Source organism: Xenopus laevis, chromosome 4L (assembly GCF_017654675.1).
Source record: "Xenopus laevis strain J_2021 chromosome 4L, Xenopus_laevis_v10.1, whole genome shotgun sequence".
NCBI classification, from domain to species: domain Eukaryota; kingdom Metazoa; phylum Chordata; class Amphibia; order Anura; family Pipidae; genus Xenopus; species Xenopus laevis.
In genome coordinates this window covers 11,867,494-11,939,582 of record NC_054377.1, presented here as the reverse complement: position 1 = coordinate 11,939,582, position 72,089 = coordinate 11,867,494, and the positions used below count along the sequence as shown (strand labels likewise).

Sequence of the window (72,089 nt, the reverse complement as noted above, 5' to 3'; positions counted from 1 at the left end):
GAGCCGTGTACTAGGTCAGGTACTCATGGAATACCTGTAAAGAGGTTAGGATTCCAGAGGAGTGTAATGCGACTGTGTGGGTGGTTCATGGGTACCCAGCAGAGGTAGTTGGATAGGCTACAGGTGGCTGTAATGCATTGTAAAATAAAATTAAAAATTAAAAAAATGAAAGGATAAGTAAACCGTAAAAACAACTGAATATAAAATTGATGAGAGCCTTGGTCTAAGCACTTTTGCAATGTACATTCATTATTATTTTTTTTTTAATTCCAAGATATTAAGGGATACATGTACTGTTAATATGAATGAATTTTGTTACAACAGCGCCACCTGCTGGTCATTTTCCCACCAGTCTGACCAGCAAGTAGTCAAGGAAGTTGTCAGGAGAAAGAAGGAGGCTGCTCTGATGTTCTTCTGCTTAGGAAAAAAATAAGAAACCTTTCTAAAAGCAGCCTCTTTCTTTCTGCCGCTAGCGTGTTTGGTAATAGAATGCTTTAGCTGGACAGAAACCTACAGATTTCTTTTAACTTGCAAAGAGATTTAGTATAACTAAGCACAGGTTTTTAGGACTATTTTATACTGGTCTTTTTGGGACATCTCCATGTGTAATTGTGTACCAGTCTTTATTCTTTGCACATCTAATGAATCCCTCCAACAATCTGATTTGTCTCTCTTCCATAGGGCTGGATTGATAATTTCAACGGCCCCAGTGGTCTCTTCATTGCAGTAAGTACCTTTCTCAAATTGAAGCGCAGCTCATTGTAAATCTCATACCTTCTTGAAATTAGGGTTTCACAGGGAAAGGGCAATAACCAGCTTTTGCCAGCATATTTAATTCTGAATCGAAACACATTCAGTCAGATCTAAAGTACCCCCTTAAAAGGGCCTTAGCAACCAAATAGCTGCAAACATTCCAAATTGGAGACCTGTTGAACAAAAAAGAATTAAAAAAACATAAAAAAACCTGCAAATTGTCTCTGAATTTCAGTCTATATCATACTAAAAGTTAATTTAAAGGAGCACTACCTCTTTAAGGTACATGTGCCCAAAACCCTGCACTCTAGGGCATTATTATATTGTTTGTCTACTTGTCCCTGGAAGAGCAGGGGATGGAACATGGTCAAGGTAACTTTATTTAAAGGTGAACTACCCCTTTTAATTTGATGTAGAGAGTGATATTCAGAGATAATTTGCAATTTCTTTTAATTTTTTTTATTATATGTGGCTTTTCAGTTATTTAGCTTTGTATTCAGCAGCTCTCCAGTTTGCATTTTCAGCACTCCAGTTGCTAAGGTCCAAATGACCCTAGCAATGATGCAATAAGAGACTGGAGTATGAATAGGAGAGGGCCTGAGTAGAAAGAGGAGTAGTTGCTCCTGTAGAGGCTGTGGGGCTGCACCAGATCAGTGTTGCTTCAGTCTGAACAATAGGCGATATTCACGTTATATTTCTGTTAGATGAAGGCACGTGTGCAGCTGAGTAGAAAGAGGAGTAGTGAAATGTAGCTCTAACTATATTTTTGTAGCTTTATAGAGCATTTGTTTTTTTTAGGGTAAGGGCACATCTGAGATTCTGGGAAATTTAGTCGCCCAGGGACCAATCACCTCTTCTTTGGGGAGACCAATCTCCCCGAACTGCTTTCCCCGTGTCTTCCTTCTGCTTCAATGAAAAAAAAAGGTGTTTTTTCATTGAAGCAGGCGGAAGACACGGGGAAGCAGTTTGGGGAGATTAATCGCACCAAAGAAGAGGTGATTGGTCGCCGGGCGACTAAATCTCCCCGAATAACCAGGTGTGTCCTTACCCTCATATGGGGTCAGTAACCCCCAGTTGAAGGCTGGAAGGAGTCAAAAGAAGGCAAATAATTAAAGCTATAAAATAGAAAAAATTAAGACCAATTGAAAAGTTGCTTAGAATGGGCCATTCTATAACATACCAAAAGTTAACTTAAAAGCGAACCACCCCTTTACAGGACAAGAAAACTCAAATGATTGATGGCACAAAAGCCATAAAGTGCTTGTTTATTAAATCTGTTAGTGGTTTTTCCTTTTTTTTTTTCCTCAAAGGCAGGAAAAGGAATTCTCCGTACCATGAGGGCTTCCAACAATGCAGTGGCTGATCTGATCCCCGTAGATGTGGTTGTCAACACAACGTTGGCTGCTGCCTGGTACTCTGGAGTTAATAGGTACAGCAGGTGACGCTGCTTTGTTATAAAGTGGTGTGTTATATACCAGGCCCTCGTACTCTTCGGAACCATTCATACTTATATATTCTGTTTCTTTTCTTCCTTTTGTCTTGCAGACCTAAGAATATGCTGGTGTACAACTGTACAACAGGTGGAACAAACCCCTTCCACTGGGGGGAAGTTGGTATGAATTCTTATTCTTCTTTTGTTATGCATTCAAGCCATAATATCTCTGCCCAGTTTTGGCCCATTGGGAGTCCCATCTCCCATCATCCTCTCCTTCCCTGAGAACCACTGAGGATGGTGGAGGTGGTTCTGCCAAGGCTTTTAGCATGCTAAATTATTCTTTGTAAATGGTCATTAGTCCTTGCGAGCGACTGTTTTAAATGTATTGCTTGGTTTGTAAAGGTATGGGACCTGTTATCCAGAATGCTCAGAACCCGGAGTTTTCCAGATAACTGATCTTTCTGTAGTTTGAATCTTCATACCTTAAGTCTACTAGAAAATCATGTAAACATTAACCCCAATAGGCTGGTTTTGCTTCCAATAAGGATTAATTATATCTTAGTTGGGATCAAGTACAAGCTACTGTTTTATTATTACAGAGAAAAAGGAAATTGTTTTTAAAAGTTTGGATTATTTGCATAAAATGGTAATTCGGAACTGTCTGGATAACTGGTTTCCGGATAACGGATCCCATACCTTTACCAAGAAATACATGTGTGCTTCCTTTCCATGTTTCCATTCTGGGCAATTAGGGTAATGGCTCATTTCTTATTACATTAATAAAGCAAAAGTGTAAGGTTTTTTTTAACATTTCCGCCTCTCTAAATAAAAGGAAGGTATCTCTGGGGAAACAAATACATCAGTCTCCCAGGAAACCCGTACAGGTAATGGGACCTGTTATCCAGAATGCCGATCTTTACATAATATAGATCTTCATACCTTTAAAGTCTACTAGAAAATAATATAAACATGAAATAAGCCCAAAAGCATGGTTTTGCTTCCAATAAGGATTAATTATAGAGAGAGAGAGCTAGAGAGAGAGCTAGAGAGAGAGAGAGAGCTAGAGAGAGAGAGAGAGCTAGAGAGAGAGAGAGAGCTAGAGGGAGAGAGAGAGCTAGAGGGAGAGAGAGAGCTAGAGAGGTAGAGAGAGAGCTAGAGAGGGAGAGAGAGAGCTAGAGAGGGAGAGAGCTATAGCGAGATAGTTATAGATATAGAGCGATAGTTATAGATGGTTGGTAGCTGACTTACTGCAGAGCCACGACCCTTTTTAATTTTTTTACTGTTTGATAATTTCCCCAAAAGACTGAACAATGGCTTGTTTCTCAGAGATCCTTCCCATATAATCCTGATGCAGAACTCCCATGATTGTAGTTTCCTTGTATCTGCTACTCTGGCACAGTATCGCATTGTATTGTTGTTGCAGATAAACCATTTAAAACATTTGAATTAGCTGGATGCTAAAAACTTCCATCTCCCAATTTCTAGTTGACCTAGCGACATTGGTGTGGTCATGGCGCATGATTACTTGGGAACCACAAAAATGTAGCATTTTGTGGTTGATCCCATCATGACAATACCAATGTCTGCCTTGCATAGTAGTGCTCTATGTGTGTTCACATATAGTGTGTTCTGCCTGAGCAATTTATCCCTTCAAGGGAGGAGAATTTATTTCCATTGGCACTGATGACATGCTATTCAGCATATGTCTATTTATGAGCGTGGGTTTGTCTAATCATCCTTTAAAGGGATACTGTCATGGGGGAAAAAAAATTCAAAACCGTTAACAGCAAACAGATTTTTTTTATATTTTATTTAAAAAATCTGACATGGGGCTAGACATATTGTCAGTTTCCCAGCTGCCCCCAGTCATGTGACTTGTGCTCTCATAAACTTTAATCACTCTTTACTGCTGTACTGCAAGTTGGAGTGATATCACCCCTTCCCTTTCCCCACAGCAGCCTAACCGAACAATGGAAACGTAACTAGATAGCAGCTCCCTAACACAAGAGAACAGCTGCCTGGTAGATCTAAGAACAGCACTTAATAGTAAAATCCAGGTCCCACTGCAGCACATTCAGTTACATTGAGTAGGAGAAACAGCCTGCCAGAAAGCAGTTCCATCCTAAAGTGCTGGCTCTTTCTGAAAGCACATGACCAGGCTAAATGACCTGAGATGCACCTACACACCAATATTACAATTAAAAAATACACTTGCTGGTTCAGGAATTTAATTTTATATTGTAGAGTGAATTATTTGTAGTTTAAACAGTGTAATTTAGAAACAAAAACTACATCATAAAAATCATGACATAATCCCTTTAATAACAATTTATATATTTTATAGCAATCCTTGGTTCTGCCTGTCTTAACCAAAGTGCTATCTATGTTCCAATCATATTACACAGTCCCCTACGTGATCCAGTCTTTTGCCAAATGTGAAGATTAACCCAATTTGAGTAGCTGAATAAGGCAGGCAGCCCAACGGGGATACATATTTGAAAGATGGATGTTGTTACTGTCCTGGTTTATGGTTACAATAGCCACAATGCAAACAAAATTATTTTGATCATGCTTCTTATGTAATAAAACTGGTAAAGGTTTGCCCTGCCCTGGTCCGGTAACATAGCGCCCAATCAGAAATGTTGCTTTCTAAGTGCAGTAGGCCAACAAAAAATTGTCCATGTTATTAGATAAGCCCAATTCTGCATCTGTAACATTTCTTCTGCTGGAGCCCTAAAGCATAGTCCTGGGTAGTTTGGGTGCAAGTTTTTATACTTTGTCCCCCTTGGCTCAAAACAAGGTTAGAATTATATAAAATCAGAACGAACGCCATAGATAAACGTTATAAGGCCTGAAATTACCTCTCTCCCCCTTTCCAAATGCACTGCTGTGGATCAGAGGGCACTTACACTCATTGTGCCTAGAGTTTAGGCTTTTAGCCATGCATGTACTGAGGATCTATGGATTTCCAGATTTTTCTGAACCTCCAGGCATCCCAGTGACAAGTGAGGTTTCAGCCTCCTGCTTTGTCTTGGGATATTAAAGGAGAACCAAAGCCTAAGAATGAATGACTGCTGAATTTATTGTACCAACCCAGAAGTTGACACTTTTATATTAGTAACGACCCATGCCTTGGTCAAGACATCACCGGTTGGAAGTTTTACAGATGCAGAATGGAAAAGCAGAATCCCTCCCCACCAATAAAACCCCTTTGCCTCATACACGTGCTATACGTTCCCAAGATAGAAATGCATTTAAAGGAGAAGAAAAGCTACCGAAGCAGTTTATTGCAAATAGATTAGCCACAATAGTGCAAGCTATAACACTATATTAAAGTGAGTAAACTGCTCTAGAAGCTCTCTGTTTGTTTAGGATAGCAGCTGCCATATTAACTTGGTGTGACATCACTTCCTGCCTTAGTCTCTCCCTGTTCACTCATAGCTCTAGGCTCAGATTACAGAAGGGAGGGAGAGGAGCAAACTGAGCATGCTCAAGCCCTACCTTACTGATAATAATCTTCCTTAATTTTAGCCTTTCCTTTAAGAATTCAAATGATTTCTTTCCTAAAATTAAGAGGGCCGGTTACAACTCACACCAGCACCAAAATCCAGATGATGAAAGAGAAATAGGAAAAGATACATGTTTGTGCAGAACGTACCAGTGTTCAGCCCCCCTGCGGGTTAGGAAGGTGTTAGGGGTGCAGCATCCTCAGTGTTTCCCTGTTATTAGTTGGACTATGCTCATTCCGTAGCTGTCCTGTCTGTTGCTGTTCATTTCATAGAGACTCGTCGAATACATAGTGATTATCAAAGCTTGTTTGCAATGCTTCTCTTTCTCAGAGTACCATGTAATTTCCACTTTCAAGAGGAATCCTCTCGAACAGGCCTTCAGACGGCCCAATGTAAATCTTACCTCCAATCACCTCTTATATCACTATTGGATTGCTGTGAGCCATAAGGCCCCAGCACTCCTCTATGATGTCTACCTCAGGATTACTGGAAGAAGCCCAAGGTAATGGTGACTATACAGCGCTTTTCTTTTCTGTTCTGTTCCTCTCGCATGTCATGACGCTTAATGACCATGAAGCAAATCGTATTAGGCAGGGGGATCTCATGCAATGTATAATGTTGTGTATGGCCGGCAGCCTTGGGTTCTCTTCACTGTAGCCCAGAAGAATGACGGGCGGGGAAAGTGAACCTCAGGTTGCCTACACATACATGGATTGTTTGCAGGCTGGGGTTGCTTTACTTCATCAACACAGAAGGGGGCAATAGAAAAGTCCATTTGGACGTTGGAAAAGCTTCCAGAGAACTCTCGCTGGATTATTCTATCACAATAGGGAGAGCCAAGACTCCAAGTGTTGACCTGGCAAAGTTTATTACAGCCTGTGAGCAATTAATTAAAACAATAATCAATATTTTGTTGCTATTTAGCCTGTACGATGACCATTGTTTTCACTGGATTTGATGCTTATTTTTCCCCCCGCAGAATATTATATAAATGTATCCTTCAAGATGAATCCTTTAGAACAGGCCCTAAGACGCCCCAATGTTAACCTCCGAAACAACCCCCTATTGCATCAGTACTGGACAACTGTCAGTCATATAGTTCCAGCAATGATGTATGATGCTATTCTCAGGTTAACGGGTCAGAAGCCGTGGTAAGGAAAGGCTGCTTTTAAAACAAAGCAATAGAAGGCAGTTAATTGGTGGAGGCACACTAGGAAGACACAGGCTCAAGGGTAAAATGCGCAACAAAAAGGCAATCGTAAATGGCACGATAAATTTGCATGGCTCGGTGAAATATGCAAGCGGCAGCAATTAACGTGGCGAGAACAGGACATTTTGGCCTCTCTGTTGGTTGAGTCTTTCAATTAGTTTGCATTGAAAGTACAAACCAGGACAACTTTCCCGTGGCAAACCAAATTGGTGGGTGGATTTTGCCTTTGACGGACCAGTAATCGCTAAGTATGAAAGTGTCTTTAAATGCATGCAAATACCATGTTCTGGTTAAATACTGTGTCTTTGGAAGCAATTCTACAGACAGATGAGTTGAATACGAAAATTTAAGATTAAGGCTAGTGGCACACAGGGCTGTTCATCTCCTTTTCTCAGACTGCCTTTTAATAAGCAGGAGGGGAAAAGCCTAACCATAGGTTTCCTAAACAGGTCCTTTCCCCCAGCCAGATAAAGGAGACCCCCCAGAACAATCCTCTGCCCTGATAGGAGGAGGCACACTTGAAACAAGGAACATAATTGGTGTGCATGCTCCAATCATGCTCTGCGGTTTCAGCTCTGTGTTTTTTTTTTTTTTTGTGGGGAGGGGGGGTCCTTGGTGAAGTTAGGGAGAGTGGAGGGAGGTGCAAGAGACCTATAGTCAGATTGACTCTTTACAGAACTATAGAATCCTTTATAAAGTAGACTAGAACAATAACCATTTTAGTTGTTTAATGATCAGATTTAAAGGAACAGTAACACCAAAAAATGAAAGCATTTTAAATTAGTTAACATATAATAAACTGTTAGCATGCACTGGTAAAAGCTGTGTGTTTGCTTCAGAAAGGCTAATATAGTTTATATAAACAAGCTGCTGTGTAGCCATGGGGGCAGCCATTCAAGCCAGAAAAAAGGAGAAAGAAAAGGCACAGTTTACACAGCAGATAACAGATGAGCCCTGTCCAGTACACTGGTGTTTTATCGGTTATCTGCTATGTAACCTGTGGCTTTTCTTTCTCCTTTTTTCTGGCTTGAATGGCTGCCCCCATGGCTACACAGCAGTTTATTTATCTTTCTGAAGCAAATACACAGCTTTTACCAGTGCATGCTAATAATAAATTAATTACTTTAAAACACTTGAATTTTTTGCTGTTACTGTTCCTTTAAGCTTCAAGGGCGATTTCAAGTATTTTGTAGCTCTAAGAATCACTACCAACAGCCAGGTCATTTTTAAAAGAGACTTTTTTAAGAAATACATGGCAGTACCTGACACTTAGCAGCAATTGACATTTACCTTTTATGGAAGGGGTTGGGGTGATTTGAAATATTTTGGCTCCCTTCCATAGAGCTTTCAAATGATCTGGATGAGAAAAAAATATCACTTTAAGGCATTACTGGTCCTTTAAAGTGATGGACACAGGTTATGGTTAGTGCTCAGCTCTGACAGGAAGGCATAAGTACCGGTAGGTACATTTTTTGTATTTAAATGTCAGTAGAAATTTAGAATATTGATAAGAGGCAAACATTTAATTTCCATTTCACATTTTTCTAGTCCAACTGTACCTTCTGAATACAGACTTGAAAAATTCCAGCATCAATATGTTGTTGTAGGTTATTTTTTACCGGTACTGTGCCATTTATTTGAGTCTTGGTGAAATGTGTCTTTTGAAGCAAAAGTATAACAAAAAGAAATCAGGTCAGTATAAAAAAAATAAAATCCGTGCGTGCGAATCTCGTCGTGAAGTCGTCGGGCATCTCGCAGAAGATTTGCATACGTTAGCATATTGTATAACACGAGAATGAATCTCAGATGATAATCCTGTTCAGAGAGTTATATAGATGAGAAAGCAGCAGCGGAATGTTTCTAATGTCTCTCCCACTCCCTGGAGTATGGTAATGATTATAGTACAGAGCGTGCAATGAAAGGGAGAGAATGGAACCAATTAGTTTTATAGGGTAAGGTTTCTATTCCCTGAAACAGTCCAAAAAGTGTAGCCCCAAATTTACTTGGCTTCTGTTCATTCCTCTTATGATTTAAGGGTTCTGTGCTGCTTGCAATTATCGGAAACCTTATGCAGTATAAGAGGGAATACCTTGAACAGATACCTTCCAAGTTTCTCTGGTATCGCCGCCTTCTAGGGTTGCCACCTGTCTGGTTTTCACCGTGATAGCCTGTTTTTCGGAAGGGCTGTCCGGATGAAAACTGCCTGTCCGATTTCCAAATTAAGAAATCTGAACGGGTCTTTAAAATGAATGGCGTGGTGTCCCCCCACGTCATGGGCACCCAGACTGGTCATGGGCAACCCCGACCGGCACCAGCCTCGCCCTTTGATGTCATCCTGACCCGGCACATCATCGTGCAAATGATTTATTGCTTTTTCCACATGCTTGCCATTTGTGCAGGGCCAAAGTTAGAGCAGATGAGTCTCTCATCCGTAATGGCATATGCAAATTAGGATTTGGTTCAGTATTCGGCCGAATCCACTATTTTGGTTCGGCTGAATCCAAAATAGTGGATTCGGTGCATCCCTAATTAGAAGTCACCTCAGAGTTCCATGACCTGTATAAAACATACTCGGCTTTCAGCTTTGTGCTTTTATATGGTCATGGAACTCCTCGGTAACTTAAAATATCCTTATTTTACAAGAAGGGGTACTTTATTCACTATATAAATGGCGTCTCTGACCGACAGGCCTCTACAGCTGGAGGCTGCAAGTTGAAGATCCCTGGAACGGCAGCAAAAAAATCTCAAAAAAAATTTGTAGTTTGCACATTTAACATTGATACATTCTAGTGAAGTGGGCTCCTCAAGTGCCAGGGAGACTCGAGTCCTCTCTTTTTCCCTCTGCAACCAAAATGCTACGTGAGCAGCCTGCATGAGACAGAGCCGTGTGCATTGTTGGCTTTTTATTTTAATAGATGTACGGCAGGTGTGTGGGGGGGAGCACCTTATCTCTTCCCTTTTGTTCCATTAGCAGAACTGAGCAACCATCCTTTATCTACAGTCCTGATGTTTCATTTACCACGCTTGGGCCACTCTTTTTCTTTTGAGCAGACAGTCTGCCTTCTAAATCCATCTTTTAGTCTAGTTCCATGGCTGGAACTCAAATAGAAAGCAGAGCGCTTGCTGATAACCGTTGACATTTTGTCTCAAATTGGATTTTGTGTTTTTGCTATTCACCATTTTTGTCTCCTGTTTTTACTGCAGTAAAACCTGCTCAGTATGTGGGTTGCCACAAGGTAAAACAACACTTTAGGTTGCTTAGTCTATACTCCCTCGTAGCAAAATATTTCACCCCTGTGCAGCTGACCTGCTTCTTAGATGCAGCTGTAGTGAAAAGAGAACCGGAATCTAGCATTCTTCCAAGCCAAAAGAGAGAGATATTTGGGGATTTTTTTCTAGTAAAAAAAAGTATAGAAATAGGGTGCAGGTTTGTCTTGCACAAAGGTCCTCGCCGTTGATAGACAGGAGGTATTGCTGTCTGGAAACACAACAATGCTCGATGTCTGTCAGAGCAGTACACAAGAGAAAAGGGTTTTTCAACACAGGGTGCAAACGACCATATTATTGCCCAGCCCTTTACTTTTCTGGATGACCCCAGGTCTCTGCACTCCAAAATGAAGCACAGACACCTTTGTGTGCCCCGTGAATATGCTGCTCCTTGTGTTTGGCAACTCTGTCCCCATGAGAGGAGCACTGGGAAGAGCCTTTTGGAATTGAACCCTGTATTTACAGCCTGGTTCTTTCCTATTAAACACCCAAACAATACCAGTACAGTTTCACCATAACCATGTGCCCATGCCAATGTGGTTCTGACAGTCTCATTGTGACAGTCCTATCTGTCTTTTAATCTTATTCTTGAAATGTTTATGCATTACCCCCCACCATGGTTTGAAGTTGCATGGTGATTCCTATTGTGCAGATACAAACTGACAAATGTAGGCAATTTATCCAGGGAAAGTTTGTAGCTTTTGAAGCACTGGGAGAAGCCAAATCCATACACAGGCTGACTGTCCACAGTAATCCTATTGGCCTGCCAGCAAATGAACAGATACGACTGTTTTCTTCGGGCCAAGATCTGAGAAGCTGCAGCTCCTCTTCTCTTCTTCATCTGCTCGTGCACATGCCATCATCAAGATTTTCAGATATGACAGATGGGATTGCTCTGGCAATTGGTTTAAAGGCAACTAAACTGCCTAACTGCATGTACGGTCACCTATAGTGAGTGCTCGTATTGTGTTGGTGCACCTGAACTTCTGTTCGATTAACAAGGAACCATTAACCCAGATGCAGAATGTGCCAATGCTTCCTAATTATAGTATAAATGGACGATGCTCTGATTCTCCATGAAAATGCTGCTTCCTAACTGACTGCGAGTATGCACATCCCTGCACATTATATGGAACCAAGTGTCATTATCTGGAAGGCCTCCCAGAGTATAGCCCCCCCCACCCTTCTGAAAATGGTAGCTAAATAGCAGGAGATTATTTCATAAGGAGGCAGGTACGTAGGAGCTTACAGCTCAGCCCCTACATCTAAAAAGCCAGTTACAGCTGATAAATTACTTTTCTCAGCTCTGCATAGATGTTTTCTTATAACTCGGTCAGTTTCCAATCAATGTCCATAAACCACTTTTTGTGTCTGCTTTTAAAATGATTGGTTTCGTATTTTTAGTCCCTCTTGTAATTGGACCAAAGTTGATCTTCTGAAATAGGCCGACATCCAATTAAATCAAAGGAACTGAGAGAAAGCACTCGGAGCAAAATTTACTGCTAAGTGGTTTATTTTCACAACATGTTTTAGGCTACTCGCCCTTTATCAAGTGAAAGACATACATTGTAATTACAAACTTTTTACAGGAAGTGAGGTCACACACAGAGCGAGTAGACATCTTGTGAAAATAAACCACTTAGCAGTAAATTTTGCTCTGAGTGCTTTCTCTCAGTTCCTTTGATTTAATTAGATAACCTTCCTACAACTGGAGCGGGGGGGGGGGTTGTCTTACTGAGATCGAGCGCTCGACCTGACCCAAATACCCAGTCATCCCTATGTTGTTTGAAATAGGCCGACATGTGAGCCAACTGCCAATGTCATCTAGTTGTCAGCGACCTGGACCACAATATAATCAAATTGACTTCAGGGAGAATCTGGGCTTCCTGTGCTAGGCCCCCAAACCACCCACACCAGATCAGTCCTCCCTGATAGCGAACCAAGGTCAACTTCATCTATCACATTTGAATGAAACCAAAAAAAAAAGAGTGAACTGCAGCTCTGGAATCTTGAGTTTGGTTCCAGCTCCCTAAAAAAACATGGATGCATTAACTGTGTGTAGGAAAGGGAAACTAGATTGTAAGCTCTACTGGGCAGGGACTAATTTCAAAGCTGTAGAATATGCTGGCACTGTGTATAATAAAAACCCACAGGACCTATGGATTCCTTCTGATGGTAACCTTCACTTTTATGCTAGCTATGAATCCTAAAGCTTGGTTAGACCTTGGGTTACAACTGCACTCAAATAACAGTCCAGTGAACATTGCGCCATTCGTTCCTTAATTCAAAATATAACACTTAATGGTAGATTTATTAAGGGTTGAATTGAAAGTTTAAATTTTTTTTATGGTTAAAACTCTCAAATTCGAATTGTAGATTATCCAAACTCGATTCGAGTTTTAATTCGATTTCGAGATTTATCATACTCTGGCCCTTTAAGAACTCGAATTTGACTATTCTTCACCTAAAACATGAGTTCATATATAAGTCAATGGGAGAGGTCCTGGACCAATTTGGACATGTCTGTAGCCTTCCTGAAATTCAAGTTTTTTTCTGAGAAAATCGAATTCAATTCGAGTTTTCAAGTTGATTAAAATTTGTGCACATGTAGATATTCGGGTTTTTTTTTTTATTAAATAACCCCCAATCGAATTTCGAGTATATTCAAATTTAAAGGAATTTAAACTCATGTGAATTCAAAATTCAACCTTTGATAAATGTGCCTCTTAAAGTCTAAGGTGATAAGATTGATCGAAATATTCTAAGCGCTTTGTTCATTTTTCTGTATTTGAACTTGCTTTTAGGGTCTGCGAGAATTTGCTGTGCTTTAATAGTGATTCAGCTATTAAATGGCTTTACAAAGGTGGCAGATATATATTGTGTCCTAGTGCATTTGTGACCTTTCTGAGGTATGTAACGGCTCCCTGTACTCATTCACTTTTCTTTTGGAAGGATGATGAAGACCATAACTCGTCTTCATAGGGCCATGATGCTGCTGGAATATTTCACAAGTAACTCCTGGGTGTGGAACAATGAAAATACCAACATGCTTATGAGCCAGCTGAGTCCAGAAGACAAAAAGGTTAGTACAGTTTCTGGCACCTTTTCAATTTCTTAACACCGGTATCATTTTCTTTCGGGATAGGGTTATGGCAGACTTGGTGACTGAGATCCAGTGGTTTGAATGATGAGACTTGTGGTGGATAACATTGTGCTAGTTGTGCCATAGCCCTAAGGCAGGGGTCCCAACCTTTTTTTATTCCCGAGCCACATTCAAATGTAAACAGAGTTGGGGAGCAACACAAGCATGAAAAAATGCTACAGGAGGTTCCAAATAAGAGCTGTGATTGAATATTTGGTAGCACCTATGGTGACTGGCCGCCTACAGGAGGTTCTGTTTGGCAGTACACCTGGTTTGATGCAACCAAAACTTGCTTCAAGCCAAGAAATAAGCACCTGTTTTGATGCCACTGGGAGCAACATCCAAGGGGTTGGTGAGCAACATGTTGCTTGTGAGCCACTGGTTGGGGATCACTACCCTAAGGCATTGATCCCCAACCAGTGACTCGGTAGCAATATGTTACTCACCAAGCCCTTCCATTTTGCTCCCAGTGGCCTCAAAGTAGGTGCTCATTTTTTGATTTCTGAATTGGATGCAAGTTTTGAAGGCATAAAGACCATGTGTTCTGCCAACCCACCTGTAGTCTGCCAGTCCACAATGGGGCTAATAAATAACCAATTACAGCTGTTATTGGGCACCCCCTAGCAACTTTTGTCATGCTTGTGTTGCTCCCCAACTTTATTTTATATTTAAATGTGGCTCATGGGTATAAAAGTTTGGGCACCCCCTGCCCTGAGGAATATGGCATGGCCATTCTGTTTTTATCACCAGGGGCACAACATGCACAACTAATCTCTGAATGAACAAATCAGATCATATAATGCCCTAGTTGGTCTTTCAGGAGAAGACCTCAGCCTCATACACTCCTCACCCAACAGTTTTTTTCAATATAATATCATATGTTGAAGCAATTTTTTTTTTTTTGTTGTTGACCATACGCATGGACCTGTAAGTTTCCAGTTTGGTTAGGAGTGTCTATAGGTGGTTGTACATTCAATGATAAAAGTTGCTGACTCAATCAAAGGTAAGGAACCCTTCTGCAGGCCTGCATGATGGTTATCTTGATGAAAACAGGCACTTAATTGTGCAGGTTTGACCTCTCCTGTTCAACGAGGACCACAATGGTGTGTTGATGTGCTCCTCTTCCTACAGGACCGTAGGACCCTCAATATGATCTGATCTGTGGCCCCCTAGTCAACAATTGGATCAGCCCAATTTGTGCGGGTTGCCACATCAGGTCCAGGTCTACATTTTTGGCGACCTTGCTAAACAGAAGGACCTGACCATGTATGACCACTATGGTCATCTTAACTGGTTATACTACTCATAGTTACATAGTTGTTCCCTTTCATAGTAACACAGAGCTATGATGCTCCATAAAAAGTCTTGATTGTTCAACAGGAAATATAATGAAGGCCCTACAAGAGTAAAACTGATGTCTAAGTCTTGAGTCTGCATGTGTATAGATATTTTATGCCTAAAGCTCATTTGTAATAGTCAAAGAGTCGGCAATATTGGTCCTCGTTTGCCGGGATATTGGAGGAGACAGGCAGCTCTTTTTAATGATTTTAATCCCCATAAGAGGTCTTTTTCTCAATAAACCCTCCTTATTAATTCAGCTTTATTATACCTAGTTGTACCCATAAGTGTTCTGGTCTGCATTTTAGCACAGTTGCTTTCTTGTGTGTGTTTTTTAAAGGCAACGTGCTGCATTGTTGTGTATTATAATTGAAACTGTATCTTGTAAAATTGTTTAAATGTAATACAGGTAATGGACCTGTTATCCAGAATGCTCGGGACCTGGGGTTTTCCAGATAACAGATCTTTATGTAATTTGGATCTCGATACCTTATGTCTACTAGAAAATCATGTAAACATTAAATAAAAACAATAGGCTGGTTTTGCTTTCAATAAGGATTAATTATATCTTAGTTGGGATCAAGTACAAGCTACTGTTTTATTATTACAGAGAAAAAGAAAATCATTTAAAAAAAAAAAATTGCATTATTTGGATAAAATGGAGTCTATGGGGGGGCGGCCTTTCTTTAATTCGGAACTTTCTGGATAATGGGTTTTCAGATACCGGATCCCATACCTGTATTGCGATATATATTTGGCACCAATAGCCATTTGTTTTGTAGGTGTTCAACTTTGATGTCCGACAGCTGCACTGGGCCGAGTACATGGAAAACTACTGCATGGGAACGAAAAAATATGTTTTGAATGAAGAAATGTCCGGTCTCCCAGCAGCAAGGAAGCACTTAAATAAGTAAGTTGAGGTATAAGGCACCTGTGGGTGCAGAGCAGCATTAATTAATAAAAGAGGAGTTTATGGGGCTCATTACTACAGTATAACAGAAAAGGTTCAAGACCATACCACATTCAACTTAGGAGGGGGTGATCATCCTAGGGGTGCCACAGTTCTAACACATTTTATTCAAGTATAGATCCAGTAGGGGGGACTGTCTGGGTGGGTGCTGCCGGGGACTTGTCTTGGGCACTTTAGGATTAGTAAAAGTATTGTATTTTGGAGGCTTATGGTTCCATAGTAAATATTTATGTTAAAGGAAAAGGAATGCCATTGATATATCCTTCATCCTCTTCAGAGGCCCTCGCTTGATCCGCACCACCCACACTTCTCCAGTACTGAAGCGTTTGCCTGTACTCGTGTATAAAAGGCAGAGTAGTGCAGTGGTGTAGGGGCGTTTGATGTCCTGCCCTTAGCTCTCTGGCAGCCATGAGCATTTGCTGCTCTGCATTTATTAACAGGCAAACGGGGGAGCATGGGGAAGTGTGCTGGGGTACACTGTAACCTGTGTGGACTGCCCCGTGTCTCAGTATGTGCACATGATCAGTGAGCGTCAGCTGAGAAGTCAGAAATGTAGTAGAAAGCATGGTCGAGAGATGGTTTCTTTGTTGTATGACTTCCAAGCTTCCAATCTCATATATCAGCTGAATGACACAGGCCCATGCACTGTACAGAATGAATTATAGGGATTTAACTGACGTTTATTAAAGGAACAGTAACACCAAAAAATTATTTACAATTATTTAAAAGTAATTAAGTAACTTTATATAACTATTTTAAAGTAATGAAAATTAAATGTATTGTTGTGCTGCATTGTTAAAACTGGTGTGTTCTGTTATCTACTGTGTATCCTGTGCTTGAATGGCTGCCCCCATGGCTACACAGCAGCTTGTTTATATAAACTATAATAGTACTTCTCTGTTATCTACTGTGAATCCTGTGCTTGAATAGATGCCCCATGGCTACACAGAAACTTGATTATATAAACTATAGTAGTACTTATCTGTTATCTAAGGTGTATCCTGTTCTTGAATGGCTTGCCCCATGGCTACACAGCAGCTTGTTTATATAAACTATAGTAGTACTTATCTGTTATCTACTGTGTATCCTGTGCTTGAATGGCTGCCCCCATGGCTACACAGCAGCTTGTTTATATCAACTATAGTAGAGTTTCTAAAGCAACCCACCAGTTTTAACAGTGCAAAGCAACACTACATTATATTTTATTCCTTTAAAACGCTATCATTTTTTGCTGTTTCTTTTCATTTAATATCTAGAGGAAAGAACATTCACGCTGTTTCATTTTCTGTCTATAGCTGGAGTTAACAGTTGGTACCATTTTTGTCCCACAGGTTACGGAACATCCGCTATGGGTTTAACACCATCCTGGTAGTGCTGATCTGGCGCGTGTTCATTGCCAGATCACAGATGGCAAGAAACATCTGGTATTTTGTCGTCAGTATGTGTTTCAAGTTTCTGTCCTACTTCCGAGCATCCAGCACCATGAGGTACTGAGGACTGGACACTCCGTATCTGGGGCATCTATGCACACGGCGGCAAACCTGCACAAAATCTCTCCCGTTCCGTGCCCTTAACATGTTGCGTGTACAGCCATACTACCACCCCGAGTCCAGAGAACCGCCTTTTCTCTCTTCACTTTGTGACATTTCAAGTGTACCTTAAACACAAACCCACGCCAGGCACATTAAACCAGCATTACTTACTGTAGGTGAAGGGCGTTTTAATTCAGTTCATTTGCAGAAAGAAATCACACTCATACCTGCCCTTTTTCTTTATAGAGATGTGTTTTAAATCTCACGTTGCTGTCTGTAATGATTGACACAGGGTCTTTTATAAAGCTGTGCCAGTCTCAACGGTTGAGTGGTTACTTTATGAATTTCTAGGTTCTCGGATAAGCCTTACGTCTGATGTGTAAATACTGTATCTTTTCACCTTAGTCTCGCTTTGTCCATGTTACAACCCCTATTTTACTGCATTGCCTACATTCAGTTATAGTTGCCTTGTCCATTCCATCCTTTATCTCCTCACTTTCACCCTCCTCTTTTCCAGCTCCTTTCTAGTGATTGCCTAGTGCTATTTCTTAACCTCCTCATGACCACAAAGCCTATAAATGTATACATTGCATAAAGGCCCCCATACACAGGCTGATAAAGCTGCTGACAGGCCAAGTCAGCAGCTTATTGGCCTGTGTGTGGTGCCCTCCGATGGGCTTCCCCGATCAACATCATAGGGCAGGTTAAAAATTCCCGTCAGATTGCGGCTGCATCTGTCAGATGATGTGGTCCCTCGATCCGACCGCCTGTATGGACTGCATTGCGATCAGATTGTTGGGCCCTTGTTATCAGCCCGATAACCAACCTCAATGTGGGCGTCTCGGGGAGAGATCCGCTCGTTTGGCGACATCGGATCTCCCTGTGTATGGCAGCCTTAAAAGATATAGAGAGCTGTGCCATATGCATAGCTTGGGCCTCCACCAGCCTGGCCAGTAGGAAGTAGGACTTCACATAATCTTTTTTTTTTTTTCTAGCACTGTAGAGTGATTTAAAAAAGCCTTTTTTGTGGCTTCTAAAACACACTGTACCTATTTTCTGTATTTTTATTGCTTGTGCAAACATAAATGAATCCTCTTAAGGCTACCGCCTTACAGATGGGACTTGATCCAGTCTTCCAGTGTTGGATCCGAAGCCAGTTATTTAATTTACTAAAAAGAGGATATATTTTATTTTGTAAGATTTCCAAATGCAACTGAGGTGGCCATACCCCGAGGTCAACAAACGAGCACCTTTCCCCGATATGCTCACCAACGACAGGGCGATATCGGGTTGATCCGAACGTTCGGCCCTAGGGCCAAATGATCGGATTATACGAAGGAAATGGGCACAGACGGATCGCAGGACTGCATCGATTACCCAATGCGGTCCTTGATTGCAGGGAAAATCAAACCTGCCCGATCGATATCGGGACAATTTTTGTCCAGATATTGATCGGGGAGACCTGTCGGACGCCCCCACACACAGGCAGATTAATTGCCGAATCAGTCTAAAGGACCTATATCAGAAGATTAAATCTGCCCATGTATGGCCACCTTAAAGATGTGTTTGTAAACCGTGCAAAGCAGATTTGCCCTAAAGCTTTTCGCTGCTCCTTGTTTGTCTCTACCTTCTTACCTTTAGGCACACGCCAGTTGTTATTGGGTGGCGCATCACTTATTTTCATTAATTAACCCGCTGCTTCTATTTATAGCATGTGCCCAGTTAATGACTATATTACAACACTTACCGCAGCTCCTCTGCACCTTCTTTTAGCCGAGATTCTGTCCTGCAACAGGTGCCGAGGGACTGGATAACAAACACCCAAAAAAAAAATATCTCCCTTCCGTCTCGGCACACTACATTGTTGTGCAGTGCTCATCCACTTGGCTCTTTCCATAGGCGCGGATATCATTCAGAACGCCTCTCGCTAGTTTTCTGTGAAATGTAATCAAAAAACATGTCACCGCTCTTTTACAGAAAAAAAAACCTTAAATTGTATAGCATCTAAATATCTTTTTGCTGTCGTGGCGTAGGATCACATCAGTGTGTGAGAGGCCGTTGGCAGCTCATAAGCATCCAATAAATTATGACTTTTGTGAATATTGTTTTGTGGATATTTTTTTGGGGGGGGGGGGGGTTATGTCAACAAGCTGTCTCTGTTCAAAGGGGTCACAAGTTGCCAAACTTTTTGAAAGCTCTGACTGGGTTCTTCAGCTAACTTCATTGCCTTATTCCCAACCAGTGCCGGACTGGCCCACCTGTGTACGAGGAAAACTCAGTGCGTCCTCCTAACCTTTTGGCCTATTTCATGGTCATGATCTATTTCTGTATGGAAGCAAATAAGAGATGGATGGAGAAAGATATATTGTAGTATGTAAAGAAAAGAGAGTAGGATAATAGAGATTGAGTGAGAAGAGGAATTAAAATAGTTTGGAGAGTGGGCATAACGGCCAAGGTTTCTGGTGGGCCCCTGGCATTCCATTTTATTCCAGTCCAGACACTGAGATAAATCACTATGGTGAGTATATATGTGGAGTGCCCATACTTTACTAATGTGAGGTCTACTTTTAGTGATGTTGTCCCATTATGATCTACATCAATAAAAACATTGTTAGCATTCTGTTACATGGAAAATATTACTTAATTATTAAATTGATTTATGAGACCATTTATATTGCTATATTCAACAACTATTTCTTATGGAACCTTAACCTAATATATATCTGAATGAAAATCATGAATAGGAGGCGGTTTAGACAAGCTATTAGTTGCCATTGTCTTGAGATCTACTGATTTCCCAGCTAAAGGTCTACTAATACATCCCGATCTAGCTTTTGGGCACCCCTGGTATACATTGAAATATCTACTGCCAGATTGGTGTCAAGCTATCAAGTTTATTTATCATCCTTCATATAGCAATTACATTTTCTGCAGTCCTTTACAGAGATTATAGTCCCTGGAGTTTATGATTTAAGTTGCACACTGTGTGCTCCGTTTTCTCAGGGCTGGTTGTCTGGCCTGTATATTTTGGATCTTAGGACAAAGCTGAAGTACCTGCAATAAACCAAAGCAGACACGGGGAGAACAGCCCTGGTCTGTGGGCCTGTAGAGCTTACAGTTTAATTACCCTTCAACAGCCAAACACACACATGAGATACTGACCAGAGCAGCAGTTAGTAAACTGGGGGGGAAGGACTTGGTGCAGCGGTATAGGGGTTCACCCTGATTGCCACTTACAGTAAGAATAGGGGAGGATGCCTATTTGCACTTCCAGATACCCATAAAGGCCCAGTTTGAAGGTCAACTAGAGCTTGAACTAAAGGATGCGCATGCATGCAATCCTGTGGGAGTGAGAAATCTGCTCCTGCCCAAGTCAGCTGGCCCAATTACTTTTGCAATGTGTTCTTTATTTTCCAATATCTGTGTATACAAGTATGGCATCTGTTATCCGGAAACCCGTTATCCAGAAAGTTCCAAATTATGGAAAGGCCGTCTCCCATAGGCTCCATTTTATCCAAATAATACAAATTTTTCAAAAACAATTTCCTTTTTCTCTGTAATAATAAAACAGTACCTTGTACTTGATCCCAACTAAGAGATAATTAATCCTTATTGGAGGCAAAACCAGCCTATTGGGTTTATTTAACGTTTACATGATTTTCTAGTAGACCTAAGGGTTGGTGATCCAAATTACTTGGATTCGTTATCCAGAAAACCCCAGCATTCTGGATAACAGGTCCCATACCTGAAAGCTCCGAATTACAGAAAGGCCGTCTCCCATAGACTCAATTTTATACAAATTTTACAAAAATGATTTCCTTGTACTCTGTAATAATAAAACAGTAGCTTGTGCTTGATGCCAACTAAGATAAAATGAATCCTTATTGGAGGCAAAACCAGCCTTTTGGCTTTATTTAAAGGGATACTGTCATGGGAAAAAAAGTTTTTTTTAAAATGAACCAGTTAATAGTGCTGCTCCAGCAGAATTCTGCACTGAAATCCATTTCTCAAAAAAGCAAACAGATTTTTTTTTATATTCAATTTTGAAATCTGACATGGGGCTAGACATTTTGTCAATTTCCCAGTTGCCCCTGGTCATGTGACTTGTGCCTGCACTTTAGGAGAGAAATGCTTTCTGGCAGGCTGCTGTTTTTCCTTCTCAATGTAACTGAATGTGTCTCAGTGAGACATGGGTTTTTACTATTGAGTGTTGTTCTTAGATCTACCAGGCAGCTGTTATCTTGTGTTAGGGAGCTGTTATCTGGTTACCTTCCCATTTCTCTTTTGTTTGGCTGCTGAGTGGGAAAAGGGAGGGGGTGATATCATTCCAACTTGCAGTACAGCAGTAAAGTGTGATTGAAGTTTATCAGAGCACAAGTCACATGACTTGGGGCAGCTGGGAAATTGACAATATGTCTAGCCCCATGTTAGATTTCAAAATTGAATATAAAAAAATCTGTTTGCGCTTTTGAGAAATGGATTTCAGTGCAGAATTCTGCTGGAGCAGCACTATTAACGGATTCATTTTGAAAATTTTTTTTTTCTCATGACAGTATCCCTTTAAGTTCTCTTTCAAAGACTATTAGTAGAAAACAGGTCAAGTCGTCATTTAACAGAGCATTCTGGATAACAGATCCCATACCTGTATGTGTATTTACATAGAACTACCTGTGTACTCAGTGCTGTGCATTAAATATCTAAGTGCACCTACTCATTAATGAGTTAATGGCTCAGCAAAGCTCCCTCGTTTGCAGTGTAAAACCTACACTTTTAATAACCAGTTCTTCTTAAGTGAGATTGTCCGGCCATATGGTGCTTTTTGTGCTTTTAATGCCACTGGGTTCACTAATGGCCTATTTATCTTTTCTAGCTGGATCCCCATTGGCTGCTTCTGATTCCTGCTCCTCAGACACATGTCCGTGTCCTCGCATGAAGCTGCTTTTCGCTGACTGCAAGTGATTGCATTAAGCCAGGGAAACGCTGGATACACATGTATTGCATTAGTCTGAAGTGCATGCGTGCATTGAAATAGAAACGGTTAAACATTTTAGGTCACTTTAATGTCAGTCTCAAACTCTGCTTTATCCTCTTTATGTTAGAGGCTTGTGTGCTTGGAGAACAGGGTTCATCTTCTGCTGATTTTCCTTTAAAGGGGAAGTTTGTCGGACAAAAGAAAATATAATTCCAGTATAGAGTGATTATACAATGTTATGTTTGTTACTGGGGGACCATCATGCATTAAATGTGATCGGCCGGATATTGGCCAAACTGCTGGTCCTGACTGCAAGTACCAATGGGACAATGAAGCAGTCTCCTGCAGTTAATGCCTTGCTTACTTCTGTCATTCATTCAAGGCTAGGCAATTGTGGAAATTGGGGTCTTGGCTGCATACAGCAGAATTGATAACGGGAAAGTGACTCTTTCCCACAGTTATCAGTAGGGATGCACCCAATCCAGGATTTGGTTTAGGATTCTGCACTTTTTAGCAGGATTTGGCCGAATCTTTCTGCCCAACTTCCTAATTTGCATATGCAAATTAGGGGCAGGGAGGGAAATTTACGTGACTTTTTGTCACAAAATAAGGAAGTAAAAAATGTTATCATCTTCCCACTACTAATTTGCATACGCAAATTAGGATTTGGTTTATTTGGCCTAATCTTTCGCAAAGGATTCGGTGTATCCCTAGTTATTAGTCACTGTCCCTTTAAAAAAAAAAAAACTGTGGCTGCCTTCCCAAAGCCTCATGTTGTGGAGTTGTTGGTCACCAATACATCTTCTGATGGGGGGGGTCTGAGACGCACTGCGCTTCCACATTAGGGTCCCCCAGTCGCAACTCCCCTACAAAACCCAACTTTCCCCCCACGCATTGTATAGATTCTCTACTTGCCACTGTGATTAGGGCCAGGGATGGAAGATCAGGAGGCAGGTAGGTCTCATCTCCAGCAGGTAGGTCGAGGGCCTCCATCAGGGGGTGCAAGTGGCTTGGGCCTGAAGGGGGGCCCGGCATTGCTGAACTTTTGAAAGAACCCGTCCACGCCGAAGCCGTGCCGCATCCTTTCAAAGTCCTTAAATGCGGAAGTGCCGAACAGTTGAAATCGCAAAGCGGGGAAAAGACCCAATGCTATGAAAATAGCCGAAGTCCTGAAGCAGCGAAAAGACCTGAAGTCACAAAAACAGACAAATTCCCTGAAGCAACAAAAAAGACCCAGAGTCACGAAAACAGCCAGAATCGAAGTCCCGAAGCGTGTGGGGTTTTTTTTTTGTTTTTTAAATCCCCTGGCCACCAATGTATAATACTCTAAAGGCCCCTGCCACCAATGTTTTTTTAAAGAATATTCTTTGGGACCCCAATTTTTTTTTTAACTACCTTGTAAGGTGGGCCCTGGCGCTAATGGGTTTTTTTTTTTTTAACTTATAGGGGGCCCTGTTCACCAATAGCTTTTTATAACGTGTGGGGGGGTTACCTTTTCTAGCACTGATGTCTGTGTGGTCTTTTAACTGTGATGTAGAGTGGGTGGGGGGGCCCTGAAAATTTTGTACGGGGCCCCCGTGATTTCTAATGGCGTCCCTGGGTAGGTCTCATCTCCGGCCGGTAGTGGGTCTGGGTTGGCAGGACCCTCGAGGTCTGGGCCCCACTGATGTTTTCCCGGGGCCCTGCCGGCCCAGTCCAACCCTGTCAACAAGTATTTGAACTTGGAGTGCAGACCATTGCCCTATTAAGACAAATGTAAACAAATGGCCCAGCCTATTGGGATTTAGTGTTTATACCCAGGCCTAACAATAATACTGAGATGGGCGACAGGAACTGCAGTTAGGGTTGCCACCTCACCCCTTTAATACTGGCCACATATTGAATCCATATCCTGCATGGCTAGTTAGCAATTAATTGCATGGCTGCTCATGAATCAGTTTAGTCTGCAGCATGCATATAATTCATTTCTAATTATCTCATGCAGCATTCAATATGCGGTGGCATTACAGGGGTGAGATGGCAACACTAGCTGCAGCACGGCTCTTGGGTTGCGGGGCACTTTTCAAAAGTAAAGCTGGCCATGCACAAATAAATCCCAAATCTGGCTGATCCTTTCACTTGACTCCTGGACCATTGATGAGATTATTGGGGATGTGTCTGCAACGGTCAAGTCTCTGCCGTCCTTATGCGACTAGTGAATACCATACATGGGCCAATAGGCTGCCAGTTTGGTTTTAGGGGGGCTCAGTTGTCTGTTTTTATTGGCCTTTTTTTTTTTTTTTTAAAGTGATAGTGGCACATTAAGGGGTAAATTTACTTAAGGTCGAATATCGAGGGTTAATTAACCCTCGATATTCGACTGTCGAAGTTAAATACTTCGAATATCGAAGTCGAAGAATTTAGCGCTATTTGTTCGATCGATTCGAAGGATTTTAATCCATCAATCGAACGATTTATGTTCGACCAAAAAAAGCTAGCAAAGCCTATGGGGACCTTCCCCATAGGCTAACATTGACTTCGGTAGCTTTTAGGTGCTGAACTAGGGGGTCAAAGTTTTTTCTCAAAGAGACAGTACTTCGACTATCGAATAGTCGAACGATTTTTAGTTCGTTTCGAAGGTCGAAGTAGCCAAAAAAAACCATTCGAAATTCAAAGTTTTTTTCCTCTATTCCTTCACTCGAGCAAAGTCAATGGGCCCCTTAGTGTGGAGATTTCTATTGGCCCTGTGGCTAGAAATAAATATCCTTTTAAATGTCCGTAAATCATTTGAGTGCTTGATGTTACTGGTCTTTTAAGGTGAGTAGGCAGACGGGCCATTGTAACTCATGCTTTTAACCTCCAGACCTCTTGGAAACCTGGCACCTATTAGTTGCTGTCTGTATATCGTTGCTGCTAAACACAGTACTAGTTTTATCTTACCAAGAGCTCCTGTCACCTTTTATTTCTTAGCTTCATGGTTAAAGTGCAGTGTTACACTCCATATATCATCTCAGTTTCTCATTATAGCACTATAGAGTAGGGTTATATATTCATATAAATGCATAGAGAAAAAGGCGACCCACCTGGCAGGGAAGGGTTGGGTTCAGGGTTCACAAATGTCCAGCCTACAGCCCTAACCATCCTAGTACTGATCTGGGATCTGTTATCCGGAAACTAGTGATGCACCGAATCCAGGATTCGGTCTTTTTCCAGCAGGATTCAGATTCGGCTGAATCCTTGTGCCTGGCTGAACCAAATCCGAACCCTAATTTGCATATGGTGGGAAGAGAAATCGCATAACTTTTTGTCACAAAACAAGGAAGTAAAAATATTTTTTCCCCTTTTTCCTCTCCCTGTCCCTAATTTGCATATGCAAATTCAGACTCAATATTCAGCCAAATTTTTTCATGGGGGATTCAGCCGAATTCCAAATAGTGGATTCGGTGCATTCCTACCAGAAACCCATAATCTAGAAATTATGGGAAGGCCATCTCCCATTTTATCCAAACATTCCGAATTTTAAAAAGTAATTCCCTTTTTCTCTGTAATAATAATAAAAAAGTACCTTGTACAGGTATGGGATCCATTATCCGGAAACCTGTTATCCAGAAACCTCTGAATTACGGAAAGCCTATCTCCGATAGACTCCATTTTATACAAACAATCCAAATTTTCAAATATGATTTCCTTTTTCTCTGTAATAATAAAACAGTAGATACAACTAAGATATAATTAATCCTTATTGGAAGCAAAACCAGCCTATTGGGTATATTTAATGTTTACATGATTTTCTAGTAGACATAAGGTATGAAGATCCAAATTACGGGAAGATCCGTTATCTGGAGTACCCCAGGTCCTGAGCATTCTGGATAACCGGTCCCATACCTGTTCTTTAACTAATCCTTATTGGAAGTAGGGATGCACCAAATCCAGGATTCGGTTTGGTATTCTGCCAGGGTTTCCTTAATGTTTACATGATTTTCTAATAGACTTAAGGTATGAAGATCCAAATTACTGAAAGATCCATTATCCGGAAAATCCCAGGTACTAAGCTTTTTGGATAACGGGTCCCATACCTGTATATCCTTATGGAAACAGTAGGGTTAGGTTCTCTTTCAAAGACTATTAGTAGAAAACGGGTCAAGTTGTTGGTTAGTTTTCGGTAGTGCCGGTCCAGTCGCCACCTCTATCGTGCCGCCTTTCATTTGGGGTGTGAATAATTAATTCGGAAAGAGAAACGTATAGCATTTACCTCCTGACCCTCATTTAACAGGAGAGGAAACATGAAATTTTAATAGCAGGGAGCAGCACTCAGGCTAATCCACAGCAACGAGATGGGCAGACTGATGGCTGCTGGTGTCTCACATGGGAAGAAGATGCCATATAAAGAAGGGCAGAAGAAAAACACTTAATGGGGGATTCAATTAAAGGGGTTGTTCACCTTTACATTAACCTTTAGTATGATATAGAGAGTGATATTCTGAGACAATTTGCAATTGGTTTTCATTTTTTATTATTTGTGGTTTTTAAGTTATTTAGCTTTTTATTCAGCAGCTCTCCAGTTTGTATGTTCACCTTTACGTTAACTTTTAGGGGCCGATTCACAAAGGGTCGAATATCGAGGGTTAATTAACCCTCGATATTCGACTGGGAATTAAAATCCTTCGAATATCGAAGTCGAAGGATTTTAGCGCAAATAGTGCGATCGAAGGATTATTCCTTCAATCGAACGATAAAATCCTTCGAATCGAACGATTCGAAGGATTTTAATCCAACGATCGAAGGAATATCCTTTGATCAAAAAAAGTTAGCCAGACAATGCATATGCACCAGAAATTGTACTCTGCTCACTTTGCTTGCAGTTGTAAATGCCCCCAAATACCTGCATACCTCCCAGTATTCCTTAATTTAGCCTGCTCCCCTGTTCTATAATGGTCATGTCCAACTACCTTTCCTGGATCTGCCCTAAACCCTGCCCAGATAAAGCAGAACCCGCAGTCACGGGGGGGACCGAATCCAGGAGTCAGCTGGGACTTCCTGGGGCCTTTAATGTTCTTACTGAACTAGAATTGTTTTGGTTTGCTTCCAAGCAAGCAGATGTGACTGCTCTGGACTAAGTGAAAACTCCGCATTGTAACAAAGCAATATGGCGACAGTAACACTTTGTATTTTTGTTATTCAGCCCACAACCCTTGGGTTTGTAGTACAACAAAGAGGGCTACGGGGTGACCGCTCTTCTTTATATAAAATATAGGCCCTACCAGTCTGTTTTCCACAGCAAGCAAGTGCCAGAGAATGAAGAACAGCCTTGGTATATTAATCTTGGTTCCAATAGCTGCGCGCCCACCCATAGCACAGCACTAGCACCCATACTCACGTCTGCTCCCAGCTGCCTGGAATGCCACACACTCCTACTCTCCTGCCATGGCCAACCCTACAGCTGCTCTCTGCCCTTTGCTTCAGTTTAGCTCTGCATTTTCTGCAAGACAATAATGAGAGCATTGTTTGATCTGCTTTCTATAGCCATGGGCTAAATGCAGCCTACTTACTATAGACTGGGGAGATAAATAATATTATGTGCCCTCTGAAGAATTTGCTGAATCACATTGCTCATGCTAATAGAGATTAAATTCACCTTCAAATTAAAGTTTAGTATGATGTAGAAAGTAACATCCTGAGATAATTTGCAATTGGTCTTCATTTTCCAGTTTGGCATTTCAGCAGCTATCTGGTGGCTAGGGTCTTGTCTCTCTTAGCAACCAGGCAGAGGTTTGAATGAGAGACTTGAATTTGAATAGGGGAGGGACTGAAAATAAAGATAAGGAATAAAAAGTAACAAGATCCGTTATCCGGAAACCTGTTATCCTGAAATTAGGGAAAGGCCGTCTCCCATAGGTTCCATTTTATCAAAATAATCCAATTTTTTAAAAATAATTCGATTTTTCTCTGTAATAATAAAACAGTACTTTGTACTTGATCCCAACTAAGATATAATTAATCCTCAATGAAAGCAAAACCAGCCTATTGGGTTTATTTAATGTTTACATGATTTTCTAGTAGACTTGAGGTATAAAGATCTAAATTACGGAAAGATACGTTATCCGGAATACCCAAGGTCCTGAGCTTCCGGATAACAGGTCCCATACCTGCAATAACATTTTAAGCAATAGGTTTGAATGAGAGACTGGAATATGAATAGGTTAGGCACGGGACAGGATGACAAGTAATAAGAACAATAAAATTGTAGCCTCACAGAGCAATCTTTTTTTTTTTGTTGGCTGTTGGGGTCTAGAGTCAACACAAGCAAATAATGCAAAAACTATAAGAAATAGACCAATTGAAAAGTTGCTATGAATTGGATATACTATAACATACTAAAGTTAACATAAAGGTGAACTACACCTTTAAAGGGGTTGTTCATCAATGAATTAACCTTTAGTATGACATAGACAGTGACATTCTGAGACATTTTGCAATTGGTTTTCAGTTTTTATTTTTGGTGGTTTTTCAGTTATTTAGCATTTTGTTCAGCGGCTCTCCAGTTTGGGATTTGGGCAGCTATCTGGTTGCTAGGATGTTGTTTACCTTAGCAACCAGGCAGAGATTTGAATGAATAGTAAGCTCACAGAGTAATATGTTTTTGGTCAGGGTCAGTGACCCCAATTTGAAAGCAGGAAGGACGTAGAAGAGGAAGGTAAATGATTTAGTTATCTTAAAGATGAACCACCCTTTTAAAGGAAAACTATACCCCCAAAATGAACACTTAAGCAACAGATAGTTTATATCATATTCAGTGACATATTAAAGAATCATACCAAACTGGAATATATATTTAAGTAAATATTGCCCTTTTACATCTCTTGCCTTGAACCCCCATTTGGTGATGGTCTCTGTGCTGCCTCAGAGATCACCTGACCAGAAATACTGCAGCTCTAACTGTAACAGGAAGAAGTGAGGAAGCAAAAGACACAACTCTGTCTGTTAATTGGCTCATGTGACCTAACAAGTATAGTTTGTTGGTATGTTTGTGAGTACAGTGAATCCTACAATCCCAGGGGGCGGCCCTTGTTTTTTAAAATGGCAATTTTCTATTTATGATTACCCAATGACACATACTACTAGAAAAGTATATTATTATGAAAATGTTTTTTTTACATGAAGCAGGTTTTACATATGAGCTGTTTTATGCAATATCTTTTTATAGAGACCTACATTGTTTGGGGGGGTATAGTTTTCCTTTAACACCTTACAAGGGTAACTACAGTGCGCTGGGCCCCCCCTGCAAAATAATCTTTGGAGGGCTCGGTGCACTTCCCAGCCCATCTGCACTGCCCACTCTCCACTCCATGCCGCCCAGTGCTTGCCCCCTCAATGCCCAGCGCTGGAGCATCCTGCATCCCCCTTCCCTTAGCCAAAGGTAAGAGAGCGGCTGGGGAGGGGGTTCCAAGTAACTGTAGTGGAAGCAGACCCCTTTGTTCCCTGGGGCCCCCTGCGAGTGCGGGGTCTGCTTCCTCTATAGCAGGGGTCCCCAACCTTTTTTACTCATGAGCCACATTTAAATGTAAAAAGAGTTGGAGAGCAACCCAAGCATGAGAAAGTCCATGGAGATGTCAAATAAGGGCTGTGATTGGCTGTTTGGTAGCCCATATATGGACTGGTAGCCTACAGGAGGTTCTGTTTGACAGTACATCTGGTTTGTATGCAACCAAAACTTGCCTCTAAGCCAGGAATTCAAAAATAAACACCTGCTTTAAGGCCACTGGGAACAATATCCAAGGGATTGGTGAGCAACATGTTGCTTGTGAGCTACTGGTTGGGGACCACTGCTCTTTAGTTACGACAATGGGGCCTGCCTCCAGCAGCTGCTGGGTCTGGTGCTTGAAGCTGCAGCTACTCTGGGGACAAGTCCATGTGTATAGAGGGATCCTGAATGATAGGCACCTTTTTACCTGTGTAGTTTAATTTTACCCAAGGGGAACCTGCTATGAGCATACAAACAGTAGATACTCACTGGAGTGTTCTCTTCTACAGGATCTGTTTGGGCTTCCTACTTTGAAGAGGTCGGGAATACAACAACAGAATTCTATGGAAGCTTTATGTCTGCTCCTTTCCTTTTCTCAGTACCATCCTGACTCTCCTATAGATGTGATGGTGCTGAACCAAATGATTGCATATGCAAATGACCGTATAGCTGTCATTATGTGGAGCTGTGGGTTGGTTGACTTTTTGCAAATCCCACTCATTAGTTGCACTGCTGAACTTTGTACAATGGTTGGTACTAAAGGGACACAGAAGATTTACTTGCTCAGTAAGGCTGTCGAGTGCATATTGTCACACAAGCACCATATACTGATATTCCTAGTTCAGGTGCTTTCAGATATCAGGGTCCCGTCCTTCTGCTCTGCCTTAGAACCTCGTTCTTTTACTGCGCCCAAAGTACCGGCAGCATGATGTAGCTATCCTATGGCTTAGTTTGCCTTTATTGTATGTAACAAGATGTGAGTGAAGTACAGTTTCTACAATGGGTTCTAAGGTTCGGAATATTCTGATGTACAAAAAAAGGACTTGGTTCTGCCGCCACCTGCTGGAGACACAGGGCTACAGGTGTAGAAAGGACATGCTCTGGGCTGCTGTCACTTCTCTGAGTTTAAATAAAGTCGCTGTAACGTGTTAGCCAGTAAAACTGTTCCAGGGCAACCCTTTTTGAAATAAAAAATAACAAAAGTGTATAAAGGTGATAACTTTATTGGCTAACTAATATAATCATAGCAAGCTTTCAGAACATTTTAGTTCCTTTTTCAAGCTGATTACAATGAAGCCTTGGTTTCTCTGATATATTTACAACATTCAGCTTAAAGGTCAAAAAGGAATATCAATCTATGTGTAGGTGTCAAAGTCATTTACGAGGGGATCTGCAAGAGACAAGCAGATAAGGTACAAGATAATGTGCGTCAAAGAGAATGAGTATAAATTAGGGCTGAATTATTGGAGTGTGGAATCAAAGGAATTCCATATGATCCCTTAGTCCATATCCAGACATGTTGATATTTCTGATCTAGTGCAGGCCTTGCCCTGGAACATTATCTGAGTTCATACCTCCCAACTGTCCCTTTTTCGGAGGGACAGTCCCTCTTTTGACAGCTCAACCCGCAGTCCCTCATTTGTACTGGAAAGTCCCTCTTTTCTCTGCACTGAACAGCCAGAAAAAGAAACAAAGTTTCTCACTTAATTGGCTTAATTGGCTTTTAGCAGAGAGCCCAGAACAGCTAACAGGTGCAAATAAGATACTTTGTAACAATTTTGAGACACAAAAACACAGTTTAGATAAGGAGAAATATTTTCAAACTTTCATAACCTGCCAAATTTTGTAAAACAAACATGGTAATTAGGGGGTGTGGCCACAGAAAGGGGTGTGGTCAAAATAATTGCTGCGTTACGTGCGCAAAAAAAAAATTTGTCCCTCTTTTTACTTCCAAAATGTTGGGAGGTATGTCTGAGTTTAGGGAGCCACTCACAGATTATATATATGCTTATATATACAGATTGGGAATCTGGACAGGCAGTTGTCCGCGACACAGCCCTTCCAAAAAATGGACAGTAACCCTACAGAAACCTTGAGTAACGGGCAGGCACTAATGCCAAATTGAAACAGGTGCTACCAGCTTAATTATTTAAATAACCTCTCGGCGGCCTATACTTTTAAGTATTTTCATATTTAGACGCGCTCATCCAAGTGATAGATGTGGTTTGGGTGCCACTGCCCTGAACCTGTCGCTAACTTAAATACAGTCTTTACAATCAGGTAAACTCACCACTCTCCGTTGGTGGTCCGGGTGCTGCACCCCGAACCCGTAGCTTGGGGAGAACCCTTTACTTTACAAACCCGCCTTGGGGGGTTTGGCGGACCCCAATCAAACCACCTGCGCTCGTATTTTTTCAGCCCCCCTGCCTAACAAAATCTAAAAGGCGCCTGACGCGCGTTTCACCTGCCGACAGCAGGCTTTATCAAAGGCTTTGATAGGCGGTGGGGCTGAAAAAATACGAGCGCACACTGGGTAGTACTCGGCAGCTATACTGGGAGGGAACTCTGTGGGTGAAGGGGAGGGTGACGAACCGGAGCTTTTTTCTGGGCTCAACATACCTAATTTATGGCATTATTGCCACTCTCAACTTAATTCTATCCAGCCCGATTGCTGGGAGGGGTAAATGGAGGGTGAAGGGGTGGTGGTTTGATTGGGGTCCGCCATTGTACCGACGTGTTGTGGGACAGTGTGTCTGATATCCACCCCTCTCTACATGATCAATTTATGATCCTCATTTTTACCCCATTACTATTCTAAAATTCCATCACAGACCCCACAGGTCGGTTCTATACCCACCCCAATACCTACACATTTGGCAATACCTAAAGTCAGTAGGTTCATCCCCCTGTTGCTAACCTCATTTTAATAGTTCCTGGACCTACCATCATTTTTTAACAGCTTTCATTAAAAGTTACGTTTTATTTTGGTTCCTTGAGACCTCAGATTTTTTTTGGATGGGTCAGTGCAATCTTTAGGGTTATCTTTTGCTTTATTTTGTTCTTACTTATTTCTATAACCGTGCACACCATCCACTGTTTCTCTCGCCTGATGGGTGGTGCTCCCTAATTTATATTTATTTACATCGGTAATTTGTAATACCCTTTACAAAAGCCCTTGTCCTCCAGTAAAAACTTACATTTCCTTTGGCTTCTGCGATGTGGCCCCGGCCCTTTTGCGGCGCTACCCTGTGGCTCCACCCCTTTTTGTGTCACGGCCCGCCCCTTTATTACCCGCCCCCACCACTTGCCGGTATTTTATTTTTTAAAAGGTGGCAACCCTAGTCGTGATGCAAAAGGGGCAGAAGACGAAGGAGAGGTAAATTTCTGCCAGAGGGCCAAGGGCTTTTGTTATGGGAATTACAAATTACTGGCTACATTACACAGGCTAGGCCTGTAAAATACCGGCCGGGTGGCAACCCTACTCCCAACTGTCCCGTTTTCTGTGGGACAGTCCCGATTTTGACACCTCAGCCCACAGTCCCGGAATTAATACTGAAATCTCCCGACTTTCTCTTTGATCTCCGGCACTGACTCTAGAAAAAAGATACAACGTTTCTAAAACTTAATTCAAATAAGAGGCTTATTTAAGATAAGCCAAGAAACAATTATAACTAGGTGAGCTAAGCAAGTCTTGTGGTAGAATTTAGACGAGCAGCTTAAAGGGCAATTCACTTTCATATAACATTGCACTAAAACTCCCAGAAATAAGCTGCCAAATGTTATAAAACGGACATGGTAATTAGGGGCGTGATCATAAAATAGGCGTGGTTAAAAAAAATGTTCCCCTCTTTCCACTCTAGTCGTTTCCTGCTGTAAAAAGAAACAATTTCCGCTTCTGGAGAGAGCCAACAATATCCTTCCTGTCCTGACTACTTTTGCCAGTATGAAACATGGCCGCGGCCGAACGTCACATGACGCCTTTTCAAGCAATAGATTGGGCGGGAAGTATTACACTTCCCATGGTGCAGCGCGTTGGCGGCTTCACACGGGCAATCATGGCGGCCTCTGTAAATCTAGAGAGAAGTTACATGGAATTGATCGGCGCCGAACGGGAAACGTCAAGGAGGAATTTCAGGGATTTGAGCTTGCGCCCAGGTGCGGTAATGGTTGAAGGGGCTGCGGGCATTGGGCTGTCGCTTGGCTCCAGGGAACGGTGGACGGACCTTGGGCCACATGGTTTCCTGGAATGACAGTAGTGTGGCCTCTGTGAGGCACTTCTCTCCCGCATATTATACATTGAAGGCAAATGTCTTGTAGTTATGGCTTTACTGCTGCCCCAGTGTGTCTGTGACACGTATAGGAGCTGCCACACGGCCTGACATTCTCTTTCAACTTGTTTCACTTGGGCTTTTTGCAGCACTCTGTAGTTGCCAGGGCGTCATTACCTAGCAACCAGCCAGAAATAGCGGAGGATGGCAGAAGTAGCAGAGGGCTTGTGTATTAATGGAAGGAATATAAGATAAGAATAAAAAAAGCTTTAGTCACTTTTTTTTGTTTTTGTTTTGACTCTTGGGGTCAGTGACCCCCAACAGCCTGATTTTCAGTTGTGGTGCAGAATAGTTGCATGAGACTGTAGGTAGGGTTACTTAGTCTCTGCGGGTTCCATTTCTACCATCTATGACAGGTGACGGCAGTGAGCGGCATGATCTGATGTTACAGTGGGACCTGATGGAGTTACTGATTCCCCTGTGTTCATTAAAGGAGAAGGAAAGTCATCTTGCACCTCTGTTAGGTACCCCAAGTGATTGTATCTAATTACCTGAAACCCTGGGCCGGTGCTCCTATCAGCAGAAAACTACACTACCCCAGAGTTATACCAGTGAGCACCACGGAGCGATCCTCTTTCTTCCCGCGGCTGCGCAGTCGCAGTAGAACGAAAAGCAGAACTTTAACTAAAAAGTCGCCATTTTGTTCTATTGCGCATACGTTTGCCCTGGGAAATTTGGAGAAAGCAGAAGCCGGAAGGGGATCGATCCACAGTTTTCTGCTGATAGGAGCACCGGCCCGGGGTTTCAGGTAAGTAAATACAATCACTTGGGGGTGCCTAACATTTGGCGACTTTCCTTCTCCTTTAAAGTGTTTTTTTTTTGCCTTTAAGGTTTCCAACTTTCGGGCGGCTTCAAAAAATACGAAACGCTTCATATGCCATCCCGCTAGCGATTCGTATTCTTGTCGGCGGGAAGGCATTTCGGGGAGATTTGTGGCTGGGCGACTAATCTCCCCCATCTGCCACCACCCTTAAGTGAACTTTTAGTATGTTATAGAATTGACAATTCGAAGCCACTTTTCAGACAGAGACACACGAGAAGATTTGGGAAGATTAGTCGCCCGGCGAGAAATCGCCTCTTCTTCTGGTGACTAATCTCCCCAAACTGCCTTCCCGCCGGCTAGAGCGATTCGTTTTCCAAAGTCGCCCGAAGTTGCCTCATGAGGAACTTCGGGCGACTTCGGAAAATGAAGCGCTCTGAGTGCCATCCTGTCCACGGTTTAGATTCTAGGCGGCGGGAAGGCAGTTAGGGGAGATTAGTTGCCAGAAGATTAGGCGATTTCTCGCCGGGGTCGACTAATCTCCCCAAATCTTCTCGTGTGTCTCTGTGTGAAAAGTGTCTTAGAATTGTCAATTCTATAACATACTAAAAGTGAAGTACTTTTCGGGGAGATTAGTCGCCTGAAGAAGTGGCAATTTATCGCTGGGCGTCTAAATCTCCCAGTATCTTTTGCGTGTTAGATTGATCCGTTTTGATTTGTAGATACCACTGTACAATATACAAACACATTTAAGGGGCTGTATACCCCATTTTCTGCATTAGGTTAATGTATTGGGAACTGTGCTGATCATACCTTTTGTCTGTTGCTTTAAAGGGCAAGTCAATCTCAAAATAAAAATTTGCCTAATAAAAGAAAACATAATTCTAAAGGTGGCCATACACGTAGAGATCCGCTTGGCGATTTTGCTAAACAAGCGTATCTCTTCCCCGATATGCCCACATTGAGGTGCGTGATATCGGACTGATCCGATCGTTGGGCCCTCATTCCAGATTCTCCATCCTGGTCAACCCCCTGTAGAGTGACCGTTCTTTAAAAGATTTAATTGCCTAATGTGACGTGTTGGAATGGGTTTTAAGTACAATTAAACATTATTCTTTTTCCCAATAGATGTAAATCTTGTGATCGGAGGCCCAAAATACGCCGATTGTGCCGGCGGTTATTGCTACAGTGAAAGCAGCAGTCTCCTGTCCGCTACAAGGAACAGGTTCCTACATTGGTGAGTGTTTTCTTTTTTCCTTGTATAGGGAATGATAAGGGAAATCAGAACTGGTTTCTTATCCATATTCCTTACTTAGAAGGGGTTGTTCAACTTTTTACTTATTTTTTTTTTCCAGTTCAGTTTTCAAATAGTTCACCAGAAATAGACTTTTTTAAGTTACATTCTATTTTCTAGGGATGCACCGAATCCAGAATTCGATTTGGGATTCGGCCAGGATTCAGCCTTTTTCAGCAGGATTCGGATTCGTCCAAATCCTTCTGCCTGGCCGAACCGACTCCTAATTTTTATGCAAATTAGGGGCGGGGAGGGAAAACGCATGACTTTTTATCACAAAACAAGGAATCTAAAATAGTGTATTCGGTGCATCCCTACTATTTTCTATTTGTGACAGTTTTTCTTAGATTGACGTTTATAGTTTAATTTTTCTAAACTGTTCTAAACTGATAAATTAGTTTTTACATTGCTGTACATTACATTGTTTCACTAAAGGGGTTGTTCAACTTCCAAACACTTTTTTCCAGTTCCGTTGTTTTGAGTGTTCCCCAGAAATAGACTTTTTTCCATTACTTTTTATTTATTCATAATTTCAGTTTAAAGTTGAATGTTCGTGTCTCTTTTGTTTCAGTCTGACAGCTCAGTAATTCGGATGAAGACTCTGAACTGTTACAATTTTGAAACAATTAGTTGATACATTTCTCGGCAGCATCTCTGGAGTATAAGCAACTATTGTATCAATTCTAACAGCTGCCTGTAATGAAACTCAGAGATTCTGTTCAGCAGGGACAAAGATAAGAAATGTATCAACTAAATGTATCAATTTAGATCAGTTTACAGGGTCAGTGCCCCCCCCTCCCAGAGCTGCATTAGAAGATGAAAAATGAAACTTTACACTAGAGTCCTGCAGCGGGTCGGGTACCCTGCGGGTTGAAGTTCTGGGTGCGGGTATAGACGCGGGTCGTTGGTTCTGCGGGTCTTCTCAATAGCGATTTTTACTCCTTTTTTCTGATCACGCCTACTGATGTTTTTTCTGATCACGCCCAATGATGTCACTTCCGGTTTAAAATGACAGTTCTTCCTGATGGTCAGCGGGTCCGGGTTGTGGATAAGGTACTTGCTGGTTGAGTCAGGTAGCGGGACCGATCGGGTAAGAATGCGGGTCTGGGTCGCAGGTTGCAAGTACGGGTCGGGTTCCAAAAAATGGACCCATGCAGGACTCTACTTTACACTTTAATATTAGAAAAACAGTCACACATAGAAAATAGGAAGTAATTGGCCAAAGTATTTTTCTGGTGAACTATCTGAAGCCTATCTAAAAAAAGTGAACCACTCCTTTAAAGGGGTGGTTCACCTTTACGTTAGTTTTTAGTATGTTATAGAATGGCCATCTTTTCAATTGGTCTTCTTTATTTATTTTGTATAGCTTCTGAATTATATGCTTTTTTCTTTTAAAACTTTCCAGCTTTCAAATGGAGGTCACTGACCCCATCTAATACAAATGCTCTATAAGGAAACACATTTCTAGTTTTGGTAGAGTGTAAGTATATTGTGCATTCTTGATTAAGCAATATGTTGCCATTCACCAGTGCTAAACTTTCGTGTTTATTTCTTTTTTTTTAAAGGACTTCGTACGCTGATACATTGGAGCTGGTGGAAATATCCCTGGATATTAACCTCGTGAATAATGCGGTCCGTCTCAGAATACTCAACTGCAGCATTTTGCCTGGAGGGGTTCATATTTGTGAAACACCAAACAATATCGTTGTCTTAATTTTAACAAACCAAACAGTTCACAGACTCATTCTGCCACATCCCTCTCGCATGTACAGAAGTGTAAGTAGCATTCGTTGTGAAGTGCAAATCATTATATGGGAAAAATCTTTTCAGACATACTAAAATAGGAAACTGGCACAGGAGATATTAGAGAATTTTCAGCCACTTTTTTTTGTACAACAGTGGTGCTCAAACTGTGGGGCTGACCCCCCCCCCACTCCTCCCTCCCCGGGTGGAGATCAGAGCAGCTGTAGAGAGGCTGCGTCTGAAGGCCATTTAGGGCAGTGGCCAATGGGGAGATTTGTTGCCTGCCATTATTTATGCTCTACTGCAAGCAAAATATCTCCCAAAAATGCGTCTTCTTTTGAAATAATGGAAATAGTTGGTGATAAAATCAACATACCGCCAACGTCATTCATTGTTAAAAGTACTTTTTGCTAAAAACAATAAAACTCTAATAATGGTGAAAAAACAGCAGCTGAGTATAACCTCCGTAACCGATAAGAATCGCAATAACTGTTGGAAGGCTCTGGCCACTTCTGTCTCTGAAATATTTTCTATAATATGTACACTTTTATTTTTTTACCTCTGATCAGGAAATAATTTCTGACAGCCACATACAGTCAATATTTACTGACATTGGGAAGACCAATTTCCATGATCCCTCCAATACGTATGTGATTCCTGCTATTCCTGGACGAGCCCCCAATACAACGGCTTCCACAGCATGGCTAAGCAGCGATGGAGAGGCACTGTTTGCTCTCCCGTCCATTTCGGGAGGAATTCTTGTCATCAAAATGCCTCCTCATGATATGGAAGGTAATACAGATTGCCTAATTCTTAATTTTTTTTGTTAAGTGTCAAAGAAGATTAATTTTTTTTGTTAAGTGTTAAAGAAGAAAGAAAGGCTTTGATGAAATGGAATTTCTCTGTCGTCTAAAGGGGGACACAGGGACTCTTGGGGTTTAAGCTCCACCCTCCAGGAGGCAGGACACTATTAATAAAATTAAAATTAAGTGGGCGTGCCCATATAGTGGCTTAACCCCACATGCTGTAGCATTCCTTCAGTTTTTAAAGTGTCCTGCTTCAAGGAGGATGGATACCAGCTTCAACACAGAAGCATGCTATGGGGTGTCACCAGGGCAGGACTGCCTGTTCCTTTGTGTGTACCCCCCCCTCGAGGGATCTCTCACCGGGGTCATATGCTAGCCCTCTAGGCTATAACCGACCCGCACAGAAAAGATTCCTGCAACCCGCTGGGGCCAGCAGATGTTCTGACCGGTTGAGACGCCAGCAGTGAGTATGAGTTGTTCTACTCGTGTTCTGGCCTGCTCTCCCCCCCCCCCCCCTCCCCCCCCCCCGGGTGGGGACCCCCCTCAGTCAGCCCAGACCTAGCTGCATTCAAGGTGGCATTGTCTGCCTTCTCCGACGCTCTTCCACACTGACGGGCTGCTTAGTGAGTGCGCGCCCTTCTCCTGCACGCAGTGGAACGCATCGCGCTGATGCGTTCCAGGCGCCATTTTGTTTTTTCGGCGCGAAGCGTACAAGTGGTTTCAGAAGGCGCCGAACTCCTTCCCGCCACTCTACACAGCCACATTAAGCTGACGCTTCCTCATTCTGCCAGCAGCACTTCAGGAGACACGGGAGCCTCTCTTGCTTTTGGGGATTAGGCTCTACCTTCAGGCAGCAGTCTAGGATTGCCTAAAAGCACTCTTGCAAAGCATATCTGCTGACTGACATTCATCAGCAGGTACCTCAGCCACTGTTCGTATGGCAGAAGGTAAGTCAGGGGGACTTTTCCCCAGGGCTGGGGGGAGAGCACCAGCAGCACAGGTGACCTATTTTACCTGCAAAAACTGCCAACTAAAAATCCCTGGGGGCCAGGCTGACCCGCTCTGCAGATCTTGCTCAAAGGGGCAGGGTCCAGCGCCCACCCAGGGGTCCATCCCAACGGTCCCTGAATCTGGGGAAACCGCACAGGATTTGGATGCAATGGATGGGGTAGCGGGCACTTCCTCAGAACCCCCTGCCCCCCTATGGGCCATTCAACTTTCCCAATCCCTGGCATCCCTGCAGGGCCTTCCTTCCATTGCCACCAATTTGGGCAAAGCCCTAGCCAAACTAGGTCACAAAGCCAGTGGAAAGCGTAAAAGGCTTCCCAGCTCCAGGGGTGACACCGACACCCATACCCCCTCTGACGTCTCGTCAGCTGGAGAGGATTTTTCTCATTCAGAGGGGGAACTCCCACCTTCTGATGCTTCCTCAGAAGCAGAGGAGGATAATGCGGAAGATTCCAAAAGCAAGGAACTCCCTCACGACGTAGAGGGCATTATCAAGGGGGTGATAGACGTGCTAAAAATCACACAGACGCCTGAACAACAGGCTTCATCTTCTAACCTGTTTAAAAGAAAACACAAAGCTTCTGCATGTTTTCCTTCGCATGACCAACTCCTTAACATAATACAAGAGGAATGGAATTCGCCGGAGCGCAAGTTCCAAGCTACTCGGAAATTTTCGAAATCCTATCCATTCCCCAAGGACTTGGTAGAGAAATGGTCACTGCCTCCAACTGTGGACGCACCAGTTTCGAGATTATCTAAATCCACAGCGTTACCAGTCACGGACGCCGCAGCCTTCAAGGACCCATCTGACAGACGTCTGGAAGGTTTCCTCAGGGCAGTCTATTCATCCGCTGGCTCAACCCTTCGTCCAGCTCTCGCCTCAGCCTGGGTAGCGAGAGCCATTCAGGCATGGGCAGAATCCCTCGTTGCCGATATTCAAGATGGCATCCCCAGAGCTGACATCCTACCTTCCGCACAGTCCCTCGCGGAGGCAGCAGCTTACTTGTGCGACGCTTCCCTGGATACAGCACAGATTACTGCTCGCACATCAGCTCTCTCCGTCGCAGCACGCAGAACGCTCTGGCTGAAGAACTGGTCTGCGGATGTCAGTTCCAAGAAGTCCCTTACCTCACTACCCTTCAAGGGACAGCGACTTTTTGGTGAGGAGCTCGAAAAGATAATCTCACAGGCCACGGGAGGGAAGAGCACCTTCCTCCCCCAAAGCAAGTCAAGACCCACGACTTCCTCCAGGCGCGGTCGGTCCTTTCGCGGCCACGCTGGACGTTTTTCCAGACGGCACAGTCCTCCCCAACGTTCTCAGTTTCGCTCTAAACCAAACGACAAGGGACGGCCATCGTGGAAGAACAACAAATTCCACAACAAGTCTCCAGCCGACAAGGCCACTTCAGGATGACGGGTCACCCCCTCCGGGGTCACTGCAACCGCTAGGGGGACGATTGCTGAGATTCCGGGAGGTGTGGACACGATACTCGTCGGACGCGTGGGTAACCGAAATCGTTTCCGAGGGCTACCACCTGGACTTCGCTTCTCTTCCTCCCCGAAAATTTCTCATGTCCAGAGTCCCCTCAAACCCAGCCAAGGGCCGAGCCTTCTTGGACTGCATTACGAGCATGGAACAGAATGGAGTGATCATTCCAGTTCCCCCGTCAGAAACATTTTGCGGTTTTTACTCCAATCTGTTCCTGGTGCCAAAGAAGGACGGGTCCTTCCGACCAGTATTGGACCTGAAATTCCTCAACAAACACATACGATCAGTCCGGTTCAAAATGGAAACTCTCCGGTCAGTCATCCGAGGAATGGAACCAGGTTAACTGATGATGTCCCTCGACATCAAGGACGCGTATCTCCACGTTCCAATCTGGCCTCCTCACCATCGTTTTCTCAGATTCGCATTCCGAAATCTCCATTACCAATTTGTGGCACTCCCATTCGGCCTCTCCTCTGCCACCAGAGTGTTCACCAAACTCATGTCAGTGACGGCAGCAACCCTACGACTCCACGGAATCTCAATCACACCTTACCTGGACGACCTTCTCCTGAAGGCTCCAACACTAGAAAAGAGCAGAAGGGACATGCAACAAGCGATATCGCTGCTTCAGAGCTTCGGGTGGACCATCAACTGGAACAAATCCAGCATGACACCCAGTCACCAAATGCTATTCCTGGGTCTCCAATTCGATACACTGACTCAACGTGTCTCGCTGCCCCTGGACAAGCAGAGGAAGATCAGAGCGCAAGTCAATCTCCTCCTTCAAGACCGGCACCCCACAGTCCACCTCGCAATGAAGGTACTCGGTCTGATGGTCTCGTCCATCGAAGCGGTTCCCTTTGCTCAGATCCATTTGAGACCTCTACAGGCCAACGTTCTGTCGGGATGGAAAGGGGGTCCCCTGTCCCAACGGATTCTTCTACAGCAAACAACACGGGAGTCACTCCTCTGGTGGCTGAACCACCACAATCTGACGACGGGCCAGTCCTGGGCAACTCCGGACTGGACCGTGATTACGACAGACGCAAGTCTCCTCGGGTGGGGCGCCACGTGGCACAACTCGTCGGTACAAGGCCGTTGGTCTCCCACAGAAACGAGGCTACACATCAACGTCCTGGAGCTTCGAGCAGTCAAGCTTGCCCTACGACATTGGTCTCCCCTACTCCAAACAAAGTCTGTCCGAGTACAAAGCGACAACTCCACAACCGTCGCGTACATCAACAGACAAGGAGGTACCCGCAGCAAAGCATCCCTAGCGGAGGTGGTACAAATCCTAGCCTGGGCAGAGCTCAGCTCAGTCAGGATATCTGCCATACACATTCCGGGAGTGGACAACACGCAAGCAGACTTTCTCAGTCGGAACCAGCTGGATCCGGGAGAATGGGAACTTCATCCCGCAGTGTTCACAGACCTAGTGAAAAGGTGGGGACGTCCTCAAGTCGACCTCATGGCATCCAGAGCCAACCGCAAAGTTCCAGCCTTTTACGCCCGTTTTCGGGATCCGACGGCGCTGGGGGTGGACGCCATGACACAAGTCTGGAGTTTCAACCTGGCTTACGTCTTCCCTCCGTTTCCAATGCTGCCTCGGGTTCTGAAGAAAATCAAGCAATCCTGTGCGACGGTCATAGTGATAGCTCCGTATTGGCCCAGGAGAACGTGGTTTACGGATCTTCAGGACATGTCCATAGCTCAACCAGTTCGCCTCCCTCCCAGGAGCGACCTTCTCCAGCAGGGTCCCATATTTCACCACAATCCGGGACTGTTCGCTTTGACGGGATGGCTGTTGAGGCGGCCATCTGGAGACGTAAGGGTATAGCGGACGATGTGATTGCCACTATGCTGAAGTCACGCAAGGCTACATCCTCTAAGGCCTACCACAGGGTCTGGCGCAGCTACTGGAACTGGTGCGAGGAATCAATGTTTTCCTTCCATGACTGCAATATTCCCAGGATTTTATCCTTTCTACAGCGAGGTTTTCGACTCGGTCTGAAGCTCAGTTCCTTGAAGGTCCAAGTATCTGCCCTCTCTGTCCTTTTTCAGTCTCGTCTAGCCCTAGACGATTCAGTCCGCACCTTCCTACAGGGAGTACAACATATCGTTCCACCTTATCGATCACCAGTCCCTGGATGGGATCTCAACCTCGTTTTGGAGGCTCTCCTTGACCCTCCCTTCGAACCTCTGGGTGTCGTCCCTGAACAGTGGCTTACCTGGAAAACTGCCTTCCTTGTTGCCATTTCATCTGCTCGCAGGGTATCGGAAATAGGTGCCTTATCTTGTGATCCGTCTCTGCTGGTTTTTCATAGGGACAAGGCAGTCCTGAGGACTGTGCCTTCCTTCCTGCCTAAGGTCGTGTCATCGTTTCACGTGAACCAGGAGATTGTGGTTCCATCTCTCTGTCCAGAACCCAAGAATGACAAGGAACGGAGATTTCACAGTCTGGATGTGGTCAGAGCACTTCGCTGGTACCTTGACCGTTCTAAATCATATCGGCGCTCTCAAGCCCTTTTTGTCATTCCGTCCGGGCCTCGGAGGGGCCTGTCAGCTTCCAAGACTACCATCGCACGTTGGATCAGAGAAACCATCAGACAAGCCTACCTAGCTAAGGGCAGAACTCCTCCTGCCAATGTTCGAGCTCACTCCACACGATCCTTGGGTGCTTCCTGGGCTTGGCGCAACTCGGCCTCCTTGGACCAGATCTGCAGAGCAGCCACCTGGTCTTCGGTTCATACATTCACTAAATTCTACAGACTAGACACGTTCTCATCAGCGGAGGCCGCTTTTGGCCGCACAGTACTACACACTGTGGTACAGTAACGTGTCTTTACCTTATCTGTATTCGCTCCCACCCTGCTGTCTGGGGCTGCTTTGTTAAGTCCCCAAGAGTCCCTGTGTCCCCCTTTAGACGACAGAGAAAACAGGATTTTTTGATACTCACCGTTAAATCCTTTTCTCTGTAGTCGATAGGGGGACACAGGGCTTCCCAACCCTGAGCGAAATGTTGACCACTTGGTCTTAAGGAAAAGTTTTCCTGATTTACGGTTTTGCAAGTTGAGTGTTAATACAGTTTGTCTTTCAGCAGTCTCTTTGGTACCAACTGAAGGAATGCTACAGCATGTGGGGTTAAGCCACTATATGGGCACGCCCACTTAATTTTAATTTTATTAATAGTGTCCTGCCTCCTGGAGGGTGGAGCTTAAACCCCAAGAGTCCCTGTGTCCCCCTATCGACTACAGAGAAAAGGATTTAACGGTGAGTATCAAAAAATCCTGTTATCCCTGGACAGCCATCCCGCCCATTCCTGAACAGCACCACTTTGCCCCCTGAATACTTCTCCCTTCACCTTGCTTGTGGGGTTCAGGGTGCCATCTCATACAGTTAACTCTTCTGTAAGCAATCGCTTACACTGAACAAGCACAGTTGAAGCCAATCCGGACTGGGTTTAAACTGTTTATGCTCCCTGTCCGCATTTGTCAGTGAACAGTTGGCTACGTGAGATGAAACCCACTGCCCTATTCTACATTATCTTACCATGCAAGGTGAGGGATTAAATGAATTGTTCAGTATAAAAATAAAAACTGGCTTAATAGGCTGTGCAAAATAAAACATGTTTCTAATATAATTAGTTAGCCAAAAATGTAATGTATAAAGGCTGGAGTGACTGGATGTGTAACATAATAGCCAGAACACTGCTTCCTGCTTTTCAGCTCTCTTGGTTTCCACTGATTGGTTACCAGGCAATAATCAATCAGTGACTTTAGGGCGGAGCACATGGGTCATAACTGTTGCTTTTGAATCTGAGCTGAATGCTGAGGATAAATTGCAAACTCACTGAACAGTTATGTCCCATGTGTCCCCCCTTATAGTCATTGACTAACTCAGAGTTAGAGAGCTGACAAGCAGGAAGTATTGTTCTGGCTATTATGTAAGACATCCAGTCACTCCAGCCTTTATACATTACATTTTAGGCTAACTAACTATATTAGAATTTTTTTTTATTTTGCACAGCCTATCTATTTACCCAGTTTTTATTTTTACTGAACTGTTCCTTTAAAGTATTCGGGGGCAAACTGGAGCAGTTCGGCCAGGAGGAGGAAGAAGGGCTGTCTGAGGATACTATATTTCATCTAATCATTCTTTAAGTTTTACTGGGCAATATGTCTAAAAAAAAAAAAACCCGTTGAATACTACACAGTGGGACCTGAAAGTACTAATGAGATATTAATGTACATCGAATTTATGAGCTTAAAAGGGAACTATCGCGAAAATTAAAATTGAATATAAACTTAAGCATACTGAAATAAGAAACTAAATTCAATCAAATATTCTGTATCATTTCTGAAATAATCAAGTTTGATTATCTGATACCCAACTGCTGCATGAAACCCAACTGCTGCATGAAAGGAAAACGATGAGAAACAGATGCTGAGGGATAGTGAAGATGAACTTGATTATTTCAAAAACTGTACAGAATTTTTAATTGATTGTATTTAGAAAGTTTCTTATTTTAGTATGATGAAGCTTATATTCAATATTCATTTTCGCTATAGTTCCCCTTTAAGTCTGAGTCATTAATGTTGCTGGGCCATTTTGCTTTTGTTGGGGTCTATCATTCACAGACCTAGAGCTTTTGTGCCGTAGGGATATCTTCTTCACATCTGTGGACATAATTGTCTGTTGCACACTAATCTGAAACCAGCTTTTTAACCACACGTGCTGTTTAAGTACCATGTTCTATTTTTATATGTACATTTCTTGTTTTAAATTTTCGGTAGGACTTGTGACCATTGCAGAATTGAAACAAAGTTCTGTAATGCAGCGACTTCTCACAGGGTGGATGCCGTCATCTATACGGTGAGCAATTTCTTGGTTGTCTCATTGACTGGATAGCTTCCTAAGTACTTTAATTATTAATCCTTTATGTCCGTCTCAGACACTCAGAGACACACTAGGGGCGTCTCTGTCAGGTGTTTGCTATGATATGACTTCCTGTACAATTACAGAAAATAGGGCACATTTTTATTTGGTTGCTGAAAACCTGTCCCAGTACATGTATTGAAAAACATACAAATAAGTTGTGTCCTTTTTTTATTTACCCTCTCTGGTTTCATCTTTGTATTAAAGGATAAAGGCACATATAGGGATTACATGAAGCTTTTACTGCTGTGTTCATTGAGTGCATTGCATTGTACCCACTTTTGCTTATATAACCATAGATATTACTGGCAGAAAATTGAAAATATTATTTTATTTGAAAGTATTTTATATAAAAAATGAATGGAAATATCCCATTTATATGAACATTTCTGAGTTGCTGCTGTAAAGATAACTATGGGAGTAGTGGCCAAATAAAAACCAGTAACTGTATTGTATGGTATGGTGGCTGTCAAGATGCTAATCATGAATTTATGTGCCTAGAGGTGACCAGGGTCCAGCGCACCTTCCTGTTAGCCTTGCAGTTCATACTCTCGATCATGATTCTTACCTCTTCGCTCTGTGCCAGGATCATAAACTCCGCATGTGGTCCTACAAGGTAGGAACTATTTATGTGTGGGCTTGTGTTGGTGCAGATCATTCTGTTCCTGCAGAGTATGGGTTGGGTGATGGTCTTACAATGGCAACATTTTGTGGGTTAGGGTTGGTTTTGCGGCTTAATGTTGAGTGCGGTTGAGTTTTTCCTCACCCACACATCACTTTACTCAGGGCCGGATTTACATAGCGGGCGCCCCTAGGCCCACTGCCGTTCGTCGCCCGTGCCCCACCTTTATTCATGCAAATTTTCATAATCAGGACCGGAGCAATGTGGATTGGGCATGGGAAATTTACAAAATGATTGTATCTTCTGCACATCCCCAGTGTTTTTGAACCAATGTGGGTGTGGTTGGGCAGCATGCCACCCCTAAAATCCTGCTACCCTAGGCACGGGCTTTGTTGGCCTTTCCACAATTCCGGGCCTGACTTTTCTGTTCATTTAATTGAGAGGGGGGGTGGCTGTATGTGCCACATGACTTAACTAAATCTGCTCCATTTGAATTGGATGATTTAATTGTGTAATTAACAGTTTTTCTAAAACTTAAGATACAGCGGTGACCATTGTATGTACATTAAGAACATCACACCTTAAAGGGCAGGTTTATTAAAGGGGTTGTTCACCTTTAAGTTAACTTTTAACATGTTATAGATTCTAAGCACATTTTCAATTACTCCTCATTAGGTCCTCATTATTATTCTAGTTTCAAAATTATTTGCCTTCTTCTGACTCTTTCCAGCTTTCAAATGTTGGTCACTGGCCCCCATCTAATGCTCTGTAAGGCTACAAATGTATTGTTATTGCTACTTTTTATTACTCATCTTTCTATTCAGTCCCTTTCCTGTTCATATTCCAGTCTCTTATTCAAATCAATGGATGGTTGCTAGGGTAGTTTGGACCCTAGCAATCAGATTGGAGAAATTGCAAACTGGAGAGCTGCTGAATAAAAAGCTAAATATGTCAAAAATCCCAAATAATAAAAAAAATGAAAACCAATTGCAAATTGTCTCAGAATACCACTCTTTACATTGTACTTAACGTTAACCCAAAGGTGAACAAGCCCACTAAGGGTTGAATAGTAAATTCGAATTTTCGACGTGTAATTTTTGATCAAAACTCCCAAATTTGAATTGGTAATAATCCAAACTCGATTCAAATTCTAAATCGGAGATTTATCAAGCCTTGACCCTGGGAACAATTTGACCGTTCGCCACCTTAAATCTGCCGAGTTTTTCGAGTTGGTAAAATTTGTTCAAGTTTTAGACATTCAAATTTTTCTGAAATAACCTCCCATTCGAATTTTGAGTATATTCAAATTCATTAGAGTAAAAAAAATTTCACATGAGTTCAAATTTTGACTTTTGATAAATGGGCCTCTAAGGATCATTTACATTTCCCCACGGCACAAGTTCTAGAGCACTCGTCTAACGATCTCTTGTGCCCGAAAAAACCTGCACTCTGCACCATGAATAGAAATATTTAGGCAAAAACCTATAGGTTAGGATTACAAGGGAATGATTCACCCATCTAATTGTTTAGGGAGGTAGGAATTCATGACTTATCAATGCTAATTTAGCATTCTGTTTTGACACTTCTATGGTATTTGTCTTTTCTTTCTGTGTTTTTTTTTTTTTTTTGTCCAAACAAAAATAAAACTTGCTTTATTTCCAGGATCAAATGTGCCTTATGGTAGCTGACATGTTGGAATATGTGCCAGTTAGCAAAGATATCCGTCAGACTGCCGGGACAGGACACAAACTGCGGCTGGCTTTTTCAGAAACATTAGGAATACTTTACCTTGGAGTATATTTGCACACACCCAAACAAGGACAGGTAAATAGGAAACGGGTTCCTTAAAGGGATTCTGTCATGATTTTTATGGTGTAGTTTTTGTTTATAAATGACACTTTACACTGCAAATAATTCACTCTACAAAATAAAATTTCATTCCTGAACCAGTAAGTGTATTTTTTGACATTATAATATTGGTTTGTAGGCACCATCTCAGGCCATTTTGCCTGGTCATGTGCTTTCAGAAAGAGCCAGCACTTTAGGATGGAACTGCTTTCTGGCAGGCTGTTGTTTCTCCTACTAAATGTAACTGAATGTGTCGCAGTGGGACCTGGAGTTTACTATTGAGTGTTGTTCTTAGATCTACCAGGCAGCTGTTATCTTGTGTTACGGAGCTGTTATCTGGTTACCTTCCCATTGTTCTGTTGTTAGGCTGCTGGGGGGGGAAGCTAGTGGGTAGATATCACTCCAACTTGCCGTACCACAGTAAGGGCTAGGCCACACGGGAAGATTTCAGGGAGACTAGTCGCCTGGCGACTAATCGTAATCGCTGCGTCTAATCTCCCTGAATAGTTTGCTAATCTCCCTGAATGGCGCTAAAGTCGCCTGCGTCTATTCACACGCGGCGATACGTTTTTCAAAGTCGTTTTTCAAAGTCGCTCGAAATTGCCTCGTGAGTGAATAGGGGCAGGCGACTTTAGCGCTAGCGGGTGCGAGATACCAGCAAGCCATTCAGGGAGATTAGTCGCCTCAAAGACGCGGCGATTAGTCGCCAGGCGACCAATCTCCCTGAATCTTCCCGTGTGGCCCTAGCCTAAAGAGTGACTGAAGTTTATCAGAGCACAAGTCGCATGACTGGGGGCAGCTGGGAAACTGACAACATGTCTAGCCTTTCAAAATTAAATATAAAAAAACCTGTTTGCTCTTTTGAGAAACGCATTTCAATGCAGAATTCTGCTGGAGCAGCACTATTAACTGATGCTTTTTGGAAAAAAAAACAAAAACATTTTTTTCCATGAACATTTGCTCATGCTCTTGTCACACTTGTGCCCTTATATCTGATTTGTTGTGACACTAGCACTATGTAAGTGATCCACTTTATACTGTGATAGGAATCTGCTGCTGCAATATTATATTGGTGGCGCTGTAGAGCAGAGTTAACTTATCGTGTCTTCAGCTTCTGCATTCCTGCTGCACCTGGTTTGCATCTCCAATGCAGAATACATTGCTATGTTCTGAATCGTCTGGCCATAGGAAACAAAATCCTGACACAATAGAAACTCCTGCTACTGGGAGGCCTTTATCCTTCCAGAAATAGTTGACGGTTTTCCTTCTGTCCCCTTTTTCTAGTTCTGTGTATTCCAGTTGATGTGCGCAGAAAGCAATCGCTACAGTCTGGACCATATTTCCTCCATATTCACCAATCAGGTAACGGAGTTGTTGCTTTTGATTATTATCATGTAAATCACCTTTTATTTGTGTGTTTGCCTCTTTTGCAAATTGTTAACAGAACTCCCCCCCCCCCCTATAAACAGGTGGTAAAATAACAATTGAAATGGAACATTCTGTTTCAGTAATTTCTGTATGTCTTCTTTTTTTTTTTTTCTTCTTAGGAAACTCTCATTGACTTCACTTTCACTTTAACGTCTATGGACATTTGGGCTTTGTGGCTGGACGATGACAACCAAACAGTTGTGAAACACATTAATTTTGAAGAGTAAGTGATACTTGTGTTTGGTTTAAACTGCTGTGGGTCATGGGGTTTTATACGTATACAGCAGGTTTAAAACCTTATTGCTGACGCTCTTAGGAAATAAAGTAGAAGCCCCATTTTACGTTTTTCAGGGGACCAGGTAAAAAATTATGTAAAATCCGGGAAAATGTAAAATCAGGGAAATGTGTTAAAGTAACTTTTTCTTCAAGTACTGAAAGGATATAAGCACAGGAGTCCGTTTTACTTTGAGATACAATATTTACTGTTAATAACAAGGGTTAAACATTGCAATGTTACACTATGGGGGCCACGTGCAAGTCTCTGTCAGTCACATTAACAACCTAAAGCAATAAGTCACTGGTGCAGGACTGTATAAGGGGCAGACTCATTGCAATTGACCATTTACAGGCAGAACTATGGCAAAATATACATCTGGTTAGTATTTTAAACCTCATATCACAAATAATAACATTCATAGAGGATAAAAAAAGCAGTTTTTGGGAACATCAGGACAACATTTTGATGTAGAATCCGGGAAAACCTTACTTAAAGGGGTGTTTCACCTTCAAAAACTAGTTGTTTTCAGATACCGTATATACTCGAGTATAAGCCGAGGTACCTAATTTTACCTCCAAAAACTGGGAAAGCTTATTGACTCGAGTATAAGCCTAGGGTGAGAAATGCAGCAGCTTTTGGAAAGTTTCAATCAAAAAATTGAGAGTTTCTGCTCCCATTGGAGGTGCCGGCGTCTCGTTTTTGGACTATTCTTGGGCGCCGGCGACCGTTTTTGCGCTTGACCCGAGTATAAGCCGAGGTAGAGTTTTTCAGCATAGTTTGGGGGCTGAAAAACTCTGCTTATACTCGAGTATATACGGTAGATCACCAGAAATAGTGACTTTTTTCCAATGACTTTCTATTTTTTATGTCTGGCCGTTTTTCTAATATTGAAGTGTAAAGTGTCATTTTTTTACCTTCTGAAGCAGCTCTGGAAGGGGTGGTCCTGACCCTGTAAACTTTTCTAAATGGATACATTTAGATGATCCGTTTTTTATCTTTGTCCCTGCTGAGTAGAATCCCTGGGTTACATTAAAGGCAGCTGTTAGAATTGATACAATAGCTGCTGAGAAATATATTGATTAAATGTAGCAAAAAATAAATAATGGAAAGTAATTGGAAAAGTCTTTGTTTCTGGGGAACGATCTAAAAACAACGGAATTGAAAAAAGTTTTCGGAAGTTGAACAACCCCTTTAAAATCAGGGAAATGCACGCATTGAAATGCATTATAAATTGGTGGGACCACAAATTAAAAAATGTAAAATGCCGTAAAACTTAAAATCGAGGTTTCACTGTATGTATGCAAATACATCTTTTGCATCCTATTGTTTTCTGACAATAAGCAATTGTGTTGCATTTCAGAAACCAGGCAGGACAGTGGAACCCAGTTTTTGTGAATCCATTGCCAGAAGATGATTTAGCCATTTCTGATGAACAGGAGCCCCAGGTGAGTAAAGAAATTTCTAGGGTGTAAACTAAGGGTAAAGGCACACGGGCAGATTCGGGGAGATTAGTCGCCCATCCTCTTCTTCGGGGCAACAAACTCCAAAAATGAAGCAATAATCTCCAAATGAAGCGCCGAAAATGCCATCCCGCTGGCGTTTTTTCATTATAGCCGGCGGGAAGGCAGTTCGGGGAAAAGAAGAGGAGATTGGTAGACTGGAGATTGGTAGACGGGCCAACTAATCTCCCCGAATCTACCCATGTGCCCTTACCCTAAGAAACATAGTTTTGTTTCTGCATTGAAGTATGCATAATCTAACCATTCATGAATGAGGTTCAATGTTGATAAATGCAAGGTTATGCACTTTGGCAAAAATAATATAAATGCAAGTTATACACTAAATGGCAATGTGTTGGGAGTTTCCTTAAATGAAAAGGATCTAGGGGTCTTTGTAGATAACACGTTGTTTAATTCTGGGCAGTGTCATTCTGTGGCTACTAAAGCAAATAAAGTTCTGTCTTGCATAAAAAAGGGCATTAACTCAAGGGATGAAAACATAATTATGCCTATAAGGTCCCTGGTAAGGCCTCATCTGGAGTATGCAGTTCAGTTTTGGACTCCAGTCCTTAAGAGGGATATAAATGAGCTGGAGAGAGTGCAGAGACTTAGTGCAACTAAATTGGTTAGAAGGACGGAAGACTTAAATTATGAGGGGAGACTGTCAAGGTTGGGGTTGTTTTCTCTGGAAAAAAGGCGCTTGTGAGGGGACATAATTACACTTTACAAGTACATTAGAGGACATTATAGACAAATAGCAGGGGACCTTTTTACCCATAAAGTGGATCACGTACCAGAGGCCTCCCCTTCAGACTAGAAGAAAAGAACTTTCATTTGAAGCAATGTAGGGGGTTCTTCACAGTCAGGACAGTGAGGTTGTGGAATGCACTGCCGGGTGATGTTGTGATGCTGATTCAGTTAATGCCTTTAAGAATGGCTTGGATGATTTTTTGGACAGACATAATATTAAAGGCTATTGTGATACTAAGCTCTATAGTTAATATAGGTATGGGTATATAGAATTTTAATTAAAAGTAGGGAGGGCTGTGTGTATGGATGCTGGGTTTTCATTTGGAGGGGTTGAACTTGATGGACTTTGTCTTTTTTCAACCCAATTTAACTATGTAACTATGTAACTATGATTACTTTACAAGTTTATTCTTTCTTGTTCATTATAACAGGAAGCCTATCTGGAGTGTTTGTTTGCCCCAGGACGATTTACTATTGCTGCTGTACAGAAAGCTATTCAGGTAACACACCAGCAGCCATGTTAGACATGGTGTTTTAGGGGTTCCACATGGCCCTTTCTCTCTCCTACTTCAGCTTCCCATGTTTTACCATGAAACGTGCCACCCACTGTTTTAGCCACTTTTAATCACTTGAAACAGGCAGCAGCCATTTTGTGGACACAGTTATTAAGACAAGCTTTAGATCATTTTAGCCAAAATTTTGTTTATGCACCAAAATGGGGCACCTGATGCCCATGCACAGGCTACAAAATTAAATGTTGGAGATGAAGGGATAATGTTTCTAGACATCTAGAAGTTGCAGAATGTAAAGTGAAAATAATTGCCTGCCCCGCCTTAAGGCCTATAGGAGGGGCAGACAATATATGATTGACAGCTGAGAGTTTTAAATAAGTTTATAACCAGTATGGTGGTTTTAATAAAAAAAAAGAATTTGGGTTTCATGATTAATTTTAAAAGGACTTTTATTATACAGTTTTTCAGGTGTGGGCGATGGGTACCCTTTAGGGGACAGATTTATTAAGGGCCGAATAGGAAATGTAATTTTTCAAAGTTTTTTTCAAAACTCTCTAATACGAATTGTGAATTATTCAAACTGGATTCAAATTAGAATTAGAATTTAGAGATTTATCAAGCCTATACCCTGGGAATAATTCAAATTCGACTATTCGCCACCTTAAACCTGCATTAAGAACATCACACCTTAAAGGGATCCTGTCATCGGAAAACATGTTTTTTTCAAACCGCATCAGTTAATAGTGCTACTCCAGCAGAATTCTGAACTGAAATCTATTTTTTAAAAGAGCAGACAGATTTTTTTTATATTCAATTTTGAAATCTGACATGGGGCTAGACATTTTGTCAATTTCCAAGCTGCCCCTGGTCATGTGACTTGTGCCTGCATTTTAGGAGAGATGCTTTCTGGCAGGCTGCTGTTTTTCCTTCTCAATGTTACTGAAGGAGTCTCAGTGGGACATGGGTTTTTACTATTGAGTGTTGTTCTTAGATCTACCAGGCAGCTGTTATCTTGTGTTAGGGAGCTGCTATCTGGTTACCTTCCCATTGTTCTTTTGTTTGGCTGCTGGGGGGGGAGGGAGGGGGTGATATCACTCCAATTTGCAGTACAACAGTAAAGAGTGATTGAAGTTTTAGAGCACAAGTCACATGACTGGGGGGAAGCTGGGAAATTGACAATATGTCTAGCCCCATGTCAGATTTCAAAATTGAATATAAAAAAATCTGTTTGCTCTTTTGAGAAATGGATTTCAGTGCAGAATTCTGCTGGAGCAGCACTATTAACTGATGCATTTTGAATTTTTTTTTCCCATGACAGTATCCCTTTGTGGGCAGATTTATTAAGGGTTGAATAGTAAATTAGAATTTTCGAACTGTATTTTTGGTCAAAACTCACAAATTATAATTGGGAATAATCCAAGCTCGATTCGAATTTGAAATTCAAGATTTATCAAGCCTTGACCCTGGGAATAATTCGAATTCGACTAATTGCCACCTTAAACCTGTAGAGTTTTTTTTCCGAGATTAGAATTAGAGTTTTCTGGTCGTTAATATTCTTTCGCGTTTTAGATATGCAATTTTTTTTCTTAAATAACTTCCCAGTCAGTTTCGAGTATATTCGAATTTATTACAGTTAAAAAAATCTCACATGAATTGAAAATTTGACCAATCGAAATTCATTAAAAAAAAATCTATTTTTTTTAAATAGACCCGAAAACTCTAAACGAATTCGATTAGAATTTTAGAAATTCTATTTTGTTTTTTCTTAAATGTCAGGAAGACAGCAAACAACTCAAAATTGATCCCTGGACCTCTCAAATTGACTTAAACAGCAATTCGGCAGGTTTTAGGTGGCAAATGGTTGGATTTGAGTTCTTTAAAAGCCAGAGTATGATAAATCTCAAAAATCAAACATTTTGTTTTAAAAAAAAAACCTCAAATTTGAATAGCTCCCTAGTTGACTTTAACAGTTTTGACCATAAAAAAAATTTAAATTTTCAATTTGACCCTTGATAAATCTGCCCCTTAATCTATTATTATTGCTAATCAATAGATCCTGCGGAAGGGCTCTGGAAGGGTTCTAGATCTCTCCTGGGAGGAACTGAGAAAAGATGTCACTTTGACGGTTGAGAACGAGGTAAGGAATTTTTCCACTGTGATGCAACATCGGTCGCCTGCAGATCTGAGGTGTATTATTGATCGTTTTGGCTTCGTATTTTGCAGATTCAGAACGCTGTGATAGATTATGACGTGTCTCAGGAGGAGTTCCGCCAAATAAACATTGAGAACTGGTGTAAATTTTATACCTGCTGCCTGCAGTATCAAGAGACGCTTTCACGTCCCCTTGCTCTTCTGGTGCACCCAGACACTAACATGGTGTGTCTTCTGAGAAAGGTAATAGTGCTGTGTAGCATGTCTGTGTATGCTTTTTCATATAGAAATAAACATAGACTTAAAGGGGTTGTTCACCTTCCAAACACTTGTTTTTAGATTGTTCCCCAGAAATAAAGACTTTCCAATTACTTTGCATTATTTATTTACTGTTTTCCCAAAATCTAAGTTTAAAGTTGAATGTTCGTGTCTCTGGTGTTTGAGTCTGGCAGCTCAGTAATTCAGGTGCAGATTCTGAACTGTTACAAATTTGCAACATTTAGTTGATCCATTTCTCAGCAGCATCTCTGGAGTATTATTACTATTGTATCAATTCTAACAGCTGCCTGTAATGAAACTCAGAGATTCTGCTCAGCAGGGACAAAGATAAGAAATGTATCCATTTAGAACAGTTTACAGGGTCGGCGACCCCCCCTTCCCAGAGCTGCTTCAGAAGGTGAATAATGACACTTTACACTTCAATATTAGGAAAACTGTGACACATAGAAAATAGATAGTCATTGGAAAAAGTTATTTCTGGTCATCTATCTGAAAACAACTAGTTGTTTGAAGGTGAACCACCCCTTTAAAGGGATGTTTTTTATGATGTCGTTTTTATTTCTAAATTACACTGTTTACCCTGCAAGTAATTAACTCAGCAATATACAATTTCATTCCTGAACCAGCAAGTGTATTTTTTTAAGTTGTAATATTGGTGTGTAGGTGCCATCTCGGGTCATTTTGCTGGTCATGTGATTTCAGAAAAGCCAGCACTATAGGATGGAACTGCTTTCTGGCAGGCTGTTGTTTCTCCTACTTAATGTAACTGAATGTGTCTCAGTGGGACCTGGATTTTACTATTGAGTGCTGTTTTTAGCTCTACCAGGCAGCTGTTATCTTGTGTTGGGGAGCTGCTATCTGGTTACCTTCCCATTGTTCTGTTGTTAGGCTGCTGGGGAGGAAAGGGAGTGGGTGATATCACTCAAATTTGCAGTAAAGAGGGACTGAAGTTTATCAGAGCGCAAGTCACATAACTGGGGGCAGCTGGAAACTGACAGTATTTCTATCCGCATGTCAGATTTCAAAATTAATTATAAAAAAATCTGTTTGCTCTTTTGAGAAACGGATTTCATTGCAGAATTCTGCTGGAGCAGCACTATTAATTGATGCATTTTGGGGGAAAAAAAATTCCCATGACCCTTTAAATATGATTCCTTATTGCTTTCAGGGCTTTCTGTCTTTCTTGGCTCCTTGTTCTTTGGTCGAACACCTCTACCTTGTACCAGCAGAGCACTTACTGACAGTGGATGAAAGTGTGATTTCTGATGGTGAGAAAACATTGCTTTTATACATTATAAATAATTATATTAGAAGTCACCAGAGTGCCATGATTCTATAAAGTCCAATGTGCAAACTTCAACAATGGATCTTCACGAGGGCTGCTGATCTTAAAGAGTTTTCTTGTAATAGAGTTGAGTTGATATGACATCACTAAGGTACGTTTATAACTTTTAGAGTCAAGTAATCAAATTTGCAATGAAGCAGCAGGTCATAAACAAAGCAGTGTAAGGTGGTAATCCTTTCTATACATCCATGTCCTTATAGCTACTGATTGTAGCGCTGTGGTTGCTTCCTGTTAAGAAAATCATGACTAGTAGCCCTGCACCTCCCATTATGCCATATGTTAAAGGGTAACTATCACGAAAATGAAAATGTAATATTAGCTTCAGCATACTTAAACTTTCTAAATACAATCAATTAAATATTTTGCATTGTTTCAGAAATAATCAGGTTTATCTTCACTATTTCTCTCTCAGCATCTGTTTCTCTTTATTCTGTCTTGTTGTGGGAGTTGGGTGTCAGATGAATGATCCAATATATCTTATAGGGGGACTCCTTTTGCCTAGAATATGTATTAGAGCTCACTCAAATAACTGATTTAAGTACAAACAAAATCTAACAAATAACTGCCTTTTGCACAGATTCCTGTATTGTTCGCTGATCAACACAGAGCATTTGTGCTAATATCTAATTTGGCTTTATTAATATCAAAAGTACAGCAGTGGGTGAGAACTAACACGTTTCGTGCCTGTTATACTCGGCACTTCTTCGGAGGCAAAAATCCTGCATGTAGAGAGACGTGATGTCTGGTGATTTTAATAGAGTGAGCTCTAATACATCTTCTAGGCAAAAGGAGCCCCCCTATAAGATATATTGGATCTGTCAGTGAATATCTGACACCCAACTGCTGCATGAAGACAGAATGAAGAGAAACAGATGCAGAGAGACGTTTATTTTCGCAATAGTTCTCCTTTAATGATAATGGTGTTTGCTATGTCATTGGTTCATATGGTTTCCTAAATTGTATGAAACAATTTCCCCTCACTGTCGTAAAAATTGTAGGATTCAAGCCCATGCAGGTCTGGACTGGGAGTCAAAATAGGCCCTGGCATTCCAACTACACAGAGGCCCAAACAGTCCTCCACCAGCCCACTTAATAGTGATTGTCTATGGGGACTTACAGCAGCCCCTCTGGCATTTGCCAGAACCCACAGATTGTCAGTCTGGGCCTGAGCCCATGCCATGTACAGGATCTGTTGCGAATTTCATGTTCAAATGGACTTACTGTAAGGCATTTTTGTGTCTCCTCTATAGATATAGATGCTGCAAGCGACATTGTCAACCTGATACAATGCCTGCGGATGATAGCAGATTATATTTCTGAAGACATGGCCTATCTGATGGAGAGCGCGTGCTGCCACCTGCAGTCACCAGAGAGAGTTGCAGAGCAGATTTTGGAAGATTTGATAGCCAATGACATGTAAGGAAATTAGTATAGTAATTGGTGTCAGTTGCACATATTCTTTCAAGTCCTGCAATATTTTATTATGGCATAGCAGCAGTGGGTCGTTAAATTTTAACTTGGGTAAGATACAGACTGTGAAATGGTTTCTTATTTGTTATTTACTCTAGAGACAACATCATGGAAAACATTCAGAATAAACTTCAGGACACCAGAAATCCCATTCGGGCGATTGGTTTCTTGCTTCAAAATATGGATTATGAAACCAATGCGGACATGGAGCAGCGTAAGTTTGGCTTTCTGCAAAGTTTTCTATGTTTAAAAAAAAAAAAAAAAAAAACATACGTTTTAACGGTGTATTTAAAGGCATACTCTCATGGGAATTTTTTTTTTCCCAAACACATCAGATAATAGTGCTGCTCCAGCAGAATTCTGCACTGAAATCTGTTTCTCAAAAGAGTAAACAGATTTTTTGATATTTAATTTTGAAATCTGACGGGGGGCTAGCCATATTGCCAGTTTCCCAGCTGCCCCCAGTCATGTGACTTGTGCTCTGATAAACTTTAGTCACTATTTACTGCTGTACTGCAAATTGGAGTGATATCACCCCCTCCCTTTCTTCCCCAGCAGCCTAACAACAGAACAATGGTAAGGTAACCAGATAGCAGCTCCCTAACACAAGAGAACAGCTGTCTAGTAGATCTAAGAACAGCACTCAATAGTAAAATCCAGGTCCCACTGAGACACATTCAGTTACATTGAGTAGGAGAAACAACAGCCTGCCAGAAAGCAGTTCCATCCTAAAGTGCTGGCTCTTTCTGAAAGCACATGACCAGGCAAAATGACCTGAGATGCACCTACACACCAATATTACAACTAAAAAAAATACATTTGCTGGTTTAGGAATACAATTTTATATTGTAGAGTAAATTATTATCAGTGTAAAATAAAAACTACATCATAAAAATCATGACAGAATCCCTTCAATGGTTTTATTGCAGCTCAACCTAATACGAGACTGAACCTCTCTACTCTGTATGGGAGCATTACAGCTTCCAGTGTGGTATGTCAAGCCATTTGCAAAATCTCTGCAACAAGATTCTTAATATGCCGGGACTTACTCATTCTTCAGCACCTTCTGCTGAGGCTGGGAGACATGGTGAGTACAATTCCCCAGCCATCTGTAAAACTTAATTCAAAAACCAAAATATGCCTTCCTACGGTCTAGCCGTGTGTAGTTCAGATAAGGATGCACTGAATCCACTATTTTGGGATTTGGCCGAAACGGAACCCTAATCTGTATGTGCAAATTAATTTAAGGAAGGGTTTGAAAGAAAAAGAATTGCAATTGCCATGTTCATTTGCATGATTTTAAGGATTCGTATATGGTTTGGCCAGGCATTTGGTTTCAGCTGAATCCTACTGAAAAATTTTGAATCCTGGATTTCTCTTGCAGGTGTCTGTGGGACACAGGGACCTTGTGGGACACAGGGACCTTGGGTATAGCTTCCACCACCAGGAGGCAGGACACTAGAGTAGAATCTGACTCCACCCCTCTCATGCTATACCCCCAATCATACCGGAGGACTAACAGTTTTTCTAGTGTCCTCAAGGAGACAGGACGTGGATCACGTCAGGAAAGAATTTCCTCAGAAGATTCTACATAACTCTTTTTTAGCCAGACACTAGTCTTGGTATATTGGGCAGCGGGGTATCACCTTCTGTAACAGAAGGAGTTACCATTCAGTTGCCTGCTCCGTTGGATCGCTACACTGAGGCTAGTAAGACTCCCATTGAGAGCAAGCCGCCTAGCATTGTGAGTTTCTTACCAAAAAGAACCCAGCTATTGAGTGTATGCGGAACATCCAGACACATACAATAACCGTGAGTAACAGTGTTAACAGATTGTGTCTTATTCCTCAGAACCCAGTTGTTTTTTCTACTTGGTTCTTTGAGTTACTGCCTCCATCTCCCTTCTACCATCTCAGGGATTGATGCGGTTACACTTGCCTCCCCCTATTAGTATGCCCCAGGGTCCCTGCTGCCTTTTCTAACAACCAAGGGTTCTCTATACGCGCACGATCGCAGTTGCATTCCACTGCGGAACGCATGGTATGCTGCGGCGTCTCCTCTGCCTATCTTTCACGCCAGAAACGGGTGACGTCATCCGACGTGAGATCCTTCTGCGCAGTTACCTCTCGTGGCAGCGGTTATCCAGAGACTGCTCGTGCAGACACGGGGACCTCGGATCCTTCTTCCACGGTCAGACACGGGGACCTGGGGTAGGGGGAGCAAGGCATCTCTCGGGAGACAGACCTAGGGGCAGAAAAGGGCTTTCCCCTCAGGGTTGTTAACTCTTATTGGGCATTACAAACCTGTGCAGTTACTTAACTGGCCATCATGGCGGAGGGCAGTTCAGATGGGCTCTTTACCAGATCTAAACAAGTGTCAAAAGTGAGATATTTAGCTTGCTCAAAATGCCGCAAACGCCTGCCATCAGGGGGGAAAGAACCCTTCTGTACTAATTGTCTGCCAATTACTTCTGCTGAGTCTCTGACTGATGTTCCAGAAGTACTTGATTCCATACCACCTGAGCCTTCTCAAGATGTGGCTCCTCAAGCCACCATTGCTACTCAATCTCTACCTACACATGACACTCCTCCGCCCTGGGCTCTACAACTATCCTCAGGCATACCTAAATTGGCTGCTTGTTTAGACAAACTACTTGACAGGCTAGAACATAATGTTACAGAACCAACGCCTAGATCTCACAAACGCCCACCTCCATCCTCTCCAGAGGATCTCAGTGACGGCGAATCCATTCCCAATGCTCCTCTAGATGACGATCCATCTCTTAGTGAAGGTGAAGTGAATTCACAACAGGAAGAGGAAGAGGAAGAACTACTAAAGTCTTCATCTGAGGCATTAGATTCATTAATATTCTCAGTCCTCAAATGCCTTAACCTCAGAGAACCGGATTCTAATACGGACTCCTCTCAATCACTTTTTAAGAGACAGAAAAAATCTGTATCCATATTTCCAGCACATCCTCAATTGGATGACATTATTCAAACTGAATGGAACCATCCCGAAAAGAGATTTCAAGCCACCCGTCGTTTTCAACGACTATATCCATTTCCAAAGGAAAGTACAGACAATTGGGTTAACCCCCCGTCAGTCGACGCACCGGTATCCCGCCTTTCAAAACAGACGGCACTACCGGTACCAGATGCAGCCTCCTTTAAAGACTCAATGGACAAGAAACTGGAAGGTCTACTTCGTTCCATATTCACAGCAGCGGGAGAGGCTCTTCGACCCACTCTCGCAACAGCTTGGGTGAGCAGAGCACTGCAATCCTGGGCCAATTCCCTTGTGGAGGGACTATCAGCGGGCAAGCCCAGACACGAGCTGTTAGACACCGCCTTACAAATCAAGGAGGCGGCAAATTACATTGGAGAAGCCGCATTAGATACAACTCAAGTCATAGGTCGTACATCGGCTCTGGCAGTAGCAGCAAGACGATCTCTGTGGCTCAAACTATGGACGGCGGATCTATCTTCTAAAAAATCCTTAACTTCCATTCCTTTCAAAGGCAAACTCCTATTTGGTCCAGATCTTGATAAAATCATCAGTCAAGCAACGGGTGGTAAAAGCACTCTATTACCACAGTCTAAACCCAGGCCCACCTTCCAAAGGGGTCGGTCCTTTCGTTCCTCACGCACAAACAAGAGTTCTACCTCCAGAGACTTTAACTCACACAGCTCCTCTTCCAAAGCCAGATTTCAAGGTAAATTCAAGCCAAACTGGCAAAACAGGCGCAATCCTTCTAAGCCTACCGACAAATCTTCGTCTGCATGACTGTCCCAACCATTCCCCCATGCAATATCCAGTCGGGGGCAGGTTGTCGATTTTTCAGGACATTTGGTTAAAAAATACACAAGACTCCTGGGTTCACAAGATAGTGTCTCAAGGTTACCGATTGGAATTTTCATCCCTGCCCTCTCCTCGTTTTTTCATGTCAAGAGTCCCACTAGAACCTCAAAAGAAAACAGCCTATCTCACAGTAGTCAACAACTTACTACTAGAGAAGGTAATCATCCCTGTACCAAAGGAAGAAAAATTCAAAGGGTTCTACTCCAACCTTTTCATTGTGCCGAAGAAGGACGGGTCCTATCGACCAGTATTGGACTTGAAACATCTCAATACATTCATACGGCCAACACGATTCAAGATGGAATCCCTTCGCTCTGTCATAGCGGGGATGAAACCAAACGAATTCCTGACCTCCCTGGACATTCGGGATGCATATCTACACATCCCAATTTTCCATCACCATCAGAAGTTTTTGAGGTTTGCCTTCGGCGTTCATCACTTCCAGTTTGTCGCCCTCCCATTCGGTCTGACGTCGGCTCCGAGGGTGTTCACGAAGGTGATGGCGGCGGCGGTGGCAACTCTCAGGATCCAGGGCATTTCAGTTACACCTTACCTGGACGACATACTTCTGAAGGCCCCATCCCTTCAGACAGCCCAACAGACCCTGTCTCACACAATTCTTGCTCTCACCAACCTCGGTTGGCTGATCAACCACAAAAAATCCAACCTGGTTCCGACCAATCGCCTCACCTTCTTGGGTCTGATATTCGACACCAGTCTTCAACGGGTACTCCTCCCGCCAGACAGAATCACCAACATACAGGAGTTAATCCGTCAGCTCCTGAGCGCACAACACATTTCGGTTCGGTTCGCCATGAAGGTTCTAGGATCCATGGTAGCGTCCATGGAGGCAGTTCCATTTGCTCAATACCATCTGAGAGAATTACAGTGGAATATCCTAGCTCAATGGAACCGCAACAGTCTGTCTCAGAAGATTTCTCTCCTCCCAAAGACAAGAGTGTCTCTAGCCTGGTGGTTGAATCACCACCACCTTTCTCACGGTCGGCCTCTGGTGGATCCGCAATGGAAGATTCTCACCACGGATGCCAGCCTGAAGGGCTGGGGTGCAGTGTTTCAAGATCAGACGACTCAGGGTGTTTGGTCACAACCGGAATCTTGTCTACACATCAATATCCTGGAGCTGAGGGCAGTTCGCCTAGCATTACTGCACTGGCAGTCACAGATGCTCAACCAGGATATTCGGGTACAGTCCGACAATGCCACCACAGTGGCTTATCTCAACCATCAAGGGGGCACTCGCAGTCGCAGAGCTCTGCAAGAAGCAGGGCGCATTCTGACATTGGCAGAGAAGAACAACACTCGCCTGTCGGCGGTTTACATCCCAGGGTTGGACAACTGGCAGGCCGATTACCTCAGTCGTCAGACCCTAGACCCGGGCGAATGGTCTCTCCACACGGAAGTGTTCTCAACCATCACCAAGAAGTGGGGCGTACCAGACGTCGATCTGATGGCATCTCGCTCCAACAGACAAGTTCCACAGTTCATAGCGAGGTGCAGAGATCCTCTAGCGCTAGCAGTCGACGCACTGACCACTCCATGGAGATTTCAACTCGCATACGTGTTTCCTCCACTTGCCCTCCTTCCACGAGTGCTACGGAAGGTTCAAAGAGAAAACTGCACCGTGATTCTAGATGCACCACGCTGGCCACGCAGAGCGTGGTTCTCAGAACTAGCTCAACTAGCAGGAAACAACTGGTGGTTTCTTCCCCCTCGTCCAGACCTACTTCGACAAGGGCCTATTCGGCATCCCAACCCGGGAATGCTAAATTTGACGGCGTGGCTGTTGAAACACTGATCCTCAAAAAGAAGTGATTTTCAGATGACTTTATTCGCACCATGATTGCAGCCAGGAAACCAGTCTCGTCACAAACCTATCACCGGGTATGGCGCTACTATAGAGATTGGTGTATTCAGCAAGATATTCCCTTCCGAGTTTTTACAGTACCCAGACTGTTAAAATTTCTTCAGGCGGGACTAGATAAAGGTCTCTCACCTGGATCGCTTAGATCACAAGTATCAGCTCTCTCCATCCTCTTTCAAAGAAAACTAGCAAACATTCCAGATGTCCGTACCTTCCTACAGGGTGCCTTACACATAACGCCCCCTTACCGGGAACCTATCCCTCCATGGGACCTCAATTTGGTACTGAGAGCGCTTCAAGGTCCTCCATTTGAACCCCTGGCATCGGTTCCCCTGACATGGTTAACCTGGAAAGTCGTTTTTCTTATTGCAATTTCATCCGCTCGCAGAGTATCAGAGCTGAGCGCACTTTCATGCCAATCTCCCTTCCTCATTTTTCACTCAGATAGAGCGGTTCTCCGTACTACTCCTTCCTTCTTGCCTAAAGTGATTTCGGAGTTTCACATCAATCAGGACATTACCATTCCATCCTTTTGCCCACGTCCCAAGTCACCGAAAGAAGTTGCACTTCACGCTCTTGACCCCGTCCGGGCATTGAAATTCTACTTGGACCGTACCAAGGACATCCGCAAATCTTCGTCCCTATTTGTGTTATTGTCGGGCCCACAAGGGATCCCCAGCGTCCAAGACTACGATATCTAGATGGATCCGCGAAGCCATTCGCAGAGCTTATGTGGCTAAGGGCAAAAGGCCTCCGATGAATCTCAGAGCACACTCTACAAGAGGGATCAGTACTTCTTGGGCCTTCAGGAATAGGGCCTCAGCAGAACAGGTCTGCAAAGCAGCCACTTGGGCGTCCTTACATGCCTTCACAAAATTTTACAACTTCGAGGTCTTTGCGGCATCTGGAGCTCTTTTCGGCAGGAAAGTTCTACAGGCCGCAGTCATCTAAAAACCGTGGCCTCGTTTCCTCCCGCCCTACATTGGGACTGCTTTGGTATGTCCCCAAGGTCCCTGTGTCCCACAGACACCTGCAAGAGAAAAGGGGATTTTGTGATACTCACCGTTAAATCCTTTTCTCTTCAGACGTCTGTGGGACACAGGGCTTCCCGCCCTGGAAACGGGCCATCTGAACTCCGCACTGCTATTAAAAACCAGTTTTTGTACATAGTTATGTTCACGTTACAAGTCTTATCTTGGTTATGCAAAACTGTTAGTCCTCCGGTATGATTGGGGGTATAGCATGAGAGGGGTGGAGTCAGATTCTACTCTAGTGTCCTGCCTCCTGGTGGTGGAAGCTATACCCAAGGTCCCTGTGTCCCACAAGGTCCCTGTGTCCCTCAGACGTCTGAAGAGAAAAGGATTTAACGGTGAGTATCACAAAATCCCCTTTTGGTGCATCCCTAGATTCAGATCTCTAAAACTAAACATAGGGATACTCAGAATCCTCTTGATTTGCTTTGGCATTCAGCCAAATCCTGACCACTTTTTGCAGGATTCAGATTTGGCCAAATTCAGCTGAACCAAATTCAAACCTTAAAGAGGTGGCCCACCTTTAAGTTATCTTTTAATATGTTATAAAATGGCAATTTCTAAGCAACTTTTCATTTGATCTTTATTATTTTTTTATTATAGTTTTTAAGCGATTTACCTTTTTCTTCTCTTTCCAGCTTTCAAATGGGGTCACTGACCACCTCTAAAAAAAACCAATGCTCTGTAAGGCTACAATTTATTGTTGTTGCTACTTTTTATTACTTATCGGTCTACTTAGGCCTTCTCCTACTCCTATCCCAGTATCTTATTTAAATTAATACATGGTTGCGCGGGTAACTTGGACCCATTTGCTGAAACTGCAAACTGGAGAGCTGCTGAATAAAAATCTAAATTACACAAAATACACAAATGGTAAAAAATGAAAACCAGTTGCAAATTGTCTCAGAATATCACTCTCTACATCATACTAAAAGTTAACTCAAAGGTGAACAACCCGTTTAAAGCTCTGGACTACTGAACTTGATGTTCTTTTGCTATGCAAATTAGGATTTGATTCTGCAATTGCCAGAATCTTTTGTGGAAAATTTGATACTTGGCTAAATCAACAAAATTATGGTTTTGTTGCACCCTAAAATGTAATATATGTATCAAGTCTTAAAGTTTTTCTGTCGGGTAACGGAGAAAGCCAGGTAAGCTAGGTAATTTTTTTTTTTTTTTGTATTTTGCTTGGGGGGTTCATATATTCATATGTAACACATTAGAAATGAGTAATACATATATTGCTGGTTTGTCGTTGACTGGGACAGACCCAATGGAAAGGGGCATGATGTAAATTATAGTTTTCTTTTGTTAGGCGCTGATTGGAGCAGGGCAGCTTCTTCATTCTCAGCAGGAACTTATACCTCGTGCAGCGCAACTGCTTTTGTCCTATTACATGATCCGCTGGGGGAGCCAGTGTTTGGCCTGTGCTGTCCCTGTAGATATATTGTAAGTATTGTTTTCATTGTTTTCTCCCCCCTGAGATAAAAATAACTTCTTGTTTATGTCATTTTGCTTACCGTATTTAAAGTCATGACATATTTTTAAGTCATGAAAATATCTACTGATCAGATCTATTACGTGAGCAATATTTGCCTTCCCTTCCTTACAGAGAGTCCAACCTGCAGCACTTGTCAGTCTTGGAACTGTCTGATTCTCAAGTGGAGAAGCGCAGATACAGTACGTATTGATTTCTTTGACCTTCCCCCTGCACGAAAGAGGAGTTTTCAGTTATTATTACTGTTTCTTCACTACAATTTCATTCTGCCCTTTTTCCCTAGCAAGTGGAATCCAGACCATTGTAGAACTGTTCTTTGAAGATGTAGCAAGAAAACATTTCCCTCACGTTTTCATTCAGTCTGGGGCAAGTCAGCTGCAAGAGCCCTTGAACTGGTCCGATCTTATAAAGCGTATTACCAACTACCTCCTACAACTTCTGTATCCTTGGCTGTCTACTGTCTTAAAGGAATTGTGCAGTAAAAAATAATTACTGGGAAATACAGTAGGCTGTGCAAAATAAAGTTTCTAATATAGTTAGTTAGCCAAAAATGTAATGTATAAAGGCTGGAGTGACTGGATGTGTAACATAATAGCCAGAACACCGCTTTTCAGCTCTCTTGGTTTCCACTGATTGGTTACCAGGCAGTAACCAATCAGAGACTTGAGGGGTGGTCATAACTGTTGCTTTTGAATCTGAGCTGAATGCTGAGGATGAATTGCAAACTCACTGAACAGTTATGTCCAATGTGGCCCCCCTTAAAGTCGCTGACTAACTCAGAGTTAGAGAGCTAAAAACAGTGCATTGCTCTATTGTCTACTCTTGGCTAAGGCTGCTGTTATTATAAATTGTGAACTCGCTTTTTGATCAGTTAACTCTCTTAGGGCACCTCTCCCTCTTGACTGCTACAGTAAATGCATTATTTTATGCCCTATTCTTTATTGCCTTTAGTTCTGTTCCTTAACCCTGTTTGCAAACCAGATGGCCCAGTAACCCCAACTTCCAGTTTGCAGAATGCTTGATGAGAAACTGTCAGTACACTCAGCTCCAGGTAATATAAAAGATGTAGTTCATGGTCTTACACCTGACTATACATTGGCCATGGCATAATCCTAATAGTTTTGTCTTGCCCTTCCTCAAGGAATATGTCCGCCTGCTGTTGCCATGGTGCCAGGTTAATGTGGGCTCCTGCCACTTTATGTTGGCTCAGTGTTACCTGGTCGCTGGAGAAGGACACAAGGTGAACACCTGATTTCCTGATGGGTCTTTTATTCAATCTAGCAATGTTGGTAATTTATCAATAAAGGACAAGGAAACATCCACATAATTTTCATAATTTCACATCCATGTTTTATGCACTTCTGGTTAACACCCTGAGGTCGCCATATTGGTTGAGAAAGATGTACCTTCCTCTCCATTCATTTAACTGCATGTACATGGATGGGTCATTGATGAAGCATGAGCCTCCTGTGTGACCCCTGCTTTATCAGTAAGGACAAAAGAAGCTCCTAGAAACCCTGAAGCCCACAGCATGGAGCAGGGCACATTTCAAGGGGTATGTCTCCAGCAACCACAGGAACTAATGCATCCTGTTTTATGGTGCCTCGGAAGGTTGCCTAACTAACCTCAGGGATGCCTGAAGGCCACTTTGTAAGATCATCCATTGGCTGCTTTTCTACTATTGGACTTTTATTAATTGTCCTAATGCATGCCTGATTTGCAAAAATCAAATTGGCAGCTTCCACTCTTGTTTAAGGGTCGAATAGTAAATTAGAATCCAATTTTTCTTCTTTTTTTTTTTGGTGTCAAAATCCCCCAATTCGAACGCAAATTTCAATGTGAGATTTATCACACCTCAGCCATGAAAACAGTCCTAATCCAAGTATTCACCACCTAATACCTGCCGAGTTTATTTAGAATTCACAGGCAGAGGTCAGTTGAACCATTTGAATATGTTAATTGCCTTCTTGACAGTCAAGCTTTTTTCGGAGGGAAAACTCCATTCAAATTTGATTTGAAATTTCGGGTCGGAAATATTCAATCGAATATTAGACGTTCTCATTTTTTCTTGAAAAACCTCCCATTTGAGCTGTGAGTATATTCAAATTTATTAGAGTAAAAAAAATTCACATAAATTCGACCTTTGATAAATCTGCCCATAAATGTCAGATTTTAGGAATACAAGGTATGTCAAAGGAGACATCGGCCTCCTATCGGAAGCCCATACCTTCCTTTTATTCCATTCCATTCTTCATGGACTGTACCCATTGGAGACACCTATTATATAAGTGCTTGTAATACAGAGCATCATGTCCCTTTATCACTAGTATTTCTGTTTATCCACAGGCATTAGATTGTTTCAGTCAGGCGGCCTCTGAAGTGGAGAGGGAAGACTTTTTGGAGAAATTAATCCGAGTAGAGGAGGGGGAGTCTGTGTCCCCTCGACTTCAGTATTACAACAGAGTAAGTGGTCTCTAGCCAGGCTTTGGGTCTTTGTCTCACTCTCTTCATTTAGTCTTTATTACCCACATACAGGTTCATGCTTTCTGCCTTTAGATCAGTGGATTACAAATCTGACCTAATAATAATTGTAGCTTTATACAGAGATGAGTTAGTAATGACAGTTGCAGCACTAATCAAGTAGGCATGAAAAAGCCCCATCCATATATTTTGTATGTTCTACCTACCTGTGGTTCCTCTAGATGTGTTACATGCCGACAAGTAGGTGTGTCAAAAACATTCACAAGTACGAGAACTAGGAATGCACCGAATCCACTATTTTGGATTCGGCCGAAACCCCGAATCCTTTGTGAAAGCTTTGGCCGAATACCGAACCGAATCTGCATATGCAAATTGGGGTTAGGAAGGGGGAAATCATTTTTAACTTCCTTTTTTTGTGACTAAAAAAAAAACGCAATTTCCCTCCCGCTCCAAATTTCCATATGCAAATTAGGATTCGGTTCGGCCAGGCAGAAGGTTTCGGCCGAATCCAAATCCTTCTGAAAAAGGCAGAATCCTGGCTGAATCCCGAACCGAATCCTGGATTCGGTGCATCCCTAGATGTAAGCTCCGGTTGCTTTTTAAACCATGTCAGCTAAATGTGTATTTTATCTATGACTACGTGTGAGAGCACGCAAAACACGTCAGATGTTTCAACTAGGGATGCACCGAATCCAGGATTCGGGTCGGGATTCAGGCTTTTTCAGCAGGATTCGGATCCGAATCCCCTTCCCACCCCTAATTTGCATATGCAAATAAGGATTTGATTCGGTATTCAGTCAAATCTTTTGCGAAGGATTCGTCGGTTCGGGCGAATCCAAAATAGAGGATACATTCCTAGTTTTAACCAATGCGAAATAAAGCTCTTTTGGAATTCTTTATTTCTTCCAAGACGTTCGTGAGTGCTTGCCTAAAAGATGAAATTTGGTCGGACTACCTTAGTCAGTTTTATTTTTAAATCTGTAGCAAGTTTATATGGATTCATTTCTAGTTTGTTTCTCAGAACTCTACAATACTTGCTAAAGCAAATGTATATCTCCTACCATAGTCATGTAAAATTGTTCACAACTTTTGCAATGTATTTTATTTTTCAAAGCTTTTATCGTATTAGAACTAAAATCATTGACTTTGTAACCTAAGTGCTGCCGTGTTGTTTGGGCCAGGCAAGGGCCTGGCAGAATAACAAGTTCCATTTGCTGTAGCAGGAAGCATCTCCTGGCGCTTCCCTGCTTCTTTGTATCACTTTGGTATTGCTTTTTGGTTTTTTTTGTAATTAACTTGTCTGATTGACTGAAGAACATTGGTAGGAGATGAGGATATTGGAAGAGAAGAATAAATGTTATGGAGCAAAGTACACAACATAGAAAATAACCCTGGTGTCAGAAATCCAACTGTCAGCATATCTGCTTCCTTTCCATTAGTCATATTAAAGGGGTGGTTCACCTTTAAAGGAACAGTAACACCAAAAAATGAAAGTGTATTTGAGAATATCATGCAGTGTTGCCCTGCACTGTTAAAACTGATGTTTGCTTCAGAAACACTACTATAGTTCATATAAACAAGCTGCTCTGTAGCAATGGCACAGGTTATATAGTGGATAACAGATAACATTATTATGTTCTACAGAGCTTATCTGCTGTGTAACCTAAGCCCTTTATCCTTTGAATGGCTGCCCCCATGGCTACACAGGAACTTGTTTATATAAAACTATAGTAGTACTTATCTGTTATCTACTGTGTATGCTGTGCTTGAATATCTGCCTCCATGGCTACACAGCAGCTTGTTTATATAAACTATAGTAGTACTTATCTGTTATCTACTGTGTATCCTGTGCTTGAATGACTGCCCCCATGGCTACACAGCAGCTTGTTTATATAAACTATAGTAGTACTTATCTGTTATCTACTGTGTATCCTGTGCTTGAATGGCTGCCCCCATGGCTACACAGCAGCTTGTTTATATAAACTATAGTAGTGTTTCTGAAGCAAACACACCAGTTTTACCAGTGCAGGACAACACTACATTATATTTTTATTACTTAAAGAACAGTAACTTTAAAAAATGAAAATGTTTTAAAGTACATTTTAGTTTGTTGTAGAATGGCCATTTCTAAGCAACTTTTCAACTGGCCTTCATGTTTTCATTTTTATAGTTTTTGACTCTTCTGACTCTTTCCAGCTTCTAAATGGAGGTCACTGACCCCATCTAAAAAGTATTGTTATTGCCACTTTTCATTACTCGTCTTTCTATTCAGGCTTCTCCTATTCATATTCCAGTCTTGTGCAAATCAGCGCATGGTTGCTAGGGAAATTTGGGCCCTAGCAACTAGATGGCTGAAATTGCAAACTGGAGAGCTGCTGAATAAAAATCTAAATAACTCAAAAACCACAAATAATAAAAAATGAAAACCAATTGCAAATTGTCTCAGTATATCACTCTCTACACCATTAACACAATCCCTTTAATGAAGAATGCGTTATATTTTTAGGAGAAGAGTTTTTCCTGGATTCTAATATCCATGTTATTTATTCTGCCATGCTAAATAATTTTTCCCTGGCACGTAGGTGTTGCGACTGCTGGAAGATGTAGGATTACCGGAGCTGGTGATTCAGTTGGCTACTATTGCAATAGGTGAAGCCAGCGATGACTGGAGGAGTCAGGTAAGAGCTTTTCCCAGGTCTTAATCTTAAGATAAGATTGTTTTGTACGGAACATTGATTTAAAGACAACTTTTGGGCAATGTCCTGCACCACATATTAGGGGCTGATGTATTGGGGCAAGTGCCCTGCGCAATGGGGGCCCCTTCTGATTGCTTCATCGCCTGCTTTTTGACTCATTACCCTCTTTATATGTATCTGTCTGTGTTTATTTTATTTAAAGGCTGCATTAAGGACTCGAATTTTCAAACATCACTTAGACATGGGACACAACAACCAAGCGTACGACGCATTAACTCAAATCCCGGATCCTAGCAGGTACAACCCCCACAGCATTATTAAAGGATGCGTAAACCTTTAAAACAAGTGAATATAAAACTAATGAGGGTGCTAATGTAAGCACTTCTGCAATGTACATTCATTGTTTATTTATTTTTAATTCCAAGATATTAAGGGATACATGTGCTGTTAACATGAATGAGTTTTGA

The 72,089-nt window shown here is 42.3% G+C and overlaps 2 protein-coding genes across 5 annotated transcripts in view; both read left to right on the top strand.

Annotated features, from left to right (window-relative positions):
- far1.L (fatty acyl-CoA reductase 1 L homeolog) overlaps positions 1–19,256 on the top strand; it is a 60,860-nt gene extending 41,604 nt beyond the window's left edge. The window contains exons 6-12 of one of the 4 annotated variants that reach the window (XM_041589132.1): positions 682–726; positions 2,064–2,191; positions 2,299–2,366; positions 6,677–6,848; positions 13,127–13,256; positions 15,437–15,564; positions 16,956–19,256. In XM_041589132.1, coding sequence (XP_041445066.1) covers positions 682–726; positions 2,064–2,191; positions 2,299–2,366; positions 6,677–6,848; positions 13,127–13,256; positions 15,437–15,564; positions 16,956–17,118 — 834 coding nt within the window. In that variant the 3' untranslated portion in view covers positions 17,119–19,256. 4 annotated transcript variants of the gene reach the window in all.
- A 14,409-nt stretch (positions 19,257–33,665) lies between these two features.
- On the top strand, positions 33,666–68,899 carry nup160.L (nucleoporin 160kDa L homeolog; the record flags this gene model as incomplete). The annotated part of the gene is given in 23 exon segments (NM_001091496.1): positions 33,666–33,784; positions 35,846–35,954; positions 37,577–37,787; positions 38,324–38,546; positions 45,851–45,929; positions 46,494–46,608; positions 48,277–48,438; positions 49,747–49,824; positions 50,010–50,113; positions 51,528–51,612; positions 52,848–52,916; positions 54,982–55,065; positions 55,152–55,322; positions 56,527–56,626; positions 57,954–58,119; positions 58,272–58,387; positions 59,103–59,260; positions 66,263–66,396; positions 66,560–66,627; positions 66,729–66,885; positions 67,427–67,496; positions 67,587–67,685; positions 68,792–68,899. Coding segments are annotated over 23 exon segments (2,766 nt in total), but the record flags the coding sequence as incomplete, so codon positions are not given.
- Between the last annotated feature and the right edge of the window lie 3,190 nt (positions 68,900–72,089).